This window comes from Vicia villosa, unplaced genomic scaffold, assembly GCF_029867415.1.
Source record: "Vicia villosa cultivar HV-30 ecotype Madison, WI unplaced genomic scaffold, Vvil1.0 ctg.001901F_1_1, whole genome shotgun sequence".
In the NCBI taxonomy this organism is placed as follows: domain Eukaryota; kingdom Viridiplantae; phylum Streptophyta; class Magnoliopsida; order Fabales; family Fabaceae; genus Vicia; species Vicia villosa.
The window spans coordinates 128,711-200,799 of record NW_026705770.1 but is presented as its reverse complement, the minus strand read 5'-3'; the positions used below and the strand labels follow the sequence as shown (position 1 = coordinate 200,799).

General features: G+C 33.9%; 2 protein-coding genes and 1 long non-coding RNA gene across 4 annotated transcripts; 2 read left to right on the top strand and 1 right to left on the bottom strand.

Moving 5' to 3' along the window:
- The first annotated feature begins 20,471 nt into the window (after window positions 1–20,471).
- On the top strand, window positions 20,472–22,431 carry LOC131637050 (uncharacterized). Its single transcript, XM_058907614.1, has 3 exons — window positions 20,472–21,663; window positions 21,797–21,949; window positions 22,112–22,431. Exons 1-3 carry the CDS (start codon window positions 20,472–20,474, stop codon window positions 22,429–22,431), a joined length of 1,665 nt encoding a protein of 554 aa, XP_058763597.1.
- Window positions 22,432–49,305: 26,874 nt separating this feature from the next.
- LOC131637058 (nuclear transcription factor Y subunit B-9-like) lies at window positions 49,306–50,647 on the top strand. The gene is made up of 2 exons (XM_058907622.1): window positions 49,306–49,367; window positions 49,911–50,647. Exons 1-2 carry the CDS (start codon window positions 49,313–49,315, stop codon window positions 50,513–50,515), a joined length of 660 nt encoding a protein of 219 aa, XP_058763605.1. The 5' UTR covers window positions 49,306–49,312; the 3' UTR covers window positions 50,516–50,647.
- An 11,002-nt stretch (window positions 50,648–61,649) lies between these two features.
- On the bottom strand, window positions 61,650–65,259 carry LOC131637043 (uncharacterized). 2 transcript variants are annotated; one of them, XR_009294259.1, is made up of 5 exons: window positions 64,971–65,259; window positions 63,559–64,481; window positions 63,179–63,384; window positions 62,027–63,091; window positions 61,650–61,938 (listed from the first exon to the last, which is right to left on the bottom strand). It is a non-coding gene; the product is annotated as an uncharacterized LOC131637043 (long non-coding RNA). The 2 variants fall into 2 exon arrangements; XR_009294258.1 differs by having other exon boundaries at window positions 63,179–64,481.
- Between the last annotated feature and the right edge of the window lie 6,830 nt (window positions 65,260–72,089).

The window sequence follows — 72,089 nt, the reverse complement described above, 5'->3', positions numbered from 1 at the left end:
TCCTCGCTACGACTACGTCTGCCCCCAATTCCAAATTGAAATTGGGTAATCTTTCATTAATGTTGAAAGTAGTATATACAAAGAAGATAACAAAGCGATAAACGATAAACCAATTATGTCGATCCTTTGAATCTTCTTCCCCCTTAATCTTGAGCAAGATCAAGGTTATCCAAGAGCTTCACTTCGATTCCCTTCTGCAGTGTCTTGATTCCTTGAACTCCCCGTTCCTCAATCGTTACACTCAGCCGAATCCTCAATGAACGCCTCTTGATAAAAACCCCCAAGAACCACCCGTCGTGGAGGACAAAACCCGCAGATTTTATTCACCAACAAACCCCACGAACCTTCACCCACTAGGAATCTTCAATTCCGTTCCATGGACGTTATCGAACTCATCACTAACCCGCAACGCAAGAATGATTATGTGTAATTGTGTTGGAGATGATGAAGAACGAAGATGAGAAGCGTTTGTGTATCTTTCAGTCGTTGGTGTTGATTGAATAATTACCCTTGCACAATATATATGATTGCATAACAGTTAGAACCAAGAAAAACTGATTTTTGAACTTTCTTGATCAGTTAGGTCGACCACTTGTAGTGCTTAGGTCGACCTAACAGAGCTTGCAGAATTTTTCTCCCAGTTAGGTCGACCTGTTGAAGGAGTAGGTCGACCAGAATCCTTTTCTGATGCATTCTGGAGACTTTTTCACAGATCAGGTCGACCTAGTTGCCATGTAGGTCGACCTAACAGACTGATGTGAAGATTTCTTCATTTTGAGTCGACCTAAATGGTCTGTGAGTCGACCTAGCAGAGGTATATGGATTTTCCTTCATTTTAGGTCGACCTAGGTTGATAGTAGGTCGACCTAACTGCTGATTTTCTGCATTTTTCATGTCCAGCTTGTGTTGAGTCGACTTATATGCCAAGTGGATCACCTTGTGCTTGCTTTCATGAGTGATCAAATTTCTCCTTGTTATTTGAATGCTCATTTGAGTTTGCCATAAATCAAAAACATCTTTGAGTGTAATCTTGTATTCACACTTTTGATTCTCTGATTGGCTTCAGATCTGTTGAGATCTGCAAATTTCAAGATTTAAGGTTTCCCTATTTGCATCAACACTAACTTATAGGAATGATTTCATATCGGTATCATTCTATTTGATATTGGATTGTTGGACTTGAAAGAGTTGTTTTGCTTGCTAGGATTTTTTTCCAGAGGTTGTTGGTTCGTGAATTAGTCTGTGTTGGCGGTTGGTTTATATACCACGTTGAAAAGTTAATACTCACACTAGACTCTTTTTTGCTATTTGGTTTCGCGCCCGTAAGCGAATTTGTCAGATAGTGCATGTCGTGTGTGCGTTTTTACTTTAGTTATTTTTAAAAATCACTTTTTATGTACTTGATCTATTTGTATATCCTTCCGAGATGATTTCATAGTTTCATTAGGTTTGATTTACGTCTCTGGGTTCTTTGTAACTTCTTTTTTTAATTATATATATTTGGCTTAAAAAACATTGTTTCATTAGGTTTGATTTACATCTCTGGGTTCTTTGCAACTCCTTGTTCGGATGGACGAGTAGCGTACTCGGCGAAACTCATGGATTCCCAATATCGAAGATCCGGGAAGTTGACCGGCATAAACGATTACGATAGTCCAAAAATCTCATAAGCGTTACCAAAATCAAATGGAGGTGTTATGCTTAATGATTGCGGCGGCGAGAGTTAGCCCTGGTCATTTATGAGTGGAGGGGAAAATTCATCTCTTAATGAAAGCAGGTTACAAAGAGAAGCAGTATAAAAGGAGTCACCCTTGGAGGGAAAAGATAGACGTACATTACACAAAATCACCATATACATCAATAATACACTTAACAGTTGCAGCCCTACTTTATTCACTTTGGGAGGGTCATCCAAACGCGTTTAACCGGAACACTTGGTGCCCACCATAAGACCTAGGTAAAACTTCCCCAGACCACACAATAATCCCTTTTTCCTTTAGTTCTTAAACATGTATGGGGTGTCACCCACAAGTGAGGATCCCCTGTCAGATATGGCCCACTTGTCATCTGTGGTAGAAGTCGTAAACGAAACTCTTCAAGATAGTGTCCAAACACGGCAGGCTCAAAGCCAACATGACGAGGATACAAAGGAGGGGCTACTGGAGCCTTAACCATTGACAGAGGCCGTGGGGGAGGACGTGGTACTGGAGAACTTCAAACCACCACCAGTGGTATCTTTTGATGGAAAAAGTGATCCTCGAGAGCATATCATTTCCATCAACAATCAGATGGCAATCATCGGTGCTTTCGACTCTCTGAAGTGCAAGCTCGTGGACGGAACGTTCAAGGATGTCGCCTTGCGTTGGTATATGAGCTAGTCGAGGTTCTCCGTCATCGGGTGTTGCACCCCAAAATTTGTCATATTGATTTCAATCACAATTGACTTATGTTTCACACTCATCTGCATATACCCATTAGGTCAATAACCTCACAATCATGCATACAAAGTGTCGGATCACATTATGTTTCTTGTGATTTGGGTTTTCTATTTAAAAGTAGAAGACTTGTATATCAAGGTTTGAATCATCATCATCAAAAGGATCAACCTCTCCTTAATGCTAGGGTTTCATCAATTATTTCACTAGACGCTTCTATGGAACTGGGGTTTCGAATCTATCAACACATCAAGACATATTTGATTGGATTGAGGGTTTTGAAGCTCCTCAAATTGTTCTTTGATTAGGTATTTGCTTCATCAAGACATTGGATGTAGAGATTAAGGTTTTGGCCCTTTATCAGATAGAATCAAGATTAGGGTTTAAGCCTCAAGGTACAATACTTAAGGGGATCTTCAAAGATATAATTTCATTTTCTTTAAAGTGTCTTAAGGTTTCCAACATTACTTCATGATCACAAGATTCCAATTGGTTAAAAATCACTTGATTCATCTGATACAAAGTCAACTACTTAAAGTCAAAGTTTGACTTTGGTCAACCTTGGACTTCTCAAGTTAAGAATCATAAAAATATGGCCAATGTGTGCATTTAATCAAGCCTAATCAAGAAAATAAAGCAAAGGATCAAAATTAGGGTTTTGAGAAATTTACTAAAATTTGTGTTCATCTAACTTACTTTGCAAGATCATAACTTGCTCCCCAAGTATCCAAAAATTACAAACAAGAGCTCTTTGAAAATGTCTCATGGAATACTTCAATGTGATGAAGATATTTGAGGTCAAAAGGATCCCTAAAGTGCTCAAAATTATTGGTCAGAGATGATATTCCAAGTTGTTGAAAATCTCAAATACTTAGAAAAATTTCCAAGTGTTTTGACCTTACCAAGTGCATGACTTTATGGCCAATTTGTGATCAATTCAAGCCACCATTTTTCAAGCCCAAGGGATGTAATTAAAGATTACATTTCATACTAAATTTTTATGGAAAGAATGGTCCAAAAAGCTCAGGAAATTGGGAGATATGAAGTGTTTGAGGTTTCAAAGTTGTCAAAATGGCCAAACTCTTAGAAAAAATTTCTATGTGTTTTATAGTCTCAACATCTCATTTTGTTTGTCAATTTTCTTCATGATCCAAGATGATGCAATGATCCAAGATGATGCAATGAAAGTGATTAACATAAAAGTTAAATTATGTGATGTCTTCTTTCCAAATAATCCAAGAGCATGAACTTATCTTACTTGAGTTAGGAGTTTCGAAGAGAGGAAGTTGGCATGTTGAAACAGATATTGAGGTCCATTTTCATGTCCAAACCATGTCCATAACCTATGCCATGCTTAGAGATCTTTGATTGCAGACTTACACTGCTTCTAAATCTCAGCAATAAGTGAGTTTTACACATACTTTTGGTGCATTACACAATTGGTTCAAACATTATCCAAAGATCCATTAATTATTGCCACTGAGTATGTCACTACCTTACCTCACACAACATTTTCCTTCCTTTGCTAAGTAATATTAGTTAGATTTGTATAAAACTCCTTGACACACTATAAATTAAACTACATATAATGCTTGGAAAATGTCTTCCATTCAGGCCTTGTTATGATCCTATTGGCATCATATTGCAAATCCAAATCATCTTCAATAACATTGAAGAAGAATCTACAATCGATGTAAAAGGTTTTTATGGAAAAAATAGAGGAAAAGAGTTTATTGCATCAATATTGATAAAAACCTCGTTATTTCCAGAGTCAGAGTTTAATATTTGAGCAGTTGATGTAGAATACTTTTGTGGCTACATATAATGAGCCATTTTTTAAGATGATATTTTAGGGTTTTATGTAATAATTGGGAAATTTTGGTTTAAGAGAAAGTGAACGAATGAGACAATTCATAGGTGGTTAGCATGCAAATTTGAAAGAGAAGGAAGTTAGTGGTTTTTACAGGAGTGGAGAAATTTGAAATTTATATTAGCATTTGGAAAGGAGTATACAAGATTGATATTATACCAATTTTTTTATTTGAAAGTTTTAAATGTTGGTGGTTCAAAGGCCAAGATGATGATGTCTTTTTGTAATTATTAGGACAAAGACAAGTACGACCCATGAATAAGCAATGTGCCATTTGTAAATTTTCTTTGTTATTTTCATTTGACACATCATGCTCTTCACTTTCATTTTATTTTTCCACTTTATCCCTTTAAAAAATTTCAAAAAGGAAAATTATAAGTTATCCACTTCCATATCTTTGATCAACATGACAATCTTCATTCTTTCAAAACAACACAACTCCATTAACGATGATTGGTGTCTTGTCACCCAACCAAATGACGTGTCACGTCTCATCACTAACCTTCTTGGTACCTTCAATCACAAAATGTTTGACCACATAACAAAGTTAAAATATTATTAAAATTTTAGGTTGCCTCCCAATAACATTTGATTTTGTGTTTTTATCATGACTTAACACATTATTATGGTTCATCAAGGTTTATGATGACCTTAATCCTAGACAAATGATTGACAATGTTTTATTTTGGTTTTCTTTTATCATATTTAATTAGAAAATATTGTAATGGAGTTTTCCATTAGACAGTAATTCATTTCCTTCACGTGAACCATGAGTACTGATCAAAAATCAAAAACTATTTTTGAACAAGAAAAAATATTAGGGATGGTATCAATAATACAATTCGAATTGTTATGATTTGGTGTGACAATTGGAATGAAAGTTTTGATTTTTATCATGTTGTGTGAGAAAATGAAATTTTGTGATACCAAACATAAATGTTCCATTTTTTATTAATGATTAAATTCTAATTTTGTTTGTGTTGTTGCCTAAGTGACTGGTAATTATGCTTTAAAATTTATCATCATGTATGATATGTGCATATTTGTCAGATGTGATTGTGCGTATTCCATTACAAATAACAATATTACTAATTTATGGTTGCTTCTGATGAAGTTTACATAACATGACATGGATTTTCTTGTGGGTTTTGATGGTGTTTCAAACTTGATTTAGTTGCATTTTGGTGACATTGTTAGTACTTCCCTCAATTTGCATTTTTTTATGTGTAAATTGTTGCATTGCATCCTTGGACGATTCATGTGTTATTTAAATATATATTGGTCCTTCTAAGCTTAGCAGTTTCCATTTGGTTATGGTAACTAAACATGAAAGATGGAATATTTATTTTTATATTTAAATTAATTTTTGAGATATGCTAGTAACAAAATCACTAAATTGAGGCATGACAATATTTTTTAGAGGAGGCTTTGAAATCCATGTTGTTAACTTCTAAAAAAATTGTTTAACTCATAAAATAATTGTAATTATACAGATATGGTGGAGAGAACTATCTCACAACTTATAACTCATGCAGATAATGAATATCAATAAAATACCTCATGCCATGCACAATATGGATGGTAATTCTGCTTCACGCCCTAATGGCTTTGGGGGATGTTTTTCCAAGCCTATTTGAATATAGTAGGGACTGATGTGATCAATTCAGTGAATCAATTCTTTGATCACGTATGGATCCTTCCTAATCTCTATTCAATCAATGCGATTTTGATACCTAAATGACATGGAGAATATTTCGTTGAACAATATAGAGCTTTTGCACTTGCAACATTTTAATTCAAAATCATCACTAAGCTCGTTGCAGACATGTTGTCCATTTTAGCTCCTAAAAATATTTTAAAACACCAAAAAGGTTTCATTTGGATAATACATATTCATGAGTGCATTAGGATTACTTCAAAAGTCATTAATATGTTGGACAAGAAAACCTTTGGAGGTAGTATGGCTTTGAAGATAGACATCTGAAAAATCTTTGATACTTTAGAACCATAATATCTTATTATAGTTCTTGTTCAATTTGGCTTTGATTAAAACTTTTGTTATTAGATACTTACCATTCTGCACTAACCAAACTATTAATCTAGAGGAGTGAGGCAAGAAGATACTCTCTTCATTGCTCTTTTGCATTGCTTAAGAGGCATTTAGTAGGCAAATATCTATGTTGGTGGATCATATTAAGTTGACATGCATTTCAGTTGGTAAGACAACCATTCTTAGACACACTTTTTTCCATATTACCTTATGGTATTTTGTAAAGCTACCAGGAAAAATGCTCAACTCATTAACCATCCCCTTCAAGAATATGGTCAGAATTATGGTCAGTATAGGACAGCTGAAAGTAATCTTTATGGTGGAAGTACTTCTAGATATAGGTAGAGGCATATTTCACATATTATTAGATGTTGGGTAGCACAAACACCATTTAACTATCTTGGAGTTTCTATATTCAAAGGCAATCCTAGAACTCATCATCTTTATATCATAGTAGATAGAGTATTGTCCAAGCTAGCTACTTAGAACGACCACATTCTTTACATGATAGATAGGGTTCAAGTGGTCCAGTCAATCATACAAGGCATGCTTCTGTATAGTCTTAGGATTTATGAATGACCAATCATTCTTCTTAAGAAACTAGATTTTTGCATCAAAATGTTTGTGCGGGTAGGTAATATAGACCATAAAAATTTGATAACAACATCTTGGAAGATTATTTGCTCACCTTTGTCTGATGGAGATCTTGGTCTTAGTGATATTAAAATAATAAACAAAGTTTGTTGTTTAACTCTTTGTTAAAAGTTGTTGGCTATTAATAATCAATGGTTGATGAATTAATTAACAAGAGTATTAATTGTATTAAAGTAATAAAAAATAAGACCGTCTCCACAAGGATTATGCTATTTTAACAAGGTGATTAGTGTGCTCTAAAAGTAAATATGTGGGGTTTTAAAATTCGATTTGCAAAAGTAAATTGAGAAAATAAAGTTGTTGGAAAATACAATATTTATAAAGCGACTAGGTTTCGTTTTGAGTCCACTAATTTTCACTGTTGGTAAATACGTTTATTTCTATGAAGTGATTTTCTAGAATTATGGTAAATTAACACGACCATTATAACAATTCATAGGGTGTATAACTTACTCTTCTTAACGATAACTCCTGTAAAAACAAGCAAGAATGTTCATTAATTTCTTAATCACAAACTTATAATTATTTAAAATCAATTACAAAGTTTGAACAATTATCCTATTTCAAGTTCACATTGTTAGAGTCAGTAATCGCTACGAACCTAAATTCAATTCATATACTTGTCAACACACAAATAGAATTAAGATCAAGAATAACTGAATAATAACTAGAATATCAAATCATAAAAAATAGTACAAATCCAACTATATAGTTCAATAGATCGAATCGATTTCGTCTAATAAAAGTTAATCAAGTATAAATTAGCTATCCATAGCAATACAAGTCAATACCATGAGTTTAGAAAAAAAGCACATGAAACTCAATGAAGAATGATGTCTCGAATGGCTGAAAGTTCCGATTCCTAAGCTCTGGAGTTTCCTTGTCATCACTTTCTATCTCCAAAATTCGTAACCTAAAAAAATGTACCTCCTGTCCTTTTAAACAGCCAAAATGTGTGACTTTTCTAGCAACCATTGTGTACACTATCCTTTTTTCGTGCACATGATGCACTTTTCAAATCAACATCGTGCACAAAATGATTTTCATAGTGCACAAAATGCACTTTTCATGCCTCATTGTGTACCCAATGGCTTACATAGTGTACACGAATTTTCCAGTAGTGTTTTTGCCTTTTGCTTGCTGAATTTGCACTTTTTCCACATTTTGCTTATTTCTTTCACTTCTTCATTTTCTTCATATTTATTCATAAAACTCAAACAGAAACTATTAAAAATTATCAAAAACATATGCAAATACGTGTAAAAATTACATTATGGCAAAGTGTCATTAATGATATTCTATGCTTATTAGTAGACAATTTAGGCAAAAAAACCAATCATACACCATATTTCTTCTTTTATATGGCATGAAATTTAGAATCCCTTTTCCTTTTTGTAGGAATATAGTAGATGACAAGTTGGTAATGAAAAAGGGCATTGATTTATGGACTGACAATTGGTTGGGATACAAAATTAAATATTTACACCTAGTATTGTCAGTGGATATTCAATTTACGCAAACTGATAAGGTCAATTAATTTATCCAAAATACCAATTAGAACATTCCTAATGACTTATCCATTTTGGTTCCTAAAATATTTGAAGACATTTTGAAGATTAACTTGTCATTTTATAATACTACTTTTGATAAACTCAATTGGAAATGATTTACAATTGGTGCTCTATATTTTAAAGATTCTTAAGAATGTACCATGAGGAATCACATCGAGCCTTCTAAAAAAATTCATTTTGCATCCTTCCATACCCCCTTCTAAGTCATTAGTGATTTGGAAGCTAATGCATAATGTTATTACAATAGACGACAACCTTATTCAAAGGGGAACGCATATGGTTTCAAGGTACTCCCTCCACAATCATGATGTGGAAACTGCATGCAAGTTATTTTTAGATGCAAGTACACCTTACTTTTTTGGCATTGTATGGAGTGATTGTTTGGTATGAACATTGATAAAAGTAGTCATGAAATCTTACTCAAACTTGACGGTAGAAGTTACATCTCTCAAATTTAAAATATGATCATGACTCTCATAATAATAATTCTTTGGAAAACTTGGTACACAAAAAATAATATCAGGTTTTAGAATGGTAATATTGACTTTAGTAGAGACATTCTTCATGTTAAACAATAAGTATATGGAATCTACTTATTTTAGGGGCACATGTACTCTTCAATTCACGAGTTTACAATTATTAAATGTTTTGACATCAAATGTGAACTTTCTCTTACACCTAAAATCATACAAGTTAATAGGTGTTTTCTTAGTCATAATTGGATCAAGTGCAACACATATAAAGTTTCAGGAGGAAATCATATAATATCAACTTGTGGTGACATATTTAGGGATAATTTATGAACATTCTTGGGAGCTTTCTCATCTAAGATTGGATTTTTCACCTACTTTAAAGTTGAATTGTATGGAATCATGCTCGCTATAGAATATGCTAATAGGAGGAAGTGGAGAAATCCTTAGCATGAAATTGACCCAATGTTGGTCATTCATGCCTTTTAAATATGAATATTGTCCCTTGACATATTTTAATTATATGGAAGAATACATTACACACTATATGTATCTTTAGATTCAAGATATCTCACATTTTCAGAGGAAAATACATGTGCAAATAAATTAGCCAATGCAAGATTTTTTTGTTGATTATAATACTCGGTGAGATTCACTTCCTATTTGTGCTTATGAAATTTTTTCGAATGATGGGTTGAACATGTATAGTTGTCATTTTTGTTAGATGTTTGATGAGTTAGATTTTATGTCTCCACATCTTTTTTGTTTTTTCTTTTTTATTAAATAATTTTCCATTAATAAAAAAATCATTTAATTAATATTTTGGATTAAAATATGGGATATTACACAATCTCATTATATTAAATGATAATGTTCGAGATAAAAGTTTAATATCAACCAAATTCTACAATAAATAAAAGGAATAAATAATTACTTTTGAATTTATTTTTGACAAAGATACACAGTAAATCTTTATAAACAAATTTTAATTACTTTTAATTTATTTAAAACTTATTAAATTAACTTCTAGAAATTCTTAACACTATCCTTTTAAAAACGAAATAAATAAGTGAAACATTGAATTTTGATTAAATTTATATGTGCAAATATATTTATATATTTCATTAAAATGGTTAAGTAGATGTGAAAAATCACACATTTTATGATCACGAATTACATAAGATTAAAATTATTCAAAACGAATAGTAAACACTACAACATTTTGATCCTACAGCAACGCCTAATTTTAGGATGGTAAAAATACCGTTGTCGTAGAGATTAATAGGCAACAAATTTTATATTTTGTTGTGGTAGGACATGTATTTCTTACAAATTTTATGCTACGGTTAAAAATCGTTCTAGTATAAGCAAGGCCGTTCCAATATAGTTTTTAAAATATTAAATAAAATATATATTTTATAAAAATTGTTAAACTTGGTGGAAATGAAACGAGGTCTTTCTAATCCTCATTGAGCGCCATTCCCTTTCCAAATCTTGTTAGCGCTAAAAGCCAAATTTCAGTCGTTCCCTTTCCAAAAATTTTTGAGCGCTAAAAACAAAAATCTTCCCTCCCAACCAAATCGTACGTATTTTCTTTAACCAAAACAATAAGAAGAAAACCTAACCCTTTCATTGTTCAAGCAAATGGTTCTCTTCCGTGTGTATGATTGGTCATTACCGATTGGATTTCTTGTGTAACGAAGGTGAAGAACACGAAGTCACTCGCGAACAAGGGTTAACGAAGCTCACACTGGTCACTCACTAGCTCTTAGTATCTCTCAAGTCGGATTCCTTCACGCTGGTCACTCACTCTTAGTCTCTCTCAAGTCGATCTCGTGCTTCTTAGTTCACCCTTATTATCTTTCTTTATCCAGGTAATCTTTAATTTGTACCCCTTTCTCATCTCTCTTGGCGTGTACGTGAAAAAAAACGATCGAATTCTCGGGAACATGCTCTCTAAATTTTCATCTGTCTATTACGCCCTTTCACTTTTTATTTCTTTCTAAATATTTATTTCTATGCCTTATTTTGTGAGATACCCTAAGATAGATCATAGTTACTAATTTTTCACTACATGGATTCTTATATATGCTGAACTTTTATTTCTGTTGATGTTTATGCATCTGTTTTCTATAGATATTTTTTATGACACTCTTAATTTGCTCACTATTCAGAGTATAGCTAGAGAAACACACCTCGGATTCTTAAGTAAGCTATAAAACTATTGACTTTGTGAGAAAAGCAAGTTATCATCACTAGCTAGCTTTTTAATATTTCAACTTGCATTTTCAGGTGCTTTATTTCTCTATACTTTGTTATAATTTGAATATGGATTTGTTGGGGTTTGTCCTCCTGAACACGTGTTAGGTGGATTTGAATATGGATTTGTTGGGGTTTTTCCTCCTGATCATGTGTCAGGTGGGTTTGAATATGGATTTGTTGGGGTTTTTCCTCCTGAACATGTGTTAGGTTGGTTTGAATGGTATGTTTGCCTACATTTGATATATAGCAACAAGTACATACTAGGTTTTTAGACTCGAAACAGGTAGCAAACTTTGAATCATGATCTAGTTTATGTCTCAATGTGGCTGTTAGGATCATTGTATTAACATTTTTTAATTAAATTTTGCATTAAAAATTAGTAAATTTGATCTGTTGTGAGACGGTTCTGTTTCGAAGCTTTGATAGAGTTATTTATAATCTATTGTTTGTGTAGTTATTTTGATGTTCATGTATCTCAATGTATAGTATCAACCAATGGAGGTTTTCAAATTGATAAGATGCTAACTTAACTCTATTTTTTTCCTTATTGTTCGGATTCAGATTGTCCAAGTGTGTGAGATGTGTTATGTTTAATTCTCTAATATATGTGATGACATATGATCATTTGTATTTTGTAAAACTATCACGGATTCATATTTGTCGGTTCATGTATATGTTTGTTTTGTGTCAATGTTTCATCCATATATACACACAGTGCCATGACTTATGAAGAAATCTTATTTACTTACTTGCATGTAAGGGAACACAATACATCTTCCATAGAATGATTACTAGTTTTGATTAGAAGTAATTTTGTTTTGTTAACACTCTAGTATGTGAGCCCTGTTCATAGAGTTTATGTGATTACATATCAATAAATTCAATTTGATTTGTTATGAGACAAATTCATTTTGTTTATTGATTATGATTTCTTTGTCTTATATTAGGTTTATGAGAATTTAATTGTGTTACTATATTTGTCTCTACCTGCTAGCATTATGTTAGTTCTTAAATATTTTTCTTGTTAGAACAACTTTAGTAGTTGATCGGTAAAATAGCAAGTGTACTATTTTGTACTATTTTGCCTCTGTAGTAATAATAGGGAAATTCCCCGAATATCAATCTCAAGGACTGCGTGATAGTATAGAGTTAGTAGGAATTCAATTAAACAAAAAGCCTTGGGGTTTTGGTTTTTATGAGTACGAATTAAATTGCAAATAAACTTAAAAAGGTTGATTTAACCAAATATGAGTAACATGCCAGGGTAGGTGTGTGCATTAACATGTAACAATTCTGAACTCGTGTTTCATTAACAAAATTCAACTTATCAATTATCGGTTCTTAAGGGTATTTGTTCCTAAGTCCTTAGTGGGCAAACCTTTGAACATTGAAATCCTAATCCCAAAGTCCTTCGAAATTAGTGATCAAATCAAGTATTATTATAATCAAGAACAATCCGGTTACTATAGGGTATCCCTAGTCCTAGGTGATATCTACTATAGTATAATGGTATAAAAACCCTAACAATGGATGTCAATCCTAATTGTCAGTCATAAATCAATCCAGTTGGTCCGACGAGGAAAGCATTAAAAACCTTATACCATTAAATTGAACATGAAAGAGAAATATGTTATTGAAATTCGGAATTCAAAATCATCACAAATGTTAATCAGGGACACCCCCTAGCATTGGGGGGTTTAGCTACTCATATCATCCAAAGAAATTACAAAGATATCAAATAAAGACATTACAATAGAGATGATGAACTTTGATCTTCAATGGCTTCCGCTCATGAGAGTTCTCTGTTCTTCTCCAATTGCATAGGCTTCCTTTCTCAATCCTCCAATTCTTCGTGTGGCAAAAAGATACCTAATTCATCTTGAAAACTCTCCTAAATAGTGCAGACTCACTTAAGTTGGTTGGAAATTCCAAAAACACCCTTGCAGGCAAACCACTTAACAGAATCACAAAAGTCACTAAAATCAGCGTCAAACCCAACACGGGCCGTGTTGTGCAACACGGGCACCCGTGTTGGTCCCCTGTCATATTTATTTTTATTATTTGGTCCCAAACTTAGCAACACGGGCCGTGTTGAGCAACACGGGCACCTGTGTTGCACCATTGTTTTTCCATTCTTCTTGCGCCCTCTTCCTGACACGGCCCGTATTGTGCAACACGGCCACCCGTGTCAGGCCTCCTGTAGCATCTTTTCTGAATTTCCTCAAAACTCCGAGTTTCGCACTGATTTACTCCGATTTCTCCATATGAACCTGAAAACATTAAAACATACAACCAAAGCATAAAATGACGAATAAAGAAATAAAACACTCAATAACATAACTTAAAAATACTTAAAAACAACGGTAAATATATGTGTGAAAACCACTGATCAAACTCCCCCAAACTTAAACTGTTGCTTGACCTCAAGCGACAATTACAAAAGTTAATGACCTTTAAAGCACACGGTGTTCATACGTGAGATATCCGTCTGTATTGATCAAGAAACAGTTGGTTCGGCATTCACATGACGCGACGAGTTTCTGTTACCACTTTAAACCTCAATCTCCCGTTTCGGATACCTCTCCAACTATGCTTTGCACTTAAGTCTCTTTCCGATTTTCCTCCTCTTTCATTCGGACAATCATATTAAGGCACTGCATTTCTTCTAATAATCATCACCTGCATGAGACGAATCAAGGCTTCTGGTTTTCTTTTCCTGGCACCAAACTAGCAGCATTGGCTACTTTTTATTCCCGATGAAATTTTCAAACGTTGCAGTTATATATTGTCCTTTTGGACGATGTTTGGGGATCAATCTCCTTTGGGCTGAATAACCGGGTAAGGGTTAGCCAACTTAGCGAGCCGATTGCCTTTTACCGCCTTTTCATCATTCGGTGCCAACTTTATATCTCTTTTTTTTTTCTCAACCAGTAATCATGCAAGAGAATCTGAATTATGCCAGACTGTATCAATAAACTACTCGAGAAGTACTTCTCAGGAGACAAGTACTATGGTGCAAATCTACACGTTAGACTCGTATCTCTTCCAGGGAACCAATGGTGCTTAAACAAACCTTTTCTTGTCACATTATTCCGCACTTCCTGTCCTCAAACAATCCTCGCTTCATCTCTATATACTATTCCCGATCGCTCTTTAGGATCAAAACTTTTAAAAAAAATTAAAATTTCGGTCAAAATTTGGGCAGAGTTCACTTTATGGTTTCACATCATACCAATAACATAAAAATAACATAAAAATAAAATGCAAAGAGAAGAGCCTCCCCCAAACTTGAACTAAACATTGGCCTCAATGTTTCAGAACGAGCCTGAGAGAGGTGACTCACAGAGGGTAATGCACTCTAATGATCACTTCCAAGCTTTCACCAGAGACGTCCTCTTTTATTTCCTGAAAATAAAATAAACAAACATAGAAATTAATTATTAAAACCGTGGGTTGCCTCCCACGAAGCGCTTCGTTTAACGTCGCATAGCTCGACGGTCCATTACCCTTTATTATGGAGGGTATTTCCTTTTCCACACCTTGTTGCTTTTCACTTTTGCAACCACGAACTCATGAAGATGAAAAGCGTGGCTAACTTCTCTCTTCAATTTGCTTCCCACATTCTTCTTGACTCCCTTCGCTTTCTTATGACTTTTGACAGCTACATAAGTTGGTTCCACCCGAGAGGCTATGCTTGACACTTTTTCTTGGAGATTTTTAGGATTTTTGTCTTCTTTTTCACCTTCTGTCATACCAGCTGAAGTTTTCTCATTCATACCTGCCCTATTTTTCTTAACTCCTAACATCTTCAAGGTTACTTCTTCATTAAATGATTTTAGCGTTAGTGTCCCTTTTTCAATGTCGAGGTTGCAGCGGCCTGTCGACAAAAATGGTCTCCCAAGAAGGATAGGAGTTTCTCCGTCTTTCGGAATATCCATGATGTGGAAGTCAACAGGGAATACAAACTTATCAACTTCCACTAGTACATCTTCAGCTACCCCATAGGATTTCTTGACGGTGTGATCAGCGAACCTTAACTGTGTCTTACTTTCACTAATCTTTTCTAATTCAAGCTTTTTGAAAATGGACAAAGGCATTAAACTCACACTAGACCCAGAATCGAGGAGTACCTTTTTAAATGCTATATTCTTGATAGTGCATGGTATCGCCACTGCCCCAGGGTCTTTCCTCTTTATCGGGATCTTTCTTGCTGTCGAGACTATACCACACTTCTCAGTTGCAATTTTTGGCTCTCCTCCTAGTGATCTCTTTTTCGCCAACACCTCCTTCATAAATTTTTTATACAAGGGCATGTGTTCAAGTGCTTCAAAGAATGGTAGATTTACCTCTAACTTTTTGAACAATTTTGTAAACTTTTCAAAGTCTTTCTCTCTTGAAACCTTCTTTGTCACTCTGGAGGGGAAAGGTAGTTTTATCACCGGTTCAGCGTCTTTCTTATTTTTTTCTTCAATTGGTTTAACCGGCGGTACCACAACTTCTGGATCTTTTGGATTCTCTCTTATTTCCAGATCCACCTCTATTACCATGGGGTCATCTATTTCCTCTTTTTCTCTTTCTTTTTCAGATTCTGCTACTCTCCTACTTCTTGTAGTAACAGCATTAATCTTCTCCTGGTCTTTCAGATTTTTCACAGTTGAGCTCGGAAGGGTACCTTGTGCCTGTAGAGTGAGATGCTGTGCTATCTGCCCCACTTGAACTTCCAGATTTTTAATTGAGGCCGAAGTGTTTATGTGGTTGTTTCTTGTTTCTTCTTGGAACTGAGAACATTGCCCAGCTAATCTTTCAATTGCCACTTCCCACTCTGCCTTCTGGGTACCTTGTTGTTGTTGATCTTTCCAAGGAAAATTTGGATGATTCTTCCACCCTGGATTGTAGGTGTTAGAATACGGGTTGTTTTGCCTTAGGAATTTGATTTCTTCAATCTGCTTGGGAGTAGCAAAACAGTACACCGTTTGGTGTGGGCCATTACAGATTTCACAGCTGACAGGTTGAGCTTGTTGAACTTGAGCCACCTGTTGTTTACCTATATTCATAGCCTTCAATTTCTTTTCAACTTCTGCGGCTATCGCATCTTCAACCCGAGTTTTAGAAGTCTCCAGCTTGAGATCAATGATTCCTTCCGGTTTGCTAGCACACCTGTCATACAATTCCAAATGCTCATTTGCAGCTATTGCTTCAATGATTTTGATGATGCCTGAGGCTGTTGTGAAATTTGTCGAGCCTCCAGCTGCTGTATCAATTAACTGTTTTGTTTTCATTCTGAGCCCATTGACAAATACTTGCATCTGTTCGGTCTTGTCCATATTGTGAGTGGGACATGCTACTAGAATTCTTTTGAATCTTTTGTATGCATCTCTTAAAGGCTCACCCTTTTTCTGCTTGAAGTTCAGAATGTCATACCTCTTCCTTATAAAGACCGAGGCGGGAAAATACTCATTTAAGAAAGCTTTTTCCATCTCTTCCCATGATGTAATGCTGCCCGCTGGAAGGGAATAAAACCACTCTTCTGCTTCTTCTGCCAAGGTGAATGGGAACATTCTCAGCTTCTTGGCCTCTTCTGTATGACCTTCGATTTTTAAAGTTGTACTCATGGTCAGAAACCTCTGTAAGTGCTTGTTTGCATCTTCATTAACCTTTCTGGTGAAAGGCTTTCTTTCGAGCTGAGTGATGGTGCTTGGATGCAATTGAAAATTAGGAACATTTACCGGTTGGTTGACAATAGTTAGTCTTCCTCCCGGTGGGTTTCTAGCACCATAGTCTCCGAGAAGTCTCTCTGGTGGTGGTACCTCGCCCATGATCTCTTCTTCACTTTCGGTGTCTGAACCAGAATGAACTGTAATCACTTCTTCCTCGGATTCCAGTTTAGTTTGACGAGCTTGTCTGCGCCTTGCGTGAAAAGTCCTTTCAATTTCTGCGTCAAAAAGAAATTCTGCTGAGGCCTTACCTCGCATAAACAGATTAGACAATTATTAGAATGAGGAACAAAAATAAAATAAATAAATTTTTTTTTCCAGAAAATAAAATTTTAGTCGCAGAGCAACAAAATTCTAATTGAAATAAATCTAAAAACTCTATAATTTTCGACAATCCCCGACAACGGCGCCAAAAACTTGATCGGTAAAATAGCAAATGTAGTATTTTGCCTCTGTAGTAATAATAGGGAAATTCCCCGAATATCGATCTCAAGGACTGCGTGATAGTATAGAGTTAGTAGGAATTCAATTAAACAAAAAGCCTTGGGGTTTTGGTTTTTATGAGTACGAATTAAATTGCAAATAAACTTAAAAAGGTTGATTTAACCAAATATGAGTAACATGCCAGGGTAGGTGTGTGCATTAACATGTAACAATTCTGAACCCGTGTTTCATTAACAAAATTCAACTTATCAATTACCGGTTCTTAAGGGTATTTGCTCCTAAGTCCTTAGTGGGCAAACCTTTGAACATTGAAATCCTAATCCCAAAGTCCTTCGAAATTAGTGATCAAATCAAGTATTATTATAATCAAGAACAATCCGGTTACTATAGGGTATCCCTAGTCCTAGGTGATATCTACTATAGTATAATGGTATAAAAACCCTAACAATGGATGTCAATCCTAATTGTCAGTCATAAATCAATCCAGTTGGTCCGACGAGGAAAGCATTAAAAACCTTATACCATTAAATTGAATATGAAAGAGAAATATGTTATTGAAATTCGGAATTCAAAATCATCACAAATGTTAATCAGGGACACCCCCTAGCATTGGGGGGTTTAGCTACTCATATCATCCAAAGAAATTACAAAGATATCAAATAAAGACATTACAATAGAGATGATGAACTTTGATCTTCAATGGCTTCCGCTCATGAGAGTTCTCTGTTCTTCTCAAATTGCATAGGCTTCCTTTCTCAATCCTCCAATTCTTCGTGTGGCAAAAAGATACCTAATTCATCTTTAAAACTCTCCTAAATAGTGCAGACTCACTTAAGTTGGTTGGAAATTCCAAAAACACCCTTGCAGGCAAACCACTTAACAGAATCACAAAAGTCACTAAAATCAGCGTCAAACCCAACACGGGCCGTGTTGTGCAACACGGGCACCCGTGTTGGTCCCCTGTCATATTTATTTTTATTATTTGGTCCCAGACTTAGCAACACGGGCCGTGTTGAGCAACACGGGCACCCGTGTTGCACCACTGTTTTTCCATTCTTCTTGCGCCCTCTTCCTGACACGGCCTGTGTTGTGCAACACGGCCACCCGTGTCAGGCCTCCTGTAGCATGTTTTCTGAATTTCCTTAAAACTCCGAGTTTCGCACTGATTTACTCCGATTTCTCCATATGAACCTGAAAACATTAAAACATACAACCAAAGCATAAAATGACGAATAAAGAAATAAAACACTCAATAACATAACTTAAAAATACTTAAAAACAACGGTAAATATATGTGTGAAAACCACTGATCAGTAGTAGAACTCTATGAATGATGTAAATGTAAAGAACGAAGGTGGGTTAGTAGTAATTAAAGTAAATGCTAAAGTTGTTGAATGAATGAATTTTGAAGTCCATTCTTGCACTGGATGAGCATGTTGTGTGTGCTCAGTCTATTTTGATAAATTAGTGATTTTGTCAATTGAAATGATGTGTTGTCCTTTGCATGTGCCATCAGATTGTATACCTCATTGTCTATGTCTTGATTGGAAATTGTCATAGATAGTCCAAGTGCTCTAAGTTATGTTTGCTATATGGTGTGTTGGATCTGCTTGAATTTGATTTGATTGTGCATGCCATCACTTTTTAAAGTTTCTGTTATTTCTTTTTCACAAAGTATGGTCCATTGACCCCATTAGTTTTGGACCACATTGCTTTTTATAGAAAGAGAACAAAACTTGCATTTTAGGATCTGTTGTCTTTTAAGTAGCAACTCTTATGATTGTAGGAAGACATAGTACTTACCACCTCCACCAATAATACAAACTAATACATCATGTTAAGGCTTTTTCTTCTTCTAATAATTCAAATAGATATGACATTATAATTGGTCATCAATATTAATTATGATCTTATGGTTGTAGAATATATCTTTTATTTTGACTCTTGTGACATGACTAGCTCCCTAACGATTTTATAATAAAAAACTCATTATCATATTATTTAAATAAAAGAGATAATAAGGACTTTAGTGTGATTTGTAAGAGAAATTAATGAAAAAGAAATAAAAGATAAGCTGATATGAGAGAGATGATAATATGAAAGAATATTATTTTCAATTAAATATTAGAGTTGTGTGAGTGTGATAGACCAATTGAATTATTTTTTATTATAAGTAGGGTCAAAACAGAAGACATACTTCCCTACAAGAATTCTAAGATATATTAGATATTTTGACATACTCTTGAAAAATAACCCCAGTTCATTCTCTGATAAGTCAATTCTAATATTTATGAACATTGTTTTAGATATCCAGTATACTCACTACTGCAAATTTAAACTATAATATATAACACTTAATTAATTGTAATTTTTTGAGAATAAGTTTTTGCACCTTTGTGTTTTTGTTCAATTAGTCTTTTGCTTATACTTTTTATTGACATATATGGTAGTCTCTTCGTAAACCCGATGGACAAGGAATGGACAAAGTTAAATCCCACAAGTATAGAGTACCAAAATGGTCTTGATTTTTTTCAAGATTATGCATACACCAAAGGAAAACCCTACGGGAAAGAGATTTCGTGTCCTTGTTCAAAATGTTATAATAGCAACTGGTTTACAAGGAATGAAGTACGAAATCATTTAACCGCATTTGGATTTCAAAAAGAATATGATGTTTGGGTTCGACATGGTGAGAAGAAACCAAAACCTGGTGATCTTAATGATAATAATATGAATCATGAAGAGGATCAAATTGACAATATTGGTGGATTATGGCATGAAAGATTTAGAGATGTTGTACAAGAAGAAAATGAAGAAAGTGTAGGCCTTAACGAAGATGCAAAAAGTTCTACAATCTAGTCGAAGAAGCCAAACAATATTGTATCCGAGTTGCAAAAACTTCTCTAAATTGTCATTCACCATTCATCTTTATTTATTGAAATGTCTTTATGGTTGGAGCAACGTGTCATTCAATGCTCTCTTAGAGTTGTTGAGAGAAGTTATGCCTTCATTGAACATCCCTGATACGTTCAACAAAGCAAAAGGCATGATAAGGGACTTAGGATTGGATTATAAGAAGATTAATGCTTGTTGTAATGATTGTATGATATATTGGAAAGACCACGAGAATGATACTTCTTGCCATGTTTGCGGTGCTCCACTGTGGAATGAAGATGTAAAAGAAAATGATAAAATTGAAAAAAATCATAAGTCTCATAAAGTTCCTTCAAAAGTTTTGAGACACTTTGCCTTGATTCCAAGACTTCAACGACTATTTATGTGTTCAAAGACAGCTAGCTCATTAAGGTGGCATGATGAAGAGCATTCAAAAGATGGAAAGTTGAGGCACCCTGCAGATGGAGAAGCATGGACAGAGTTTGATAAATGTCATTCTGAATTTGCTAATGAGCCGCGTAATATAAGACTCGGATTGGCCAGCGACGGATTTAATCCATTTCGAACCATAAATTTGTCTTATAGTAGTTGGCCCGTGGTATTAATACCATATAACTTTCCACCTTGGTGGTGCATGAAGGCTGAGTATTCTATGTTATCTTTATTAATCCCTGGACCATTTTCACCTGGGAATAATATTGATATGTACCTTCAACCTTTGATAGAGGAGTTGAAAGTGTTATGGGATTTGGGTGTAGAAACATATGATGCACCACTAAGTCAAACTTTCCAAATGCGGGCAGCTCTCTTGTGGACTATTAGTGACTTTCTTGGGTATGCTATGTTGAGTGGGTGGATTACAAAAGGGAAACTAGCATGTCCTTGTTGTAATTATGACACTAATTCAATATATTTAAAGAATAGTAAAAAGGTGTGTTACATGGATCATCATGTTTTTTTGCTCGAGGATCATAAATATAGGTCAAATACTCGGAATTTCAATGGGAGCATAGAAGATAGGCCACCACCAGAGTTGTTAACTTGGGAACAAATATCAGAGAAACTAAAGGACGTCAATAATTCTTTTGGGAGGTTGCAAAATAAAAGTAATAATGGTCCATGGAAGAAGAAATCAATATTTTTTGAGTTACCATATTGGAAGCATAATACTTTACGCCATAACCTTGATGTGATGCACATAGAGAAAAACATATTTGATAGTATAATTGGGACTTTGTTGGATATCCCAGGAAAGACAAAAGATCATAAAAATGCACGTTTAGACTTGCAAGAGATAGGTATTAGAAAGAAACTTCACCCCAGAGAGGTAGATCAAAGTAAAAAGTCAGTGTTTGCAAAAGCATGCTTTTCCATGACTCCAAAGGAAAAAACTACTTTTTGTTGTGTATTAAAAAAATGCAAAAATACCAGATGGTTATGCTTCAAACATTTCAAGATGTGTTCAACTTGCTGATAAGAAAGTTAGTGGATACAAGAGCCACGATGCACATTTCATGTTGCATTACTTACTTCAAGTGGCTGTAAGAAGCACAATGGCAAGCCAGGTTGCACACCCATTAATTCGTATTTTTCTTTTTTTCATTGTTTGTGTCAAAAGGTGATTGGGGTGGGAGACTTGGATATCTTGCAATCTGAGATTGCAGAAACACTTAGCCAATTCGAGACAATTCCCCCCCCCCCCCCCGAGTTTCTTTAATATAATGGTTCATTTGCCGATACATCTAGTGAATGAGGTAAGAATGGGAGGACCTGTTCAATTTCGGTGGATGTACTTTCCAGAAAGATATCTAGGAAAATTGAAGGGTTATGTTCGTAATAAAAGTCGTCCTGAGGGTTCTATTGCTAAAGGTTATTTGGTTGAAGAATGCTTGATATTTTGCTCTCGGTATTTGCATAATGGTGTTGAAACAAAATTCACTAGAATGACAAGGAATAGTGATAAATGTGATCCTCATGAGGCTGAACATGAAATTCCAAGATCTTGTCCTAATGTTGGTCATCCTATTGGAGGAAAGAGAAAGGGTGAAGCAATTTCTTTGGTTTGAAGTTGAAAAGGAAAAATATGGAATGACTTGTGATTACTTCAACAAGAGATGTTACATGGATGATCCTTTTGTATTGGCTTCTCAAGTGCACCAATGCTTCTACATTCAAGATCCTTTTGATTCAAATAAACATTATGTTATGAAGTCTATTCCAAGGGATTTTTTTAACATGAATGAACAACCAAATTCCAATCCCCATGAGCCGTATAATTGTGATCTATCAGATCATGCAGTGAATCTAGCTTCGAGCGATGAAATTTGTGATGTTGAATTTGTTAGGAATGACATTCCACCCACAATTGTTGATAATTTCATACCTGTGCCGGATGTAATAGAATCTGACGACGATTCAAATTCATGACAATTTTTTATTTATGTTATGGGTTTCAATGATATTAAGGTATTAATACATTCATATATTAGATATGTATTTGTTTATGAATATCAGATCCAGGTATGAGCATCATTTGCTATCCAAAGGAGTTTTTAACTGTTTTTTATAAAATTGTATTTGATTCCTTCAATTTCAGAAATGAAAATCAGTTTATAAGCTTGTAGTAAGTTTTACATCATGTATAGTTCTGTTTTAGGGTGTTTACATGCTATTTTTTCTATTTTATGCTTATGCTTATTTAAGTATTTAGCATGCCTATGGTTAACAGAACCCTTTCATGTTTATTGTTGCATGGTTTATACATCAAAATGACTAATAGTTATAACTTTTACATAATCAGCTTTTTTTACATGCTGTTTTGCATTTATAATGAAAAGTAATGAAAAATTTATTGTCTGATTGTTTCTATTGCAGGAAAATGGCAAAAAAGAATGATTTTGTGTTTGATTTCCAAGCTAAGTCTAGCATAGATTTAAAGCGGAAGATGAAAATCAAGGTTGAAAACGAAAAGGCTTTAAAAGACAACACAACAAATCAAGGAAGCAATCATATAAACATCAATGTTGGACCATCGAAAGCAATCAAAAGTAGAAGTCTCTAAGAAAATGGTTGAGTTGAGCAAAGTGTCTGTTCAGAAAAATAATAAGAATCAGTTGGAAGTAGAAGCCCCTAAGAAAATTATTGAATTGAGCAAATCAGAAGTAGAAGTTTCTAATAAAGTTGCCAAGCTGAGCAAAGTGCATGTTCTAAATAATAACAAGAGACAACTAGAAGTAGAAGCCACAAAGGAGAATAATAACAAGAGGCAACTAGAAGTAGAAGCCATAAAGATGAGCAAAGAGCATGTTCTAAACAATAATACAAATAAGAAATTGAAGTCTACGGTGGATCATCAAGTTAAAGGTTCGATTGAATCACGAGTCTCAAAGAACACCAATGAGCAAACCAAAGAGGTAAGTTATAAAGGAATGCTTATAGCTTTAATCTATGTTTTTTTAAATGAAATATAGCTTTAATACTGCAGTCCCTAAAATTGTGGGCAGGTTTTGGTTTCTTTCTTCTACACCCATGACTTCTTATGCAATATTGTTTTTTTAAATGGTTTTTAATTAGTATTAGTTGATATATAGCTCATTATTCTTTTAATTCAGATTCTGCAAGGCCTCAACAACACTATGAACAAGTCTCATCAAGCCTTTGAGAAGAAAAAAGTATTCCAAAGTGTCCAACCATGCCACTTACTGAATATCTAGATAAAAATAAGGAACAAAATGGAGTAGAGGAATTTGACGATGAAGACATATAAGAAAATGAAATGGAAGAATATATGGAGAATGGTAGCAATCATGATGGTGAAGAAGTTGAGGGAACAAATGTAAATAAAGTTGAAGGTAATACATTAGGTGCTTCATCCTCGGGATTAATAAAAAAATAAGGAAAAACTTTATGTCGGAAAATTCATGCACGAGAATTCAAAGATAGACAAGAGATCACCTTGAATGAAGAAGGACAACCAATTGGGCCAGATGACAAGACAGTGTTTGAACTCAGTAGTTTTTTGGGGACACTAGGAAGAAGTTCAGATTTTTTTCCACTCACTTTCACTAGTTGGATTGCTTTGGTCAAATATTGGGAGGAATGCAAAATAGATCCTGTGTGGGATTTTGTCAATGTAATGAACTTTTTTTATTTGTTTTTACTTTTGTTAGCATATTTTAATGTATATATCTTTCTAAATATATATTTTTGCAGGAAAAATACATTGTCCCAAAGGAAGGAAGGAAAGTTGTAATTGCTATTGTAAATGATGCTTGGAGGCGATACAAATGCTCGCTTGAAAAGAACTATTTTAGTAAGTATAAAACCATGTGCGAGCAGCTAAAAAATCGTCCACAAGAAGTACCCAGAAGAAGATTTTAAAAAGCTTTTGGAGTATTGGAGAGATGAAAACACTAAAGTAAGCTTTTTTTGTGAATAATAGACTGTTGAATGAGTTTTCTTTTGTGTTCAACACTTAAAATTAAAGTAGATTTCTATATCAATGAATGTAGGAATTCATTCATCAAAATGCCCAAAATATAGCTCAATTGAAATGAAGACATCGAATGGGGAGTAAAGGCTTTGCTGTTATAAGAGAAAAATGGTATTCTATTTTAAATTATTCTTTCATTTGTCTCCCATCTTCCTCCTCTTTTAAAAGGAAACCCTTTTGGGAATTGGATCATAATTCTCATAAAGAAATATATAGTAACGTATGGGCTTTACATAAAAGTATATTAAGATTTCTGTCACTGATGCTGAATGTTAAGAATCATTATCCTAACTCTCTTGTTGATACTAAATGGTATGTTAACAATTTTTTCTCCAAAGGTGGATAGTAATATATAATTAAATTATTTAATCCAATGGGGGACAGTAATGGCTCACGGGTGAGGGTATTTAGTTGTACCCTCACCCTAGAAGTCACCATTTAATTAATATTCTCATACTTTTGTTTTATTTGGTTTAGCGTGAAAGTAATGAAGATAAAGAACCTCCGACTCAAGCTGAAATGTTCATTGCTACTCGACAAAATAGAAAAAGAAAGGAGTTGGATCAAGAAACCAACCATGCAATTGTAAGTTATCGTTGTTAAGTGTTATTGTTGTGTCTACTAACCTTAGTTCGATTGTTTCTCTGTGTACTACTAACCTTATGTTTGCAAATCAATTTGTTACTGAAACTTATTGCCTTTAATCTATTTTGGTCACATGAAACAAAAAATATGGCATGCTGAAACAATCAATATTTATTTAGAATGTAGTACTGCTATAGAAGGCAAAATATTGTTCTACACATACATTTAGAATGTAGTATGTTACTCAAGCTTATTTAACAAGCTTATTTAGAATATGTAGTACTACTATATAACAATATTTAACAAGTTTCTTGTATGTTGAATACTATTGTTCTACAATATCAATTTGTGAATATAATATTTTTCGAAAGTATATTATGTATGCTAGTAATATTTAACAATATTTATGTATGTTGAACATACTGTTACTGTTTTGATTGCTCTGTTATTTGCCTTTTGTTTACTACTACTATATTATGTACGTTAGACAAAGCTTCAAGACTTGATTGACAATCATGGAAAAACTTCTTCAGAGGCTTTTGAAAGCGTATTAGGCAAACAAAAACCTGGGAGAATGCGTTGCTACGGAAGAACCACAACACCGACTCTCTTGAAAAGAAATGAAGAAATTGCAAAATTTAAAAGAGAGCATGCTGCTGAGGTTAGACAATTTAATGATAGGATACAGGAGATGGAGGAGAAACGTCGTCAAGACAAAGAGGAAACAGATAGAAAAATCCAGCTTCTTCTTAAGACCGTTTTGAATCAAAATACCTCAGAGTTGAATATAGATGCTCTGGCAGCTTTGATATCAACTCCTGCAACCGATGCTAACAGTGTCTTATGTTCTTCTACATCATGATGATCAAGTAATGATCAAGTAAGATTGAATTTTTATTCGTTAATTACATTGTAGTTTTAGAGCCTTCGGATAATAATCTTATTTAAATTATATAATTTTTATTTTGCAGGTCATGAATGATAATATCAATGAAGATTTTCAATCATTCGAAGATGAAGAGACTTAGATGTAGATGTAGATGTTTCACTTTATTTTTATAGATTGAATATGTTATTTTGATTATGAATAGAATATATTTCAAAATGTTTTGTTGATTGTGAATTAATGGTTGACATTGTGATATGTAATTTGAAGTTGTTTTGTTCATTTTGAATCAATTATTGAGTTATATATATATATATATATATATATATATATATATATATATATATATATATATATATATATATATATATATATATATATATATATATATATATATATATATATATATATATATATATATATATATATATATATATATATATATATATATATATATATATATATATATATAATGAGTTATGTTATTTATTATGTATTTTTTTAAAATGAAAGATCATTTTAAAATTTGTATTTGAATATTGTTATATCAAAAAAAAAAATTATGAGTGATGCTATTATCAGGTATACAAAATAAAATCATTTTTGTAAAAAAAAACATTCTTGCAACGGTTATAAACAGTTTGTCGTAGTATTAAAAGCGTTGTCGTAGCCTTTGAAGAAGAAATTCATATATTAATCTATTAGAACGGTTTCAAATCTACTACGGGTAAAACCGTTGCTGTACTCCATAAAATAACTGTCCTCTAATAAAATCAATATAGCAACGGTTTTTATTTGACAACGGAGTATAACCGTTGTTGTATGAGGTTGTTCCCTAAAGAAAAATACAACAACGGTTCTAAATAGGGCGTGCTATTGGATAAAAAACTGTTCCCAAAGGCTAGAGCAACGCCTCGGTTTGGAACAGCCAAAAAACCGTTCCCATATGTAAAAGCAACGGTTTTTAATAATTCTGCAACGATTTTTTTTCGTTCTCGTATAGTTAAAATGTTGTAGTGAAATAAGAGGTTAACTCAAAAATTTCACTTCTATTATAATAATTATGTATTTCAAAGCATAAACAAAGTATTGGAGTATGCCTTATCCTTATCCTTAGAACAAAATAGAAAAATAATTTTAAGAAAATTCAAACACAAACATCTCAACAAATTACTAATTTTTTTAGTGATTATGATGAAAATATTATTTCAACTTCACCTTGGTCATTTATTTCATATTCCATGTCATTTCCTATTTCATCAAAGTTGGATGGAATAAAAGGATTAAAGTCATCATCCATTCCTTCAAATCTAAACTCATTACCAGGATCAAAGTCATCATCAATTCCATCAAACTTGAACTCAATAGAAGGATCAAAGTTGGTAGAAGCATTGTTTGAGGAACTGCCACCCTTATTTTCCAATTCTTCCCAAAAATCTTCCATGCTAATAGCTTCATTTATTTGAATAAATGTGTTAGGGTTTATGGATGAGTTTGGTGTGACATCAATAGGTGGTGGTGGTGGTGGTGAAAAAGTGAAGGGAGAAATATCAATGGTTGGAAAAAAGGGTTGAGGAATCTCTATCGTCAAATCAATTTTCCTCTTTTTTGTGGCACTTTCTAAAGGAGGGGTATTTCTTTCTGCAGAGCCATCAATTATAGATGAACCTGAATCAATTCAACAATTGTTATTTTAATATTCAAATAATATTGCATTATATGTACATAAATAACCATGGTGAAAAAAAGTACATAAAATAACAACTTGGAGAATACAAGGAGATGTTTAGTTTCCATATACAATTACGAGAAATAATCAAATTTTATGTAATTTTTTATATTTTGATATTGTTATACCATTTTAATTTTTATTGAATAATTCTATTTCAAAATTGAAATATTTATTTAATATTTATTTAATTTTTGTGTAAATCTAAAAATATTTAAAAGTTATTGGGATATGACAATACTAACGTCATTTATTCTAGACGTACCTCGATATGTGTGTCTTATTTTTTAATTTTTCAAAATTTAAAATTTGGCTCTAAGGCCAATAAATTTGAGATACCAATTCCTCCGAACATTATTGATTGACCTCATCAGTACAAAGTTCTGTATGAAATAACTCAACACAAAAACTGTTTGTTCCTATAGAGTTCAATTCCGAGATCTTGAGAATTGGTTGACCTAACTGATGACTGATGCCAGAATAAAAATATGTATGAAATAATTCAACACAAGAACTACTGACACCTATAAAATTCAATTCCGAGAAATTGAGAATTGGTTAACCTAACTGATGCCAGAACAATATTCTGTATGAAATAATCCAACAAAAAAAACTATTGACACGTATAGGATTTAACATGAGACTTTGACAATATCACATTCTTGCAAGTCTTCACTGTCAAGACGATTCTTAGAAATTGTAACATGTAAATATTATATCCAAATGACATAGTGTATAATTTGATCTCTCCTATGTATACATAAGAGAAAAAATAACCATAGTTAAAAACCATTGTATATGTAAACATTTTTTTGCAAGAAATATACTCAAAACCATATGTAAATTACAGATAAAGCATGAAATAAATTAAATAGATAAAGAAGATAAAAATTAGATCTTTGATTGAAAATGGCTTAAAACAAATACTTCTATCAAATAACTTTGTACTTTAAAATATAGATATTTGTATGAAAGAAAAAAAATATATATATGCTTGGAGATTTTTTGATGTTGTGTTTTATCACAACCTTGAACTGGATTTTGCCTATTATGAAAGATTGAATCATCAACCTTCATGCTTGCTACTAACACCTCAATGGATGTTAATCTCAATCCACCTGCTTATTTTATAGTAGATGAAAAGTACTATAAATATTATTGTAAAAAAAAAGACTTTTGTAAATATTTTAGTATATCTATGCTTAATTTTGGATATTTATCTTCATTAATATAAAACTTTTCTTCTTTGACTATTAATTTATATAAAAGTGACAAATTACTTTTAATATCATTAAATATCATATTTTTCACTAATATTTTTTCATTTGAAATATTAAATTTTAGAAGAAAAAAAAAGAATGTGGATAACTTAGAGATCGATAAAGAAGAAAGTAAAATTTGTTTGAAATTATAAATAAATTTTTTATTCTACTATAAGAATTTAGTATTAATTAGAAAGAAAAAAAAAAGGAAAAGGAGCATCTATATAAGAGTGTATGAGGTAGCCCAATTAGTATATGTTAGTTATAAACAATTTGTATAAAGCTATAAACAAATTGTTGATACTTAGCAACTTAAAAAATTAAGACTTGTTAATAATTTTTATTCAACTACTTGATTATTTTATATTAAAAATATTTTTTGAATAGTTTTTAATAAAGGAGGGAAATTAAAAAGATTCTTTTCTTCATTACTAAGTAGAATTTATTAAAATATTTAAATTATTATATATAAATTTGAATATTATATATATATTTTTTTCTCTTTTTTAGAAAAATAAATCATTAATTCCGCACTTAATGTTTAAAATATAAAAAAAAAACACTTGACTAGCATGAGTGTAAAGACGGATTTTAAATACTTACTGTTTTTAATTATATTAAAATAATTAAATGACTAATACTGTAACACCCTTCTAAAAACCCCCGCGACTCTAAGACTATCGTCCCCCAGTGTTACAAGATCAGAGCATGACCGACACGACCCAACATAACCGGATAAACTCTACGAGTCATCCTCACCGATCGCTTAAGCCGCTACTTCAATCTGAAATCATCAAAGTAAGGGTGAGACTACGTGTAGCGGGGAAAATCTGACATCGAAGCCATGGGATTGACTCGAATCAATATTCCGTTTTGAAATCGCCACCGCGCTTTATTTTTTCAAAGGAAAAGGGAAAAGAACGTAAAACCCAAAGTTTTGTTTTTAAAACAAGAAAGAGATCTCAGGTACGGGTGTTGATTATATGAGGGGAAGGTTTTAAGCACCCCTCATATCCGTGGTACTCCACGGGAACCTTTTTGAAAATCTGTGTTGTGTGTGTGCTAAAAAACGGTTTGTTTTATTTTCAAAATAAGCTCGGCAAAGCGTTAAGCTTTGGGCCTACATACCTCCTCGGTGCAATGGAGAAGTCAGAGCTAATGTAGTTCCGCTTTTGGGAAAAAACGTTTTTAAAACGAATAAACACTTTGTTGTCGTTAGAGAGAAATACTCAGCCATTGATTTTGAGCATGAGAACAAACAAGTTCTTTGCATCGCGAATGAAAGAAGGGCTCCAACTCGGATAAAATCAACGAGTATGCCACTAGCTCTCTCACGCGGAAAAGATCTTGTTATTATCAATCAATTTCAAAATCGTGGGGTATAACCACTCGTTTCGACAATTAACGGTGTCTAAACTTTTGAAGAAAAGCCACTAAGGGCGAAAGATATTTTTAAGAAAAAAGTTTTGAAAAGATTGCAAACATAAGAATATTTTGGAAAAAGGGAGAAGATTTTGAAAATTTAAGAATGGGAGGAGATGAAGGGGCTAACCTAATGCATAAAATAAAAGCTAAGGAAAGAAACGGTCTAACCGAATAAGAAGCCAACACTTGACATTAAGAGCCAAGGTAGTTTTCCCATCCTTTGGATTTATCAATACCAACACATTAACACTTGGGGATCCAGATGAACTTATTGTCTTAGCACCATTTTTCATTAAGAACATTAAGATTCCGACGAAAATCGGGCAGAGTAACGGCTGTTTTCGGGTAAAATCCTTATATCAATGCCTTGGAATTAACCATCAAGAGCTTTCAAGGAAATACCTGCACACATAAACATACAACAGAACAATGCCAGACAGACAGAACAATCACAGGATAGTAATAGAATGAGTCCAAAGGTACTAGGTCCATAAGTCCGAATCTCCAAAGTGCTAGGGATAGTAACCGATAGTCCAAAGAGAGCCTTATGTATTTTTTTAGATTTTGATTATTTATTAGTGTTTTAGCGAAAAAATAAAGTATGGTCCAAGTGGACAAAAGAAAAATAACAGAAGCATAAACATATGTCCAAGTGGACAAAGAGAAAATGACGGAAAGTAAATATGATGAAATGATAAAGTAAAGCGATAAAGCGAGAAATATAAAGAGCGGTAATATAAAGAGCGGTATAGTAAAGGTGCGGAAATTAAAGTTAGTTGTTAAGTGTTAAAGATAACCATCTTGAAACTTGTCAAGTATGTTATCAAAGTTAGTAGGAAGATCTATGGTGAGTGAATGATGTACTTGGATTTAAATTCAATGGGGTTTATCAGAAGCTTGATAGAATCATAGCGACTACACGATAAGAACCTCCACAAGTCTTAAATCAACCGCATACAATTCTCTTCCATGTTTGATCTTTTTTTATTCGGGACACGAAATATTGCGCTATGTTAAGCAGATCGCCAAGTGATTTATGTAGAAATCACCCTACAACGAGGCCGGTCAAAACTTTATGTGCTAATGCATGCGAGAAGAACGATATGTAGATCGCCTTCCGAAAGCAATACCGCACGAAAAGAAAATAGGTAACGATCTAGTCTTTACTAAGAATCCATAAGAATTCTCAAAGTATTAAGACTTTCATCGATCAAAAGAAAAAAAGGAGAAGGAGAAGATAAAATGCATAAAGATAATCAACTCACACTATCATTAATATCATTCATCTAATATTATGGATTTGGTTCTATCAACATCCTAGATCCAATGATATTAATGAAATGGAGGAAGAAGAATAAAATTCACAAAAGATAATCAACTCACACTATCATTAATATCATTCATCTAATATTATGGATTAGGTCATTTCAAACCTATCAACATCCTAGATCCAATGATATTAATGAAGTGGAGGAAGTAGGAAGCCAAAACAAGCATAAAAAAAGGCAAAAAACACATTCTGCCTTACTGGAAATCGATTTACCTCTGTAGGAAATCGATTTCCTGAGTGCAGAGTTCAGTTTTGGGCGCAAAAAACAGAGTGGAAATCGATTTCCCTCTGTAGGAAATCGATTTCCTGCGCACAGTTTTCAAAAAAACAGCATTATGAACTTTGAAACTTGATTTAGGCAAACATACAAACACCTTATGATCACATATCCATAGGAGCACGAATTTTCCATCAAATCACCATCAAATAGCACCAATATAGCATCAAAGATGCATTGAACACAAGCAACAAAGATCTACATCTTAGAATTGAGAAATTTACCAATTCTTGAATTAAAGTGTTGAAGTAGCTTCAAAAACAAGCACAAAGTGTAGATCCTTCAAGTATGGAGATGAACAATCAAAGAAAAGAGTGAAATGTAGGAGGCTTAGTTCAAAATTAGCAAGATTCAATGTGAACCTTACTAATCTTATGAAAATGAACTTTGGGTGAGGGTTTTGGAAAGGGTGAAAAATGAATTTGCAAGCAATTTTTTGGCTCTCCAAGCTTGAGAAATGAGAGAGTAGAGGGCTCTATTTATAGAGTTGGAGCAAGAGTAGTGGCAAATTGGTCTTTTTGTGTTTGGTGATTAACTTGTGTTTAATTGGCGATTAAAGTGGCAATTAAATGGTAAAAAGTGGTAAAATGGGGTTAAAGAGGGTTTAATGAATGAGTTAATTTTGATGGGGTGGAAAATTGGTAAAATGATCAAATAAAAAGGTGCCAAAATGATGTCAAGCTTCCCTCTTATATTTTTTTGAATTTTGCGCACAGGAAATCGATTTCCCACAGAGGTAAATCGATTTCCACCTTCAAAATTTTCAAAAATTGTTTTCTTGCACTGTTTTGATTTTTGCCCGATCTTTCACCTGTAAAATATAAACAAAAGAGACAAAACATATATTTTTGATTTTTGGTTAGTATAAACAAATAAAAAAGCTATAAATGCTCGATAATTCCCCTCAGAGATAATCACAGTATCAAAGATAAAGCTTCACAATGGTGCTCTTGATTGATGATTGAATGCAATTGATGTATGATCTTAGGGTCAAAAATTGGGGTATGACACTACGTCATAATTAAATAGCATTATAAATCATCAGATATAGAATTTCATAAGCAATTATCCACCCTACTTAGCACATTCAGATTTATCAATTCATACCAATCACAAGCACAAGTCAAAAGTATGCACCAATAACACCACACAATCATAACACCGGATTTCATCCTGACATGTCACAATTTATACAAAGACCATGCAGACTCTTATGCATGTGGTACCAAAATTCATGAATCACATTCACAGGACTTCTCTCTTTGATACTGCCCTTTAGTCGCTCACACCCCACATGGGCACACGACTACTGCCTCATCGCTCACACCCCACATGGGCACACGATGACTGCCTGCTAATCTCCGCACAATGGGAATTAGCCTTCCAATGCAAATGATTTATGAATGAATGCACACATGTCACATACTTATATCATCATCAATCTGATGCTTAACATCGCTTTATCACATCTTACCAATAACGTCACAACAAGTATGTACATGTACAAGCATCATTCAAAACAAATCAATCATCATCATCCATCAAAACGCATGATACAACATTTACCATGAATAACATCCATCTGCATCATCATTCATCAAAATACATGATAACCATATTTACCACGAACAACATCCATTGCATAACAAGCAGAAGCAATCACACTATAACAACACACATCATTGCACATATTCAGTTATGCGAACAACAAATCATTGCATATCGTCAACTATGCAAAACAAGAGTAACCACATTTGAAGAAAATGATATTTTTCGAAATAAAATCAAGTTATTGTTGTTTTCTTTATTTCATATGGTAAAGCATTCAATTTAAGGAACAACGTCCAAAACGGCGTATAAAACGGACTTACGGTTTGAAAATTAGAAGCTTTTAAAGTTAGAACAGTTTTCAAAACGTGCTGCTGGAATTTGTACTGGAACCCGGTTCGTCCCACATGGGAACCGGTTCCTGGACCCAAAAACGCCATTTTTAACGTTCTAACACAGTGGAACCCGGTTCCTCCCACATGGGAACCGGTTCCCACGAACCCAGTAGCTGAAAAACATGATTTTTAAGACTTTTATGCATCCCAAACACATACCAACTCATACCATTACGAAATTGATCATCGATAACATCAAAATACTCCAAATACATGATTCTAATGCACAAACAACATACCACAACACCATGGAACAATACTACATCATCAACTGCAGTCAACTCATCAAATCATACATGTCAGTGTTGGTATTTCACAAAACCTAACATCCCAAATAGAGATTCTAATCCCTTAATTCAATCCTATCATCATCAAAATCATAATACTACATAATTAGAGTAATCACCCCTTACCTGGAATTAGGTTCTTGATTCTCCTTGAGCTTTGGGGTTTTCCTCCTCCTTGCCCCTCTTCCTCTTTGGTTCCTCTTTACGTTCCTCAGCTCTTCTCTTCCACTTCTCATTTTTCACGTTCTGACATTTTTTTCTTATTTCCCTTATTTTATGAAAACATAAAATAGTTAGTAATGGGCTTACTCACTTAGCACCCCCATACTACTAACCTCACCATCCGGCCCAATGGCTCTTAATCCATAATTCTACAATAATTCAACCAAATACCAAAATAATTCTAATTAATAATTTAATTTCCAATTAAATTAAAATTAGAAAATATGGGGTGTTACAACTCTCCCCCACTAAAAGAGTTTTCGTCCTCGAAAACATACTTCTAGTGAAAAGTTCCAGATAGGAGTCCTTCATCTGACTCTCCCGTTCTCAGTTAACACTTTCTTAGTCGAACCTCAAAATTCATCTGACATAACCAACATAAGCATGCCTCATGCATTCAATCCCAGCTCTTACGTCGCATTTGACCATTCAAAAGTATACCACTCGCTATATCTCCAAAAGGTTAACAACGATAGAACATTGAGGTACAACCCATATAATACGCCCAATCACTGAATAATATAATTACACAACCATGGTATGACCACCCCGATCAACACTGCAGTAAGGCATTCCATCTACTAAACGTACCAACCTTAGACACACCTTTCCATACGAGCGATGAAATAACACTTACACTTTTCACCAACTACTTCTTTCAAGAGCTCGATAATAACATTCCTATACCATTGAATTTCAACTATCTAACTCCTCTCAAGTCATACCAGCCATTATCCAACATGTTACATTCCGCTTTTTCTGCATTATTTGATTACTCATTACAATCATCATTACTAATTAGATTTCTCAGTCTTATCCAATTCCAACTCTCTTTACTCATTCGTTCCAGAATCCTTCTTTTTCATACATGGTACTAATCTACCATTTAGCAACACTTACTCGCACTCAAAAACAAAGTCCTGATTTACTTCCTCTATCTAAACATTCTAACCCTCAGAACGAGTACACACAAGTAATTATAATCTCACTCATCAGCCTTAAGATACCATTGCTTACAAAATAGCTCAAACCAAGTCTCGCTCTTTTCTAAGAATTAAATCAACTTCGTTCTTCATAGAGTATAATTCCTCATTATATCTGGAAATCTACAATAATACCTTACAGCAGTACAAAATTATTATAGTATCATATAGTATACACTCATCGCCTTAACTTCGCTGAATACATACTCGTTAACTAAGTACATCCACAATAACATACTCATCATCTCGGCAATTATTCAAAATAGTTCTAATTCTCTAGCACAACATCCTTGCATCCACTAGATTCTAAATCTATCATATAGATCAATTCATGTTCTCTAAGTAGGCTCCTGGCATATTAATTCCTCACTGGCCACGAGTAGTACTCGCACACTACTCCGCATCACACTTTCGTAGCGCGACTCTGATTACCCGTCTTAAATCACCGTCCAATATGTTGCACTCTTTCATATTCACTTCTTCATAAATTCACACAACATGGTGAGTGATTATTCTCACGGCTTAGTATCCATCATATCCTAAACCATTAAGGTAACAAACAAGCTCATCCCATATATATGATTCCGTCTACTATCAACAAGAGATTAAGGGTGATCAAGTCCTCAATTTGTCAATAGATAGCCGACAACCATATTTAAGCATAAACCGTCGTTACTACATAATAGTGTCCTTTTCCGAGTTTGCACTCAAACTCATTAACATTGTCATAGCTCGATAATTCACCATGAGTCTTTACAACTTGCACACTTCCCTTTCATTGGATCTTGTCGGTGAGATACCAACATCCAAACATTTTACATAATCTGCTTCATGGTCACTTAGCATCACACACCTGATAAGTACTTCCAACTTCATAATCACTAATATACTCGTACCTTTCTATTTATCTCGTTCTGAATCAAAATCCTCATCTAGCAAAAGACCACGATAACATTCATAACTCGTGGTTTCACTCTAAATCCCATGACATCTTTTGCATCCAAGTATCATTCCACTCGGAATCTCAACAAAGTCTTCCTCACACCAATAGGTGTAAGAAATCCTCTACAGTTCTTCTTCCATACATGTCGTTGCTTTGGCATCATAAATACGACTTCAACCGTACTAAAACTTATTTCACCTTTTCTACTAATTCACTGCTCACTAAAATCCATCGGTACTCAAATCATCTTTATTACCGAACATCTCATCAACTTATTCCTCAACAACATATTCTACTCAATTTTGTTTCAAACAATCACGATAGTAGGCATTCTTATTCAACAAGTTTCACGCTTCCTTAACCGACTTCAGAATATCTCCTCATAGGATCAAAAGTTATGGGTTTTTAAAGAAAACAATTTTCCAAAAACACACAGTAGAACCCGGTTCCTCCCACACAGGAACCGGTTCCTGGCTGCTTCCCATAACTCGTCTCTGATTTTTACTATGGGGAACCGGGTTGTCTCTATCTGGGAACCGGTTCCCAACAACCCAAAATTCCCACGCCTCTGTTTTTATAATGGGAACACATTTCAAACAAGCCTTAAACATCAAATAACAACATATATCATGGTTATTAAGTCAGCTTCGCAATGCCCCAAACGGCACTTAAATTAGACACTCGGATCTCAAGATATGAATTTTCCAATCGTTGTCCGAAATTGCAACACTGACGCCATGCAGCGACACTTTAAGTGATATTTCCAAAACTCCTCAAATGGTAAATTTAATTCCTAAAATTTCTTCTCAACAAACCTTTTAATTATTCCTTCAATTCGTTCAACTCTGACACTGACATCCCGTGCCGTACCAACAAACAAGTCTAGTTCTAAGAGCACGCGTAACCACAACTTCACCTCTTTCCAACATCGTCCTGTCACAATTAAATATGTTACAGCTTCTGCAACCATTTTTATAACAAATTTCATCTCTTTAGCTTTCCGACGCTTCAAACGAAACTCAAATCGGATCTCCAGAACTCCAGTTATGAATTTTCGAAGTTCTGCAGCTATTCAGCAATTTTCCTGCGTTTTGCTTACGAAAATCTCACTCAAAAACTCATTCTCTTCAACTCGATCACATTCCAAACAGTTCCTTATCATATCTCTTCACTTCCAAACATCCTTATAACTTGAGCAACACATCCCATCACCGAAGAGCGATTTCTGAAACATTACGACAGCAATCCTCTTTGCAAACTTGCTGCTGAGCCTCCTCCGAGACGCACGGCTACTCAACTGACAACTTCGCAGCCCATCAGCAGAGTTGATACATTACAACTTCTTAATTTCCCTCTCCTACAAATAATCATCAATTGCTTCTAATCATTTTCCTTCCAGATGTTCCAACTTAACTACCAGTCAAGTCCTAATTTCAAGTCACATTCGATTCGGAAAACAACAACTCCAACAACACTTGCACGGTTGCCAACAACAGCCAACTGAATCAATCGTCTTACAACTGAAATATAACCGAGAAGCGAAGCTTCTCCCCCACTTGTTTCAAACCAACTTCCGCAACAAACAACCAAGTACCGACAGTGATTCACTCACATGTCGCGTACCAAGGGATAATATGCCGACAGTATTCAACTGTCGTGCAACTCAACTGACTCTACAATTGGCCGGACGGACCGACCTGCTCTGATACCACTATTGTAACACCCTTCTAAAAACCCCCGCGAAAAAATATAATAAAGATCAGAGTAATTAAACAACAAGGATGTTACAATTAATAAAATAAATAAAATATCAAGTCGTTTGTCATGCTTTATTAGGAATGATCCTAAAATATCAAAACATATGTTCAGCACAGCGGAAACTCATTCAACAATGTTTTAAAACATCTCTAATAACATCAACGGTACATAAACCAATAATGGAAAAACAGTGTATCACAAGCAACTCTAAGACTATCATCCCCCAGTGTTACAAGATCAGAGCATGACCGACACGACCCAACATAACCGGATAAACTCTACGAGTCATCCTCACCGATCGCTTAAGCCGCTACTTCAATCTGAAATCATCATAGTAAGGGTGAGACTACGTCATAATTAAATAGCATTATAAATCATCAGATATAGAATTTCATAAGCAATTATCCACCCTACTTAGCACATTCAGATTTATCAATTCATACCAATCACAAGCACAAGTCAAAAGTATGCACCAATAACACCACACAATCATAACACCGGATTTCATCCTGACATGTCACAATTTATACAAAGACCATGCGGACTCTTATGCATGTGGTACCAAAATTCGTGAATCACATTCACAGGACTTCTCTCTTTGATACTGCCCTTTAGTCGCTCACACCCCACATGGGCACACGACTACTGCCTCATCGCTCACACCCCACATGGGCACACGATGACTGCCTGCTAATCTCCGCACAATGGGAATTAGCCTTCCAATGCAAATGATTTATGAATGAATGCACACATGTCACATACTTATATCATCATCAATCTGATGCTTAACATCGCTTTATCACATCTTACCAATAACGTCACAACAAGTATGTACATGTACAAGCATCATTCAAAACAAATCAATCATCATCATCCATCAAAACGCATGATACAACATTTACCATGAATAACATCCATCTGCATCATCATTCATCAAAATACATGATAACCATATTTACCACGAACAACATCCATTGCATAACAAGCAGAAGCAATCACACTATAACAACACACATCATTGCACATATTCAGTTATGCGAACAACAAATCATTGCATATCGTCAACTATGCAAAACAAGAGTAACCACATTTGAAGAAAACGATATTTTTCGAAATAAAATCAAGTTATTGTTGTTTTCTTTATTTCATATGGTAAAGCATTCAATTTAAGGAACAACGTCCAAAACGGCGTATAAAACGGACTTACGGTTTGAAAATTAGAAGCTTTTAAAGTTAGAACAGTTTTCAAAACGTGCTGCTGGAATTTGTACTGGAACCCGGTTCGTCCCACATGGGAACCGGTTCCTGGACCCAAAAATGCGATTTTTAACGTTCTAACACAGTGGAACCCGGTTCCTCCCACATGGGAACCGGTTCCCACGAACCCAGTAGCTGAAAAACATGATTTTTAAGACTTTTATGCATCCCAAACACATACCAACTCATACCATTACGAAATTGATCATCGATAACATCAAAATACTCCAAATACATGATTCTAATGCACAAACAACATACCACAACACCATGTAACAATACTACATCATCAATTGCAGTCAATTCATCAAATCATACATGTCAGTGTTGGTATTTCACAAAACCTAACATTCCAAATAGAGATTCTAATCCCTTAATTCAATCCTATCATCATCAAAATCATAATACTACATAATTAGAGTAATCACCCCTTACCTGGAATTAGGTTCTTGATTCTCCTTGAGCTTTGGGGTTTTCCTCCTCCTTGCCCCTCTTCCTCTTTGGTTCCTCTTTACGTTCCTCAGCTCTTCTCTTCCATTTCTCATTTTTCACGTTCTGACATTTTTTTCTTATTTCCCTTATTTTATGAAAACATAAAATAGTTAGTAATGGACTTACTCACTTAGCACCCCCATACTACTAACCTCACCATCCGGCCCAATGGCTCTTAATCCATAATTCTACAATAATTCAACCAAATACCAAAATAATTCTAATTAATAATTTAATTTCCAATTAAATTAAAATTAGAAACTATGGGGTGTTACAAATACTATTTTTAGAATCTTAAAAGAGAGATTAAGATGGTGGAACAAAGAGGTGTTTGGAAGGGTAGATTTGGAGGTGGAGGATAAAGTGAGACAAATTAACGAAGCCGATGAGTGCTTGGAGCAAGTTAATTTGGCTTTTGATCCTAATATTATTTTCAATCGCAAAGAGGCAACGAGGGGCTTTTGGATGTCTTTGAGAATTAAGGAGGGAATGCTTGCTAAAAAATCCAAAGTGAGGTGGCTTAATGAAGGGGATTGTAATAGTAGATATTTCCATAATGCTATGAAGTAGAATAGAAGAATAAACCACATTGGCCCTATTTCTTCTCCCTCGGGTATCTTACTCGATACGGTGGAAGAGGTAAAGGAGGAAGTTTGGAGACATTTTTCGAACAAATTTGTTGAAGCCGAAAGGGAGAGGTGGGTGGGAGTGGGATTAGATTTTGAAAATTTAAATATGGAGGAGATGAGTTTACTTGAAGAACCTTTTCTTGAGGAGGAGATAAAAGAAGCGGTGTGGGGTTGTGGGAGTTCTAAGAGTCCGGGTCCCGATGGCTATTCTTTCTTATTTATTAAGAAGTGTTGGTTTTTTCTTAAAGATGATTTTATTCGGTTCTTTGATAGTTTTTATGCTTGTGAAGGTTTATCAAAGGCGGTTATTTCTTCGTTCTTGACCTTGGTTCCTAAAACTCTTAATCCGGTGACTTTGGATGATTATCGGCCTATTTGTTTAGTGGGTTGCCTTTACAAAGCTCTTGCTAAACTTTTGGCGGGTAGATTGAAAAGAGTCATTTCCGCTTTGGTTTCTCCGTGTCAAAGTGCCTTTGTTCCGGGGAGACAATTGCTCGATGGTGTTTTGGTTGCTAATGAGGTGGTAGATTTTGCGAAGAAGGAGGGGAGAAATTGCTTACTTTTCAAAGTCGACTTTGAAAAAGCGTATGATAATGTGGATTGGAATTTTCTTAGATTTCTTTTGGTGAGGATGGGTTTTGGTACGAAGTGGCGGAGATGGATGGAGTTTTTAATTTTTCAAAGTAAGATACCTGTTTTGGTGAACGGGAGCCCTACTAAAGAATTTGCGGTGGGTAAAGGTTTGAGACAAGGGGATCCGTTATCTCCTTTTCTTTTTGTTTTGGTGACGGAGGGGTTGGCGAGGTTAGTGAAGAAATCTATTAGCAATGGGGATTATGGTGGATTTGCTTTTAATGCAACATGTAAGGTGGATATTCTTCAATTTGCGGATGACACTCTTTTGGTCGGGGAAGCATCTTGGAAGCAAGTTTGGGCTATTAAGGCGGTGTTGAAAGCGTTTGAATTAATTTCGGGCCTAGGCATAAATTATCATAAGAGCAAGTTGATTGGTATTACTGCTAATTCTCATTTTATGGAGGCCGCAACTTATGTTCTCTCATGTAAGATTGAAGATAGTAAGTTCTCTTTTCTTGGTATTCCGGTGGGTTACAACCCAGAAAGTACTCTACTTGGTCTCCTCTTTTGAACAAAATAAAGAAACGTCTTTCGGGGTGGAAGAATCGCTTTCTCAATCTTGGTGGAAGAATTACTCTTTTGAAGTCTATCCTTAGTGCAATTGCTATTTTTACCATGTCTTTTTATAAGATGCCTTCGAGGGTGGTTAAAGAGTTAACGAGCATTCAAGGAAATTTATTATGGGGTGGTTTGGAGGAGAAGAGGAAAATCCATTGGTTGAGTTGGAAGAAAGTTTGCCTTCCACGGGAGAATGATGGATTGGGAATAAAAAATATTGAAGATTTCAACCTTGCTCTTCTTAATAAGTGGAGATGGAAAATTCTTAAAGGTTTGGATTGTTTATGGTATGGTGTGTTGAAAGCTCAGTATGGAGATGTTTATATGAGAATTTTTCAAGATAGTAAGGGAGGTAAATCTTCACTTTCTTCTTCTTATAATTCTTCTTGATGGAAAGATATTCTCAAAGTTGGATCTAATTCTTTAAAAGATCCTATGGTGGTTCATTGAAATTTTGTTATTGGTAATGGTTTTAACACCCCTTTTTGGGAAGTGAAGTGGGCGGATGATGTTTCATTGAGGGAGAAATATCCGAATTTATTTTTTTTGTCTAGTTTGAAATTAGTTTCGGTAGCCGGTATTGGAGGGTGGAGGAATGATGTTTGGAAGTAGGGGGATTTAGGTGTGAATCTTTCATCCTTGTTTTTGGAGCATAGGATGGTCTTTAATGCTTTGGAGATGTTCTTAGGTGGGATTGTGGTGGGAGGTGTGGATCGCGACAAAGTTGAGTGGAAAGGAGATGATGGAGGCGTATTTACGGTTGCTTCTTGCTATGGCTTCTATTCTTCTTTTCGTACTCCTTATGGTCCTCCAAATAAGTTTGATTGCTCTTTGGAGAAAATTTGGAAGATGGAGGTTCCTTACAAGATAAGGACATTCGGTTGGAGACTTTGTGTAAATAGGCTTCCTTTGAAGGACTTATTGAAGGTTAGAGGTATTGAGTTTCCTTTGAATTCTTTAAATTGCGCCTTTTGTGGGGGTTGAGTTGGAAGATAGGAAACATTCTTTTTTCTTGTGCAAAATAGTGAAGTATATTTGGAAAGAAATAGCGCTTTGGGTGGATAAACCGTATGTTTCGGAGGAGGAGTGCCTTTCGTGTTTTTGGGATTGGTATTCTTTTTGTAAAGGGAAGAATTTAAGGGAGAAAAAGAGGGGAGTCATTTGGCTTGCAATAACTTGGACCATTTGGCTTATTCGGAATGGGGTGCGCTTTCGAAACGACGAGTGGAATGTCAACGACATGGTTTGGAGTATTAAATTTTTGGTGTGGAAATGGAATTGCATAGGTGATATTACATACCCCAATTCTAACTTTTACGAATTTAGTAAAGATCCTTTACTATTTATATCGTAATTATTAGGTTTGTAATTGGTTTGTAATTTCCTCTTTTTGTCGGGTTTTTCCCGTTTTATCGTGTAAAAAGGTTCGGGAACCCTTTGTTCTCGCTTTAATAGTATTCCTGGTTTACACAAAAAAAAAGTACTTGTACATTCAATAATATATTAGTTGAGTGAGTGAAATAGTACAACGTATATTAGATAGTTAGGATAAATGAGGGTAAATAAATTGTTGATCCAAGGTTCAACTCTCGACAATTCTGACATCAATATTTTTGATTAAATGAGATCAATTCACTTATGTTTTGAAAAATAACCCAAACATGTGAGAAACCATTGAACATGTCTTGACTTTAAATAAAAAAGAGACAAAACTCACAAATATAAAAAATGTAATAACTTATTCTCGTTATGTTGCTGCGAATCATAAATACTGATTATATAGAGGAAAAAAATCACCTTGATGATTATTACAAGGATCAAGAAATACATGTATTATATAGTAGATTACTCATTGAATGTGTAACTTGCTCTTGATTTCCCTCACCCTCTCTTCAAGCTCCTGTCTTTTTTTAACGAATAGAGGTTACAAACCATCAAACTTCACTAAAAGTCATATGAAAAATCTAAATCTATACAAAAAAATGCCATTTTAATCCCTGACCATAATTCTCTAGGATGCCACCAATCATCTTACATTGTTTTAATAATGTCTATGATTTCAAGCCACTTTTACACCATGAAAAAGACTGAATTAACTCTTGAGTCAAAATACAAAGAATAAAATCGTCATCACCTGTTAAAAATATAGTCAAAATATGAAGAAAAAAGTCACCTCCTATGAAAAATAACACTTTCAGCTAAAAATACTCCAAACAAGAGAAAAGACAAGGCTAGAATGCACATACTGTTGAATAAAAGTTGGTTTGAAAAACAATGATCTTTTCTTAATAGACTAAATTGTCATATTTTGAGGAGTGTATCCTCTAAAGACCAATTGTTGAATGTTTAAAAGTTTATTCTATAGATAACAACTTGGTGATGTCCCTCTAATATAATTGTTGAACATGTAAATCCCACACAAGAGGGAGAGGTGAATTGTTTGTTTTAGAAAAACTTGTATTTGAGAAACTTTTTAGATTAAAATTAGAGTTTGAAAACATTTTCTAAAAAGGTTTATAATTAAGCAGCAGAAAATAAAGTACAAAATAAAGAGTTTAAGGGAAAAGAGAAGAATACCAGGAATTATATAGATTCAGTAATAAATGACTTAATCTTGTTTTTGCGGCACAAAAAGTACCTGAGTGCATGAACGCTCGAAAGTCAACAAGAGTCGCCATCGAAATTTATTTTTGAAAGGGAAAACATCGATACAACCCTAAAAGAACGAAAAACATGGTCGTGTCAACCAAATTCAGATACGGGATTCGATTATGCAAGGGGAAGGTATTAACACCCCTCACATATGTTATACTCAACGTGAACCATTTAGTTAGTTTTGCGAATACGAGTGTTCGCTTACATTATTTGATTTCTTCTAATTTTTATGTTGTATTTACAAAAGAAAGAAATGGGGAAATTTGTAGGGTTTTTTTATTAGGGTGCTTGACAAAAATGTGATTCTTGCTCCTATGTATCCTCTTGTGTGATAAGGAATTCAAAGCTCATAGTTCTTTATAGCAAATGTTTGTGTGTTGGTCGATTTTCGCGAAAGATGTTTAATTTGCATTAGACCTAGTCATGGGAGTAGGGAACATTGTGTGTCTATCATTTTAGAATGGATAAAACATGATCCAGATTCTCATAGATTATGTCTCAATCACATTTAAGCAGACTATGTTACTTGACATCCAGTCATAGGAGTAGGGAACATTGTGTGTCCATAGAATGCATAAAACATGATATGGATTTTCACATATCACGTTTTAAACGCATTCGAGCGGACAACGTTCCTTGCTACTCGCACATGGGAGGAATGAAGCTTTAATTCGTGCTTCACATTGAAATGGATAAAACATCATTCGTTTTATGAAAAATTTGTTGTTGCAATATGGCAAGAAAAATAGATTTGATGAGTTGGAATTGTTTTTAGGTGGAAGACGAGTATTCGAAAGGAAAGCTATACAATAGGTATCCAAATACTTGTCAAAAAGAGGGATATACATCTAAGTAGTCCTTTTTCGTCCGATTTTAGTAAAAATAGCTTCTAGAGGATGACGAGTATTCGAAATGCAAGTTATACAACAAATATTCAAATACTAGAGGAAAAGAGGGATATACATCCAACTAGTCCTTTTATGTCCGATTTTATTAAGAAAATAGCTTCGAGAGGATGACGAGTATTCGAAATGCAAGCTATACAGCAAGTATCCATATACTCGGGAAAAGAGGGATATACATCCGACTAGTCCTTTTTCGTCGAATTTTATTAAGAAAATAGCTTCGAGAGGATGATGAGTATTCGAAATGCAAGCTATACAACATATATCCAAATACTAGGGGAAAAGAGGGAATACATCCAACTAGCCCTTTTTTATTCGATTTAATTGATGAAAAATGGATTTGGTTTAAGTTGATTTAATTGTGAGAAATAAATTGATTAAATTGTAAGAAATAAATTGATTATTTTTATTAATATACTTAACAACCAAATCAATTATGCAAATAAATAAATAAACCAAATAAATGATATAAAAACAAAAATATATAAAAAAACAAAGGGGGTTGCAAGAGGAGTCTGAGGGGTGCAATCGAAATTGAACTTAAGCTCAAACGAAACTAGGGATGGCAGGCAGACCCGAACCCAAACCCGAGTCAACGGGTGAAAATCCGAGTTGACTGGTTTCGAGTGCCACCCGATTTTTTAGAGGCTCGGGGCAAAAAAAATGGACCCTTAACAAAAAAAAGATTTTTTACTCACTTCCAAAATAAAAAAGAATTCAGAAAACAAGATCAAAAATATGAAGTCTTGGTTGTTTTTAACAACAAAATGAATTTCAATGCAGATAAAAAATCATCTGCAAATCATTAAAGAATTCAAAATCGCAATATAATTAACTGATTTAAGAATGAGAATCTTTTAAGGGCCTTAATTGCTCCAATTTCTATACAACAAATACCATCTCAAATAAATGAAAGTAGTGCTTTCTCTCTGATAAGAAATTTATTTCTATAATAAAAAAATAATAAACCAAAGTTCAAATAATAATGAATTTGATTTCATCACAAAAATTGATAATAAATAAGTTAATTATATCATATACTTTTAAACATTTATTTATAGCATATAAATAATATCAAAATTTTATACTAAAATAAATTAAAATAAAATTTTAAGGGTTATAATAAATAACTATTAAAAATAAAATTTAATTTAAAACTTTACTATAAATTTTAATTGATTTTATAAAAATTATTGTATAATTAAAATTTGAGAACGTTAATTGTCACAGCCCGAGCCTAACTAATTGCACTGGTTGCCTCCTTACCTCAAAACATGGTTAGTAAAAATATCGGAAATGGTATGAGTAGAGTTTCGAACGGAAAACAATAAGCTTTCCACGCAGCAACTTAACCACTCGGCTGGAGATAACGAATTGTTCTTCATTTTTGCTAATAAATATATATTTTATTATTGCAGTATTATAATTTTTTAAATACACCTCCCAAAATTGAGGGCCCCATTTTATTGAGGCTCTGGGCTGTAGGCCTACTTGCCCGGGCCCAGGGTCGGCCCTGCCTAAAACTAACCTTTTTACTTTTCACTTGAGCAACACTACGCATATGATAGTGTATGCCCCAGGGGCATACCTTCTTTTGTTTCTGGAGGAGAAAACTTCAAATGATATATTTTCCTAGTAACATGATATAATCTCCCTCCAACTTACCAATCTCTGCACAAAAATATCTTCTTAAATCACATAGCATCTGCGCTGTGTGAAAGAGAATCAACATTAGTTAATTGACATGATTTGGAAAACAAAAGAAAAAGAATGGTTTGGCATATGAATGAATTGAATAAATTATAGTATATAGTATACAAACACACATAGAATCACTTCTATTTCTTTAAATTATTACTCATATATATATATATATATATATATATATATATATATATATATATATATATATATATATATATATATATATATATATATATATATAAGAATAACATTGTAATGTGAGAACATGATAATGAATTTGAACCATTGGATTTTAAAATAAATGGTGAAGATTATGTGTGATCCTTTTTTTCTCTCTCCTCCATTAATGACACATAATCTACACCATTTATTTTAAAATTCAATGGTTCGGATTCATTCTCATGTTCTCACATAAAAATGTCATTCTCATATGATACGTTATATATATATATATATATATATATATATATATATATATATATATATATATATATATATATGACACACTCATATCAAATCACATATCTACCTTGAAGGACAATGATGACTTCACGAAGCTTCAAACCAAAATAATTAAATTGAATTAAAATGATGAGAAAAAAGAGGCAATTTATACTAATGATGGATGATGAATTGATTTCATGGAAATGATGGCAAAACCGTTCATTCATTTGGAATACAAACAATTATAGGAATAATGAAAAAAGTTGGATGATTGGAAGAACAAAAATCAGAAACCGATGATGATGATGATGAAATAACAAATAATCGTAGAATATAATGAATAAAGAAAATAGAAAATGATGGGATAATAAACAAATGGAAAGGAGGAAGATTAGGCCAGCCACGTGGCAGGCTGTGTCACAGCAAGGGTAGGGTGGGAATTTCCACAACCTATTCTTTTCTTATATGATAGATTTATAGGGTGTGTTTGGTTTGAGGTAAATGGAGGGGAGTGGAGTGAAGGGGATATTTATACTAAAATATGTTTGGTTCAATTTTTAAGAGGGGAAAAGATGGGAGGGGAAGAGAGTAAAATTCCTCCAAATCACACTTTTTGAATCCCCCGAATCGAGGGGATTCGAAGGGGAAGGGAGGGGAGGGAGTGCAACTGTTGATATTTAATAAATTAATATATTTACTAAAATACCCTAAATTTTATTTTATTATTTCAAAATTATTATTTTCTTTCGTCTATTTCATCTTTTTTTGTGATTTTTCTCTATTGGTTATATTGATTTATCATGATTATTCTTTACCTTTAAATAATTATTTTTATTTAATACAAATTACAATTACTATGATTTTTTATTATAATATTTATTTATATTATTTTTTTCTAATTTTTTAATATATTCAATTATATATATTTTTTATATAAAGTTTTAAACCATTCATTTATTTTGTTTATTTTATATATATATATATATATATATATATATATATATATATATATATATATATATATATATATATATATATATATATATATATATATATATATATAACAAAAAGTTATTTTATGTATTCAAAGTTTTTATCAACGGATATTATCAACAGATAGACAATCTTACGTCGAAAGTTATAATACGTATCAAGTGTATTCAGTTTTTTTAACGTTATGTGGTAAGTTATAAATTTTTAATTACTCAATATTACAAATATTATATGTTTAAATTTTATGAAAAGTGATTTGGCACTTTTATATTAATTTATAGTCAAACTTTTAATAAAATGTTTTAATATTTATATGATTTATTCATATTATTTGTCTTGTGATAAATAAATAAAATATTATAATTCTAAAGTTAATTTTTGTGAGTAATTAATACTATATTAATGAATATTAATCTTTTAAAATGGGTCTAAAGATACTTTAAAAAATGCTCTCTTTTAAATTTCAATTCTAATCGTATGACTTTTTCATCTACTATATATATTCAGTGGTTTGGGTTGTGATTAGTATCCATTGAATTGTGAGAATCAAGCATGGAGCATGAATATCCTTTCATTCACAATGATCAAAACTCAATATCAAGTTCTGGTAAAAAACATCAAAATGTCTTTATTTTTTTCATACAAATATCTCTAGATTTAAATACAAGGTTGAGTTAGATAAAATAAAAAAAAATACATGGTTGATACATAAGTTGATTTTGAGTCATTTTCAACCAAAATTCAGTTTATATCCTTTTTTTTTTTAATCAATTCAATTTATTTTGATTTCTATCCACGAACTTACATGTGATTTTGTTCATTTTACTTACAAATTTTTTATTTAAAATATCAAATTGTTAAAATCGGCATACTTGTATATGGAAACTAACATGTATTTTTTTATTATAGTTATTTATGTCTATATAATACATTATTCTATGAATGTTTTTTTCTTCTTCTAAATAGTCTCCACGCATGCGCATGCGCATCTGAAATATATCTCTATAGAATTTATTATTCTATGAATGTTTTTTTTTTTCAAATGGTCTACACACATGCATATCTGATATCTCAGCACAACCACCACTTTACGTGTGGCTTAACAATTGAATGTTAAAATTAAAAAAAAATATTTTTTTTGTTGGTGCAGGTTCATCTATGTTGCAGCAAACTAGTGCCTCTACAGATGCTGAAAAAACCCCTACGACAATGAACCCTACAAAGCTTGCCATTGTGCCACAATTGACAAGGCCAGAGCAAAATTCATTGCCATTAAAAAATGTGACAAAAATCATGAGAAAAGGTTTGCCACCACACATAAAAATCTCCGATGGAGCAAAGGAGATGACTGAACAAAGTGCCTCAAAGTTCATTAGCATGGTAACCAAAAAAGCCACCGAGCGTTGCATAAGAGAGTCAAGAAAAATTTTAGGTGCTGAAGATCTATTATGGGCCATGATGAGTTTAGGTTACCATAACTATTTTAAGAGTTTGAGCTTATATCTCGAACGCTATCGCTATAGTAATGGGATTAGGCCTATGCAAATGGTCTGTGAGATTCCAAAGCCCATCTTACCATCTTGTGAGGTTTCTCAACAAGGCTTACCACCACCACCACCACCACCACCTCCACCTCCACCACCGGTTGCTCTTGAGGCAAACTCGTCGATGAACCGAAACAGTTCTATTGAGATTGCTGAAGAAATTAACATTGATGAGTTTTGGGATGAACTGAGTAATTTGGGTGATGACTAGGGTGTTATCATGTTAGGGTTTATTTTTTTATTTGTTAGTGTTTTTCTGTTGTGTTTTAAGGGTGAAGCATAAAATACCTTGTTTATGCTTTAAAATAACTGTGATAATAAAAATGATATTTTTGGGTTAATCTATTTATAGTTTTTTTGTTTAGAATAATTTTTATGTTATGTATTTGGCGAGAATAATTTTAATTCTAATATCTTGTTCACATCAAGTTAATGATCTCAATGAAGTAAAAGTTCTATTTACTTATATAAAATGAATTAATATGTAATGTGACATTTTATATTTAATTTATTAAAGGAGGGTGATTAGAATGTCTTATAATGAAGTTAATAAATTTAAAATAAAAATTACTTTGATTTCTGCTTTATATATATATATATATATATATATATATATATATATATATATATATATATATATATATATATATATATATATATATATATATATATATATATATAATGGAATGTATTTAGCATTTAATGTGTCTTTGACCAAAGAAGTAAATCTACAAGTAAAAACACTTTTCAATTTTTTCATCATAGATTTTTAATCGGATCGGTTTGGATCGATTTTTGGTCAAAAAAGGTCCGAACCAATAAAATTTTCATCGGTTTGGTTTGGTTTGGTTTTTAACATTTTTTAAAAATGAAACCGAACCAAACTAATCGGTTTGGTTCGGTTTATCGATTTTTAATATTTTTTTCAAACATTATATTCATCAATGTATTTTCTAATATTGTATTTTTCGGTATATTTTATGCTATTATTTTTAAAATAATATATTTCATGTCATTTATTTCATGCTCTAATTTTTCAAACAACTTACAAGTTGTGCTTAATTCATATATGAAACAATGACATACTTTCATTGAATAATGAAATAAATTCACTATAAAAGTTGAATCTTGAATCAGAATGCTGGAAATAGATTTGAAAGTTTAACAAATAGAACATAGAAAAACATACATCAATTAACATGTTTCCGCCTTTAATACACAAAAAACTATTGTGTAACAAGACTAGAAGGAGTTTTGTTGAAGAAGAAATCAGAAAGGTAAAAACAAATATGAAAATTAACGAAGAGAATTTGAACTTGAAGAAGGATACCATAACATATCATAGTGGCGATAGTGAGAGCAATATTTGGGATACTAGAGAAGTAGTTTAGTGAAAGTGAGTTTTTGTGACTTATGATTTTTAGAGCTTAATGAAGGGTGGAATAAAGAATTTAGAGCGTAATTATTTCTATTGATTCGGTTCATCGGTTTGGAGGTTCCTAAAAACTAAAACCGAGAACCGAACCGAACCACATCGGTTTTTATTGGTTCGGTTTTAGAACCAAACCATTGTTAGAACAAGATTTGTTCGGATCAATATTCTTGTTTTGATGATAACAATGTATATGAATTTTGTATAAGATAATGTGGTACTCTAATACTTTACATTTTCCAATTCAGGAATTATATAAGGAGTACACACAATTCAGCGCTAGAAGCACTGACTCAGAAGGTTCAAGTATGCAACATCAGAACATGCTCTCGCAAGACATCAGAAGATGGTCAAGCAGAATCAGAACATGGTCTATGAAGCATCAAAAGAACATGAGATCAGAAGCAGAAGCACTGAAGTTCTTATGGTATCACGCTAAAGCACTTCAAAGTCAAAAGACAAGAAGATGCTCTGCACCAAGTTGTTTGACTCTGATTATTCAAATGTTGTATCTACAAACATCAGATCAGAAGCAAGTACAAGATGACAGGCTACGCTGACTGACAAAAGGAACGTTAGAAGCTACAAAAGGCAAAGTCAGTAGAAGCAGCAAAAGCAAGGCTCGAGGTAGTTGACAAAAGAGTGAAACATTAAATGCAGAGCTGTACGGAACACGCAACGCATTAAATGCTCCCAACGATCATCTTCTCAAACGCCTATAAATAGAAGTTCTGATGAGAAGCTGAATACACAACTCTTGCACAAAATACAGAAACGCTGTCAAATTCAAAAGCTCTCAAACGTCATCTTCAACCTCACTTCACTTGTAATATCTTAGTGAGATTTAAGCTTAGAACTTAAGAGAAATATCACAGTTGTGATTATAGCTTTCTAAGAAGCATTTGAATGCTCTTGTAAACATTTATTTTTACATTGATTTGTAAAAGGTTCCTAGAGTGATCAAGTTGTGATCAGTAGACTCTAGAAGACTTAGAATTTTCTAAGTGTTGATTTCCTAGAGTGATCAAGGTGTGATTAGTATACTCTAGAAGACTTAGAGTGTTTCTAAGTGGACAACCACTGTAATCAAGATTGATTAGTGGATTAAATCCTTAGTTGAGGTAAATCACTCTAAGGGGGTGGACTGGAGTAGTTTCATTAACAACGAACCAGGATAAAAATATTGTGTTCATTATTTTTATATTAAGAGTTTTTAAAGTCACACTTATTCAAACCCCCCCCCCCCCCCCCCCCCCGTTTCTAAGTGTTTTTCTATCCTTCAATTGGCATCAGAGCACCGGTTCTAGGTGCAAGCATTTAACCGTGTTAGAAAAAGATTCAGTGTGAGAAAAACACTAAGTCAATATGGTTGATGCTATTACTCCTACTACTACATCTACTTCAAATGATCAACACAACAATGGAAATGGAAATGGATATTCTAGACCACCAGTATTTGATGGTGAAAACTTTGAATACTGGAAAGATAAATTGGAAAGTTACTTTCTTGGTTTAGATGGTGATTTATGGGACTTGCTTGTGGATGGTTACAAACATCCAGTAAATGCTAGTGGAGCAAAGATGTCAAGACAAGAAATGAGTATTGATCAAAAGAAACAATTCAAAAATCATCATAAGTCAAGGACTATTCTGCTGAATTCTATTTCTCATTCTGAATATGAGAAGATATCAAACAGGGAAACTGCCCATGACATCTTTGAATCATTAAAGATGACTCACGAAGGAAATGCCCAAGTCAAAGAGACAAAAGCTCTTGCATTAATCCAGAAGTATGAAGCCTTCAAGATGGAGGATGATGAAAACATTGAAACAATGTTCTCAAGATTTCAAACTCTAACTGCTGGATTAAGAGTGCTTGACAAGGGATATACAAAGGCTGATCACGTCAAGAAGATCGTCAGAAGCTTGCCCAGAATATGGGGCCCAATGGTGACTGCATTCAAGATAGCGAAGAATCTGAATGAAGTCTCTTTGGAAGAGCTGATCAGCGCCTTAAGGAGTCATGAAATAGAGCTGGATGCTAATGAACCTCAGAAGAAAGGTAAGTCTATTGCATTAAAATCTTTAAATAAAAAATGCACTAACACTTTTCAGGCTGAAGAAGAAGATTATGAAGAATCAGAATCAGAAGAAGAAGAAGATGAACTGTCCATGATCTCCAGAAGGGTAAACCAACTCTGGAAGAGTAAGTAAAGGAAGTTCAAGAACTTCAAAAGTTCTAAAAAGCCTGAAAAAGGAGAATCTTCTGGAATCACAAGATCTGACAAAAAGAAGGTCACGTGCTTTGAGTGCAAGGAACCAGGTCACTACAAGAGTGAGTGTCCAAAGCTTCAGAGGGAGAAACCCAAGAAGAAGTTCCAGAAGAAGAAAGGTCTTATGGAAACTTGGGATGATTCAGATTCATCAGAATTAGAATCTGAAGACGAGCAAGCCAACACAGCGCTGATGGCTATTGTGGATGCTGAATTAGAATCTACATCAGAATCAAACTATGACTCTGAAGAGGTATTTTCTGATTTATCTAGAGATGAGCTAGCTTCCAGTTTTTCTGAAATTCTTGAAATCAAGGCTAAGCTTAGTATCAAGTACAAAAAGCTGAGAAAGCTATTTGTATCTGAAACTAAGAAGCTTGAATTAAAAAATTCTGAACTAAAAGAAAAAGTTTTAAAACTATCCAAAGATGCTGAGTCATCTTCTGGTTCAGAAAAATCTATTCCAAGCTTGAACAATATTCTTAAAGAATATGACTTGAGTTTCAGGAAATTCTTATCTAGAGGTATTGGTAGAAGTCAACTTGCCTCTATGATATATGCTGTTAGTGGAAACAAGAGAGTTGGCATAGGTTATGAGGGTGATACCCCATACAAACTTGAACCTGTAGATGATATGAAAATCACATACAAGCCATTGTATGATCAGTTCAAGTATGGCCACTCCCATGATATTAGGCTCACCTCACATGCTAAAAGCTTTCACATTACACACACTAAGAAGCATGTGACACAAAATAGAAAATATGATGTTGCTCAACCTAAGGAATATCATGTTGTACCTCCTATTGCTTATCATGCTAAACCCAAGTTCAATCAGAACTTGAGGAAAACTAACAAGAAAGGACCCAAGAAAATGTGGGTACCTAAGGAGAAGATAATTTCTGTTGCAGATATCCTTAGCAGCAAAGAAGACAAAGCAAAACATGTCATGGTACCTGGACTCTGGATGCTCGCGGCACATGACGGGAAAAAGGTCTATGTTCCAAGACCTGGTGCTTAAGTCCGCTGGAGAAGTCAAGTTTGGAGGAGATCAGAAGGGCAAGATTATTGGCTCAAGAACCATAAGTATTGGTAACTCTCCTTCCATATCTAATGTACTTCTTGTAGATGGATTAGCTCATAACTTATTGTCCATAAGTCAATTAAGTGACAATGGTTATGACATAATCTTCAATCAAAAGTATTGCAAAGCTGTAAGTCAGAAGGATGGCTCAATCCTATTTACAGGCAAGAGAAAGAACAACATTTACAAGATTGATCTTCAAGATCTTAAGAATCAGAAGGTAACTTGTCTTATGTCTGTTAGCAAAGAGCAATGGGTCAGGCACAGAAGATTAGGCCATGCTAGTTTGAGAAAGATTTCTCAGATTAACAAACTAAATCTGGTCAGAGGACTCCCTAATCTGAAATATAAATCAGATGCTTTTTGCGAAGCATGTCAAAAAGGGAAGTTTTCCAAACCTGTATTCAAGTCTAAGAATGTTGTCTCTTCCTCTAGGCCGCTAGAACTTCTGCACATTGATCTGTTTGGCCCGGTCAAAACAGCATCTGTCAGAGGGAAGAAATATGGATTAGTCATCGTAGATGATTATATCTGATGGACATGGGTAAAGTTCTTGAAACACAAGGATGAGTCTCATACAGTGTTCTTTGACTTCTGCACTCAGATCCAATCTGAGAAAGAGTGTAAAATCATAAAGGTCAGAAGTGATCATGGTGGCGAATTTGAGAACAGATTCTTTGAGATTTATTTCAAAGAAAATGGTATTGCCCATGATTTCTCTTTCCCTAGAACTCCACAGCAAAATGGAGTTGTAGAGCGAAAGAATAGGACTCTACAAGAAATGGCCAGAACCATGATCAACGAGACCAATATGGCTAAGCATTTCTGGGCAGAAGCAATAAATACTGCATGTTATATTCAGAATAGAATCTCTATAAGACCTATTCTTAACAAGACTCCTTATGAACTATGGAAGAACAGAAAGCCCAACATTTCTTATTTTCATCCATTTGGATGTATATGTTATATTCTGAACACTAAGGATCATCTGAGTAAGTTTGATTCTAAGGCACAGAAGTGTTTCCTTCTTGGATATTCTGAACGCTCAAAAGGCTATAGAGTATACAATACTGAAACTTTGATTGTTGAAGAATCAATCAATATCAGATTTGATGATAAGCTTGGTCTTGAAAAGCCAAAGCAGTTTGAGAATTTTGCAGATATTGAAATCTCTAACTCAGAAGCTGAAGAACCCAGAAGCAAGGTATCAGAAGATCAAGTTGCTGCTTCACTAGAGAATATCAGAATTACTGAAGAGCCAACTATCAGAATATCTTCTAGACTCACCTCTTCTCACTCAGAAGATGTTATCCTTGGGAAGAAAGAAGATCCTATCAGAACCATATCATTCCTTAAGAACAACGCAGAATGTCAATTTGGTCTAGTATCTCTTATCGAGCCAACTTCTGTTGATCAAGCTCTGGAGGATGCTGACTCGATAATTGCCATGCAAGAAGAACTCAATCAATTTACAAGGAATGACGTATGGGATCTTGTTCCTAGACCAAAAGAATTTAACATCATTGGAACCAAGTGGGCCTTCAGAAACAAGCTATGCGAAAAAGGAGAAGTTGTAAGAAACAAAGCCAGACTGGTTGCTCAGGGCTATAGTCAGCAAGAAGGCATAGACTATACAGAAACCATTGCACCAGTGGCCAGGTTAGAATCTATTCGCATATTGATTTCTTTTGCCACTCAACATAACATCACTCTATATCAGATGGATGTTAAGAGTGCATTTTTAAATGGTTATATAGATGAGGAAGTATATGTCCACCAACCTCCTGGTTTTGAAGACTCTAAGTCTCCCAAACATGTTTTCAAATTAAAGAAATCATTATATGGCCTGAAGCAAGCTCCTAGAGCTTGGTATGAAAGATTAAGTTCTTTCCTTCTGGATAATGGTTTCACTAGAGGACAAGTGGATACTACTCTCTTTTGTAAAACCTTTAAAAAGGATATTTTAATTTGCCAAATTTATGTTGATGATATTATCCTTGGGATCTAGATCAATCAAACTTCTGATGGAACCTATGTTCATCAAACCAAGTATGTGAAAGAACTTTTGAAGAAGTTTAATCTTTCAGAAAGAAAAGAAGAAAAAACTCCTATGCATCCAACGTGTGTCCTAGGTAAGGATGAGGTAAGTAAGAAGGCAGATCAGAAGCTCTACAGAGGTATGATTGGATCTCTTCTATATCTTACTGCTTCTAGACTTGATATTTTATTCAGTGTTTGTCCGTGTGCAAGATTCCAATCAGATCCTAGAGAATCTCACTTAACAGTTGTGTCATATGTAACATCCCGATTTTATTAGCTATTTATTTAATTAGTTTTATTTGGTGTTTTACTAATTATTCATGTTATTCAATTATTTAGCATGATATTATTTAATTTGAGATTTGTGCTAATTGAATTAATTGAATTACTAGTAATATTATGAGATATTAGTTAATGGGCCTAATTTAGTTAGAAAGAATAGATTATGGGTTAAGCCCATTTATGTGAGAAAGATAGTAAGGGAGAAATTAGGTTAGTTCTCATAATATTCATTTTTGGAGAAAGAGGCTAGAGATAAGAGAAGAGAAAGAAGAGAAGAGTGAGAGAAGAGGATTGTGAGATTCTTGAAGATTGGAGGAGTTTGAATAGAGGTAAGGGTTTGAATCCAAGTTCTTATAGTTTACATGGTTGGGTAATGTGTGTTTGTGTAATTTTTCATCTTTTAATTTCATAGTTTTGGAAATGTTAGGGTTTATGTAATTTTTACTCATTTCATGAATCTCTTGTTGCCATGTTGTTATGTAATGATAAATGATGTTATTGTTGCATGAATTGGGTGTTTAATGAGTTGATTTAATGATTTTAAATGCTTATGTTCGTTTGGGTTGGATTGGGTATGATTGGAAATGTGTTTTGCTGTCAAAACTATCAATTTTTATGCTACTGTTACGTGGGAACCGGTTCCCATATGTGCCAACCCGGTTTCCCATAGTAAAAACCATAAACGAGCATTTTAAGAATTCAGAACCTGGTTCCCACATAGGGAGGAACCGAGTTCCACTGTGCATTTTGGAAAAATGTTTGTAACTTAGAAATAGCATAACTTTTGATCCGTAACTCCGTTTTATGCGTCGTTCGAAGCGTTAGGAAGCTAATGAGATTATCTATATGATAGGATAGAGTTGGTTGATATTAAATGGTTTAATTTTAATGTTAATATATGGATAACATGTGACTTACTTATGTGTACATTATGAATTAATGACTTGTGACTAATATTCATAGATGTGTTAAGTGATGTGATATCCATGATATGTTGGGATGAATATATATATATATATATATATATATATATATATATATACTATTTGAATGTGTCTTGTTGATAATGATCATTTAAATGTATATGTATTGAGATGTGGATTGAGTAATGATGATGCTAGAATTGAATACTTGTGATTGATTGATGTGTGTTGAGTGATGCATTGTTTGGCATTGAAGTCATGTTGTGTATATTGTGCAATGTTGGAAATATGTGATTGTGTAGTTTAAGAGATAGAGAGATCGTCTTAAATGCATGAGTCTTGTTTTGTTGCACACGTACACAAGCATGAGTCTTTAAAAGTGGCAATGTCGGGTAATCTCGCGAAGATTATTTGCTTGTCCCAAATCTAACGCTGAATGGGATTTGAAAGCTTAACGTCGTATGGAGCTTTGAGGTGGTTATCTAGTCTATAGAGGAAAGACAATCGGCATGACCGGAAATGATAACGGATGAGATCCACATGCATATCACATTGAGTCACACTTGAGTCGCACGTGTCGGTGTGAAATGTTGTTGTTGGTGTGATTTATGTGATATGAATTGTGTGGAATGATGTTGGTGGATATGCATATATGTGGATTTGTGATTCATTTGATATGAATAATTGTTGTGTTATGAATGTGATATATGTGATTGAAACATATGTGATGTAGAAGTGAATTTATATGTACTAATGATATATTTATATATGTGTGAATATGTGAATTATGTTTGATTGACGATGATACATGAGGTAAGAGAGGTGATTACATGTATACTTGTGATAATAATGACACGATTCCAATGATGTAAATATATTCTATGATGTTTTGTGGAATGGGATAAAGATGAATATGTGCATTTGGTGATATATGTTCATACTTGCGATACATCGGTGAATCTTATACATGTCTATATATTTGGAAAAACATGTATATGTGATTATGTGATGATAACTTGTATATTTAGAATATGATTATGTTTGAATACAATTGTTACTTGTGAACGTTGTCGAAAAGGATATGTACTTAGAAACTACATGTTGGTGAAACATGAGTATGTACATTGTTTAGGAATCATGTATGATTATGTGGAATTGAATGAGCTAGGTTGTATGACATGAATATGTGAATCTTGATTAATTGCATATGATACATGTCTATGTGAAGAGTGATGAATTCTTGAAATGTATTCTTGACGTGTTTTACATTTCCCATATTATGTTTATCTATAAGAAGTTGAATTCTCACCCTTCTGTTTGAATATTATCCTTTGTTGGTAACGTGCAGGTTTCATGGATAGTGATGCTTCGAAGGAGGCTTAGCTTAGAGATTTAGATCTCTAGTAGGGTGTCTTGACTAAGTAGTCTCTTGTGCTCAGGTCATATGTAACACATGGGGTTGGGTTTATATTTTATAACTTGTCGTTATGAGATGATTGTTTACTCATATTGTATTTTGTATTTGAATACGTTATTTTGTTAATGTGTGGCCATGAGCCAAGATGTTGAGACATGGTGGATGATGTATGGGAATCATCCGACTTTACCATTTATTTGATGAGATGATTATTCCGCTGTGGTTTGCATGTTGTTTTAAATCCCGTGTTATTTGGAAATGACCATTGCATGTCTAAAGATAAAATGTTTGTTTTATTTTGAATTATGTGTAACGCCCTCGTGAGATGCATGCTTCTTTACTCTGATTTACGCAAATTTATGCATTATTTGTTTAGTATAGAATTGGGGGTGTTACATCATACCCCAAAATTTGCCCACCATGTTTTTATGCAAGCATCAAAAGCTCAAGACTCAATTGAGTACACACTCTCCTAATCAAAGGCTCTTAAAACTAGGGTTTTGAATTTCTTGGTGAAAAAGGATAAGTCAAGGCCTTAAATGGAACCCATGGTCTCTCATATAATTCAAAGGATCCTCACCTCAAGTTTCAAGATCTGATTCCTAAGATTACTCACTCAAATGTCCTGAAAGTCAATAGTCGACTAGTTTGACCTAAAAGTCAACTGTGGTCAAAGTACAATCAAAACTCCTGATTTTTGGTCAACATCCTTATTTTTAAGTAACATTTATCATTTGATCAAGGGTTTTTCATGATTCATCAAGAAAAGTTCAGAAATCAACAAAAGTCCAAGTTGCTAATTTAGGGTTTTTAAGCAAAAGTCAACTATACTTTGACTGGCCATAAGTCTCTCATGCTTTATCAGAAATTCCCCAACCAAAGCTAATTCTCAAGGAAATTCAATTCTATACAACTTTCATGTTGGGCCCGAGTTCAAGAAATGCTTCCGCCTAAGAGATATAAGTCAAAACGTTACAGGTCCTTCTAGAAGCTCGTAAAAAGCTGTTTTTTGTCAGGAGCTATATCATCAAGATAAAATCTCCAAATGCAAAATATGTTCCAAAGTGGATTATATAGGACATCTTGAGCTTTCCAAAAAGTCCTAGAACACCTTCATATGATAAATATTGAATGAGTTAGGGCTTTCACAAGTTGGGCGATTTTGAGAAAATGCACAAAAGACAAAGTGGAGCATTTTGGATATTTGGACTAATGGGCTTAAGTTATGGATTCACTACAGAAAAAAAGGTCTCCTGCCACGCCCAGAAAACCGAGGCTAAATGCAAAATAATCGTGGCGTAACGCTGAGGCCACGGTTTGGCCACGAAAATCCAACTGTGGAGTATGCGGCCGTGGCCTAAAGTAAAGTCCACGGTTTTTTGGTATAGACCACGCCTTTTTGACAACCGTGGCTTTTTTAGGCCACGGTTTAGGTAGCTTGATTAAGGCCGCGGTTTGTATTTGCCTTGACTGCAAAACTGTGGCTATATGGTAAAGCCACGGTTTCAATCTAACGTTTACGATACAGTTTTGGTTCAAGATATAGCCACAGTTTGGTTATGACCACATATTTAAAACCGTTGTTATATGTTATGCTTTCTAAACCATTTATCTTGCCACGGTTTATTTTTGTATCATTACATAAATATGTCATTATATATATATATATATATATATATATATATATATATATATATATATATATATATATATATATATATATATATATATATATATCCCATTTAATCTTGCCACATTTATTCTCGCCATAGTTTATTTTTGTCCCATCGCATAAAAATGTCATTTTAGGTCAATCTAAAACTCCAACAACAATACTCATTTATGTAGACAATGATTACAAAAATTAAAATCTAATTATACAAGCAAATTAAACTTTAACGTCAAGAACAAAATATTCATTAAGAAGTTAAAGTCTACATCAAGCGACGTTACCGGCCCAAAACCAAGTTTTGATGTTATCATTCTTAAACAAAACCAAGTTTCTCTCGAGAGAGTCTTCCCAAATTCAAAACAAAAGTTCTAAGAGCTAGATAATATAAAACACAACTATACTATTAATTAAACCCATGCATCATAATATTCTTCTTGATCATCTCCTTGTGTTTCTTCCATATAAATATGTTTCCACTTGCAACATTTATAACATTGTCATCAAAGAAAATCTGCAGAAGACATAAGAGAACTATCATGCACTGATTCCAAGAGTTTTCTAGCCTAGGGACACAAATATATACAAATAATCAGTCTTACCATTTTCTTTGGATCAACTTTCGCGATTCTAATAGCAGCCTCAAAGGCTTCAACAGATGGTTTGCAGAGGATTTCTCGGCAAGAGTTGAGAGGATTAAGCGTTTCAAAGCATATGAAATGGAAAGCAATAATGAATAATTATATACTAAATTTAGATGGTTTGATAAAATTCCTTGCCCTCATCATCATTGTGACTTCTATTCATACTTTATACGGTTCAAATATTCAATATAGTACACTTAAATTAGCAAGAATATATACTAACTTTATGCATATTGTGGTAGTTGAAAATTCCAAGCTTTTGGCCTAATTATACATTATGGTAGTTGAACCTCTAATTTTATTCTCTCTACAAACATTGCTAAGTACTATTATTAAGTGTATTTATTTCTTTTATTTTTATTCGCCAACACTCCATGTGCATGAAGTTTTCAACCCTTTATCTCACTGCTTTTCTGGCTGTCTCAAGAGAGAGAGGCCTATTGTTCTAATCATTTAAGGTTCTTCTGGCATTGCATGTGCAGCAATCACCTATTCCCACTTCATTTTTCTTTTGTTTTTTCTCTTCTCTTTTAAACTAAGCATCATCACATGACATTGCCACTTTTTGTGTATATATATGTCTTTCACTTATCAATAGTTTTAAACCTTAATGTCTTAGAGAAAACAAATCAATAGAAGTCACAATGAGCAGAACTAGAACTGTACCTTGCAGCCGGTCCTGGTCGATTAGCGAGGATTCTCTTAGAAGGTATGTGCAGTTTGCGAGTGAAAGCTTCATACAAGAGTTATTAGCAGCTTCAGACACGAATAGAGGAAACAATGGAAACAATGATGGATGGAAAGTGGTCACTCTTAACAATGGAGTTGAGATATCGAAACGCATGTCAGGTACATTTCACACTTTTCGTAGCCGTTGTATGTAATACTACTACCTCTTCTTCTTATTCTTGTATCATCCATATCTTCACTTTCGGCCGACAAATCAACAATTGATTGTTGAATAAGTTACAAACAGAAGATGGTAGAATAGACCCTAGAGCAACACAGCAGCGAGAATAAGTCCTGTAATCGCAAACGTTTGTTTAGTACTTACAAGTTTCAATTAGTTTATACTGTTTCAATTAGTTTATACGTTTGTTTAGTACTTACATATATAATTTATCATTACAGGTTTTGCACGTTAGTGGCATGCTTATCACGTATACAAAATCGAAACCAAGCTCGACAACTCACTTGCTGAACTGACTCACAAAGACCGAACTCGACGCCTTGTATCAAACCTGTCAAACAGAACAAATAGCTTGCAACAAATGAAATCAAAAAGCCACATTGTTGGACGCATCTCGCATCGCAGTCTGATACACAAACAAGGAAGCTGTTAGAAAAGCTGAGTCCATAATTGTTAGAACATGAGCTAACTAAATAACAATTATGGACGCATCTCGCATCGCATTCTGATGCACAAACAAGGAAGCCCTTGTTACATTCAAAACTGAAACAAAAACTTGAAAAGAAGATTAATCCTTTACCAAAGAGAAGTGCACAAAAACCGAACTCGACGCCTTGTATCAAACCTGTCAAACAGAACAAATAGCTTGCAACAAATGAAATCAAAAAGCCACGTTGTTGGACGCATCTCGCATCGCAGTATGATACACAAACAAGGAAGCTGTTAGAAAAGCTGAGTCCATAATTGTTAGAACATGAGCTAACTAAATAACAATTATGGACGCATCTCGCATCGCATTCTAATGCACAAACAAGGAAGCCCTTGTTACATTCAAAACTGAAACAAAAACTTGAAAAGAAGATTAATCCTTTACCAAAGAGAAGTGCACAGAACAATAATCTGCAAATTGAACAAAGTGCTACAAGTGCCGGAAGGTAAGGATGGATCACACAAGACATTATAGATAATATAACAAGATGGGAATGATAATCATAGCTTATTCAACAACATGGTGATTACATAAGCCCCTATTTTCCATGTTTCCAAGATTGGGAATATAAGTTATTATACCTCTAGTCGAAGTCGTCGTCGATCCAACCGCCGTATATCCTACTGATTTTATCTGAACCTTTCCACTTATAATGAGCTCTCTGTCCTGGCTGCTGACTCACAATGGAAGGCCTTTGTTAAGGGACTCACAATGGAAGCCCTCTGTGAAGAGACTCCAATATGATAAACATCTGAATGAGCTATAGGTGGAGCTGATGCAACCACATTATCAGCGTGATTTTTTGAAGATACTCCCTGTTTTATGTCAGAGGCAACAACAGAAACATCGTCCATAATTGTTCTTTAGTTAGCTCGTTGTTCTTTAGTTAACAAAAACTGAACTATTAACAAAGGTGAGTCGGTTTGCCATGTTGTTGTTGAGTCGGTTGCTCTGCCACGAATAATCGCTTGAAGTTTCACTATTCCCTTCAATGCCCTCAAAGCCTTCTTTGCCTGAAATGAACAAGGGAATACTATCACTAAGTTTAGAACAAACAGAATCTTACAAGAAAAGAGATAAAATAAAATCATCTGCAAACCCAGCCGCAAAACCAACAATCAACAATCAGAACACTAAATCATCTTTTTCTCAAAACAATCAAAACCTTCAGAAAATTGCAGAATACATAAAGCCACAGAACCCAGAAAAAGAACATTGTTCATCAAACATCAAACACAGAGGAACCCAATAGAATAGTGTAAAAGAGAAGAAGAAAGACAGATCCATAGATCCAAAAACACAAAGAACAGAATCAGAAAGATCTCACTAGATGTTAAAACCGTGATTTTCTACTCAGCTTCACAACCGCAACATTCATCCTCAACAACCATTAATGTTCATCTCGAATCAAACACAAACCCAAACGCTTCATTTAATCTAACATAATTAATCTAACATAAATTAGGTTAAGGACATCAGATACAGCTTCAATTATTCATTACCTGCCATTCCTGGAGACCTTGTAAACTTTCGGAGTTCAATTTTTTGACGGCAATGGTGATTCCATCAAGCCAACCTCTGTAGACTTTTCCAAAACCTCCTTCACCGAGAAGTGTTTCAGGTTTGAAATTCTTGGTAGAAGCTTTCAATTCGGTGAAAGTGTAGACTCTCAGATTAGAAGTAGGTAAGATCTGACCACCGATTGAAAAATCAGAAGAGGAGAAATTGGCGCTGTTTATGAAGGAGAAATTGGTCGTGAACAAGATGAAGAGCGACGGAGACGGCGATTGAGGCATGAGAGGGGAGAGGAAAAATTAGGTTAAAATGGGAACTTGTATTTATATTTTTAATGTTTTTTTAATTAAAAAATATAAAAAAAAATTAATTAAGAAGAGGGAAACGAAAAGAAAAGAGGAAAAAATGGGCGGGATTAATTTTTTGGATTTGGGCCACAGTCTTTAGTCAAAATTATAAGGCCGCAGTTTTCCTTTGTGGCTTAAAATATCCGCAGTTGTATAACCGTGGCAATTGAAGTAAAGGCCACAGTTTCATACTCCGGATTCAATATTTTATAACATAATTCTACGCTTTTAAAACCATGGTCAAATCATATATGTGGCTACAGTTTCTGAGCTGTGGAAAATTTTAGCGTGGCCGTAGGCCAAAAATGTAGTAGTGATTCTAAGCACACATATGATCCATAAAAGGGCCTATAAAGTCATCCTTATATTTTTGGCATTTTTATTTCTATTTATTTGAATTTTATTCATTTAAATAGTAAATAAATCAAGTAAAATACCAAAATATTGAATTAAATCATGGGGGCTTTATCTTGAATCATATAAAAGCCCAAGAAACACTTTGAAGACCATAGAATTTCGTTGGCACTTGGTTTGGATTTTTATTTTTTTATTTTTTTATTTTTATTCAATTTAAATAAAAAAAATCAAATTAATGCATGATTTAATTTTTCCAATCACAAGATCACTCTCGGGGCTCAAGAAAACCATATATTTGATTGGAAAAAAAGATTTGAACAAAAATAGCAAGTTTTTATAAGATTTTCAATCAAACTTTTCAATATTTCCAAATCATTCAATCACATGATTTCTTTCCAATATGACTGACCTAATTTCTTCTATTATATATACTCATAACATGCAGCTAGCAAGAGGACGAAAATTGGAGAGAGAGGCTAGGGTTTCCAAGTTGCAAAAATATTCAAGAATGGTGCAAATTCGTGTTACAAAGTGCAGCCACTTTCAAGGTGAAACACTCACTTCATTCCACTCTTGAGGTAATTTAGAGTATGATTGTACCATTAATCAAGTTCCATAACACCTATAATGTGTGTTTCAATCTCTATATATTCATTCATAGTTTTGAAATTCGTTTTCCATACATTGTTGCATTTTAACGTGATTTGATGATGTGTTTGAGTTTTTGATGAAGTTTAGGGAAGATTTAAACCCTTGATGCAAAGCTTTAACGCATAGATTGCATAGTACCATGGTTAGGGCATAAATGAAGAAACCATTCGTTTTTAATGATGCAAGATGTTTTAATCCAAAACGATGGTATCATGGAGTTCTTAGCACCTTAAATAATAGATCTGGGCACTTATATTTTTCGTATGAATCGTGTTTTAAAATTTGAAAGTTGCAGGTTTTTGCTACAAAATTTTCATAACTAATTGCCAGAATTCGTAGCTAAATTGTGGCTACGTGTTCAGCTTTTTCTCTTTCCAGGTTGGCTACAAAACTGTCGTAGCAAAACCGCGGCTGTTTTCAAGCAGATCCGTAGCAAAATATCCAGGTTTTAAATGAAGGAGATGATACGCGTGGCATAAAGAAGCGCTGTTATTGGCCAGTCAAAAGCGTGGGGACCACGTTGACTGCTTTTTTGACTTATCACGTGTTTTTATATTTAATTATTTCTGTGCAGATTTTAACAATTGGTTTATGCAGCTTGGTTGGTAAAAGGAATTTCCAATCACCCTAGGTTCCTGGGTTCAATACCCAGCGCCTCCCCTTATTTTTTAACTAACTTGTTTGAGTTATACAGCCCTCCGATCCAGCGCGCCGCACCTATTCATGTCCACGGTATGCTCTCCTATCACTGTCACCGGATGACCACGAAGCCAGATCGGACGACCTTGGGAAACACAGCTCACCATACACCCTCAAGGAACGCAACACACGATCAGCGCCCAGGTTTTCTATTTTTTTTATAGGCTTAAATGCATTTTTGGTCCCCCTATTTTGATGTTTTTAAATTTTCAGTCCCCTATTTCAAAATTCAGCTTTTTGGTCCCTCAACTCTACTTTACTTGAAATTTTATTGATCCCCCTCCAATTTTGCAGACGTGGCATTGATGACTAGGAAATAAAATTAATTTTTGATGACGTGTCATTGATGACTTGGATAATTTATTAATTAATATTTATATTTTTAATCCAAATTTTTTCTAGAAATTAGTTAACTAAGATTTATAAAAAGCATGCATCTTTGAACATCGAGCCCATTTTATTCCAGAATTAGCCCATTTCTAAATTACTAAGAAGCCTGTATCAAAGAGATATATAAACACTAATATTATTTGTTACAAAATCAATGTGGGACTTAATGAGAAACATAACTAACACCAGCACCATTGTTTCTTTTTCATCCAATTGGATAATCTTAAAACTAACCCATTCATCAATAAGAAATCTAACATCCTGAACCTTGATAATACTCTTCTGCTTGTCTTAATATAAAAATAAATGCAGGATAACAAACAACTTTATAGCATGAAGAACCAACCACAACACTACTCATGATACCATTAAAATCTTCTCTGACAGTCTCAAAACTAGTTTGATCATCTACAGCCAATTGAATAAAGACAACTAATTCTAGGTTAACTCGCTGAATCAAACAAGTGCACCCATCACATTGAGTTTAATGCTAAATTTACACATCTCTTCAAACAATTTCATTGACTTATCTATATATCCTTCACTCCCATATATTCTTAACATAGCCGTGTAACTCTAACTATCAGGCTTGCATTGCTCAGACTATTTCATATCATTGAACAAAGTTTCAGCTTCTTCAACTAATCCAACATTTGCACATATATTCGACACTTTATTATACAAAATAAAATCCACAGGCCAACCGTTTTTCTTCATTCGTTTCCACAATTCAAGAGCATCTTTAGACCACTTGGAATTTTCATACCTAATTTCATCATAATCCCCAGCCTCCCCAAACATCTTCCCCAACACATAAAATGTAATGGAACCAGGCTTCCACCCAGTTACTCATCCACCATCAATCCTGTCTTGTACATCCTCTAAAATAAATGCTCAGCTTTGTCAAAAAGGTTGCACTTCTTAGCACAAGTTATGATAATCCCAAAGTTCTGTTATAATCCCAAAGTGATAGAAAATAAACAAAGGCTTTTGTTTCTCAATAAGTCCCACATTGATTTTGTATCGTATAAGATTAGTGTTTATATAACTCATTGATACAAGTATCTTTGTGAGCTTGAATACTAGGCTAATGCTGAAATGATTTGGGCTCGAGGCCCAATGTTATATTTTCTAAATTTTAGTTAACGAATTTTTAAATTAAAACTTAATTAAAGATATTAATTATTAATTTATTATTTAAAAAATATTAATTAATAACTTATCCAAGTCATCAATGACACATCATTAAAAATTAATTTTATTTCCAAGTCATCCCTGCCACGTTTGCAAAATTGGAGGGGGACCAATAAAATTTCAAGTGATGTAGAGTTAAGGGACCAAAAAGCTGAATTTTGAAATAGGGGGACTGAAAGTTTAAAAACACAAAAATAGAAGGACCAAAAGTGCATTTAAGCCTTTTTTATATTTATTTATATAACTATTTTTTATTCTTTTACCTTTAAAAATTACAAAATCTTTTTTAATTAAAACCAAACCTTTTTTTTTCTTTCTTTCTAAAATACCAATTTAATTTTTATGTTTATACTAATTAAAATATTTTATTTTAATTTAGTCAATAATCACTTTTTAAGTTAATTTAGTCAAATTAGGTTTTAGGCTAACTATTTTAATTTTTAGATTTATAATTTTTAAGTTTATAATTATTTTTAACTATGGTTATAATTTTAGTTTTTAAAAACCTTTAATTTTTGCCTTGCTGATTTATTCTATTAACTATGGTTAACTTTGCCCCATTCGGGTTTGCCTTATGCCATTTGCCTTGCCTGTTTATTTTTTGCAATATTATTGTAACTGCCCCAAAGCCTTGTAATAGCTTATTGTATTCCTTCTATATTTTGCCTCTATTTCCCTGCAGGTGTTTATTGTAATAGTTTAGGTTTATAATTTCCGCCTTTATTTTCCTGCCCACAGGTGTTTGTTGTAATAGCGTAGGACTTTTATTTTTCTGCATTTTTAAACTGCGTGGTTAGTAATCTTAGGGAGTGCAAGCCTTGAACTGAATTAGCATCATCAATTACAAGATAAAGTAACTGAATTTAACCACGTGATTGTGTCACACACACACCTTTAGGGTAACCTCTCTTGTTGCCTGTTGCCTTATACTGTTGCCTTGTTGCCTTATTATTTTTGCCTTTAAAATAGTCAAGTCCCTCGATTCCGAGGATACCTAATGCAAATGTTGCCCTCAGTTCATTCACATCAAATTTGTCCCTCGAAGTTGCCTCGGTAAATGATGATTTGTCCCCATTGCTAAGGTATCCTCGCATGATGCCTAAAAAAGATTAATGACTATTATATCCTTCCCTTAGACTATCTGCCCTCTTTATGGCAGGGTCAGTCTTATGGCGAGCGATAATTTCGATGACCCTTTACATCCAATAAAAGGACTTCCTACCCTCCTATTGTATGGATAGCCCTGAAAAGCTAAAAGAACATTTTTAATTTAAGGGTAGTTGCTATTAATTGCTTGCTCTCTTCTAATTCAAATTCAAAACTCTTTTCCCACTCTTTTTTCAAATCAAATTCAAAAAGACTACGCTTATTTACAAGCTAAAGTTCTTCTTCAAAGTTTTTACTATTCACACACGACACTCTTTCAAACATTTCAAACAATTCAAAAGTGAGCTAAGCAATTAAGAGCCCATGGATAACCATGGATACAAAGGGTGCTTTAAACCTTCCCTTTGTATAACCTACCCCCCGAAATCAATCTCTTTCAAAGGTCTTTCCTGTTCTTTTTGCCTTTCCAATTGGATAAAATAAAAGTCGGTGGCGACTCTTGCTTACCGCGACATTTCTTTAAAGTCAGTTCACCGTATTACAAGCTGTTAAGAGAATTCTGAGGTATCTGAAAGGTACTACTAATGTTGGTTTAGTCTACAGAAGATCTGAAGAATACAACTTAGTAGGATTTTGTGATGCTGATTACGCTGGAGATAGAGTTGAAAGGAAAAGTACTTCTGGAAGTTGTCAATTTCTTGGAAGTCACCCGATCTCCTGGTACAGCAAGAAGCAAGCTACAATTGCCCTCTCTACAACAGAAGCAGAATATGTTGCTGCTGCTGGATGTAGTACACAGATGCTCTGGATGAAGAGTCAGATAGAAGATTATCAGATATATGAGAGTAACATTCCTATCTTCTGTGATAATACTTCTGCTATATGTTTATATAAGAATCCAATCTTACATTCCAAAGCTAAACATATTGAGATTAAACATCATTTCATTAGGGACTATGTTCAGAAGGGTGTTCTCTCTTTAAACTTTGTTGATACAGACCATCAATGGGCTGATATGTTTACAAAACCCCTTGCTGAAGATAGGTTTATGTTCATTCTGAAAAATATCAGTATGGATTTATGCCCAGAATGAAAGGATGAGAAGTTCTTATATATGGATTAGATTTGAAATGATCTATTTTATTTTCTTATAAGAAGTTCTGATGTTGATCAGTTAGATATTCTGATTCTGTTATTACTAACGTTTCATATGTCTAAGTTGATTCAAAATCTCTTTTAAAGCAAAACAGCTGTCACCAACTATTCCAGAAGTTGAACACGTGTTCACTCTATTTGGACAAGCATGCGTGCAGTTGATGAGACGCCGCCCTAGGTAACTGTGCAAATCATTTCAAATATCACGTTTTACCCCAACATCACTCAACATTAAATGCATTTGATTCTATGTTTTTTTTGTAATCCTATTCTTTCAGAAACATATTGCATTTCATTTCAAATCCCTGCCTATATAAACTCATTCCCATAACATTTCATCTCTTTACATTCTCTCTCTTTGTTCATTGTTATTTTTGTGTTCATCTCTCTTGTGTCTTTGCATAAACCCTAGTTTCTAAACCGAATCTCAGTGTGAATTCACGGCTTCATCTTCAAATGTTCAACGCAAGGTATCATCGCAACATCAAGTTCAACAAAAGAGATCTGCATTTACTCCTTTGAAGACTTGTTCGATTCCTGTTAATGAACTAGAGGTTCTCTGCGAAACCATGGTGGATTTTGAAAGTCTTATGGCACATGATTTCAAAACCAAAACTGCAATGTTGATACAAGAATGGTCTAACTACTTTGAGAGTTTGATTGGACTAGTTTATCCTTTGTTGGTTAAGGATTTCTGGAGGCATGCTACGATTACTCCAACTGCTATCATCTCTTTCGTGTTAGGGCATGAAGTTGTTGTAACTGAGAAACTAATAAGGAAGATGTATGGTCTTGATGGTTTGGATGGAATCACTGGTGCTCTTCATGGAAGAACTGATTGGGAGAAAGTTGATCAAGAATTGTTTTCTTCTGGTATTGCATCTCCGTTCAACACTGCCTTGAAGCCTTCCTGCAGAATATGGGCTGAGATTATTCTGGGATCTCTCTATCATAGGAAACAATCAAGCGCTGCTACTTATGTCAATCAGGATCAAAAGTATATCATATTTTGCATTGAAAAAGGAATGAGAGTAAATTTACCACACATTCTTTTTCAACATCTGAAGACCAACATTGAAGAATCAAGAGATGAAGAACGTCAGAAGAATCCAAACCTCAAAAGGAATTCTATCCCTCTTGGAAGGATGATTTCAGATATTCTGATTGAGAGTGGGTTGATAGAAGTTCTGAGGACAGCTGGTCCTT

Bases quoted from the DNA above. Each gene is read 5' to 3' on its own strand.
- LOC131637050 (XM_058907614.1), top strand. From the start codon at position 20,472: ATGCCTTCATTGAACATCCCTGATACGTTCAACAAAGCAAAAGGCATG. The intron at 21,664-21,796 runs GTATTAGAAAGA...CAAAAATACCAG, and splicing joins TTTAGACTTGCAAGAGATAG to ATGGTTATGCTTCAAACATT. The intron at 21,950-22,111 runs GTATTTTTCTTT...CGATACATCTAG, and splicing joins GGTTGCACACCCATTAATTC to TGAATGAGGTAAGAATGGGA.
- LOC131637058 (XM_058907622.1), top strand. From the start codon at position 49,313: ATGGAGCATGAATATCCTTTCATTCACAATGATCAAAACTCAATATCA. The intron at 49,368-49,910 runs GTAAAAAACATC...TTGTTGGTGCAG, and splicing joins AAACTCAATATCAAGTTCTG to GTTCATCTATGTTGCAGCAA.